The sequence below is a fragment of the Meleagris gallopavo genome, chromosome 3 (assembly GCF_905368555.1).
Source record: "Meleagris gallopavo chromosome 3, MGAL_WU_HG_1.1, whole genome shotgun sequence".
Taxonomy (NCBI): Eukaryota; Metazoa; Chordata; class Aves; order Galliformes; family Phasianidae; genus Meleagris; species Meleagris gallopavo.
Window position 1 is genome coordinate 55,322,580 of NC_139406.1, and position 69,669 is coordinate 55,392,248.

General features: G+C 38.3%; 1 protein-coding gene across 1 annotated transcript; it reads right to left on the reverse strand.

The window, feature by feature from the left end:
* Positions 1-14,508: 14,508 nt before the first annotated feature.
* ALKAL1 (ALK and LTK ligand 1) lies at positions 14,509-51,376 on the reverse strand. The gene is made up of 6 exons (XM_085219935.1): positions 51,012-51,376; positions 49,964-50,307; positions 26,534-26,587; positions 19,741-19,821; positions 17,917-17,993; positions 14,509-15,328 (listed from the first exon to the last, which is right to left on the reverse strand). Exons 2-5 carry the CDS (start codon positions 50,295-50,297, stop codon positions 17,929-17,931), a joined length of 534 nt encoding a protein of 177 aa, XP_085076061.1. The 5' UTR covers positions 50,298-50,307; positions 51,012-51,376; the 3' UTR covers positions 14,509-15,328; positions 17,917-17,928.
* Between the last annotated feature and the right edge of the window lie 18,293 nt (positions 51,377-69,669).

A 69,669-nucleotide genomic window follows, 5' to 3' on the forward strand; every position in this document is an offset into this window, starting at 1 on the left:
CATCCACCACCTCTCTGAGCAAACTGTTCCAGTACCTCACCACCCTGGTGAGAAGAGAACTCAGATATTACTAGAAAAACTAGTTTCAGAAGACTGTCATGATTTCAGAAAGGCCAGACATGACTGAGGAAATGAGTGTCCTTTTTCAAAACTGTAAAAAATGATTCCAAAAGTCGGAAAAACAAAGTGCTTGCCTTTTAGAAATAATACAGCCAACTGTTTAGTTGAGAAAACCAAGAACAAATTTCTCATTTTATTAAAAACAAACAAACAAACAACAACAAGCAAACAAATAAGCAAACCACTAGGTTAAAAAGTACATAAATGGAGACTAATAAGTACTGTGACATTAATCAATACTAAGTTTTGGACAATCAAGAGAATGATATTAATCTCTTCTGCTGGCAAAATTAGGGGAATAGAGAAAAATAAAAAAAGAACAGAATTATTTCTAACCTAGTTCATCTTTAAGGAAATATTAATCTGTTTGAGGTAGACTTACCCAGACCAGCTGGACTTGGAGATTCCAGACTAAATTGGCATTAAGATGCATCACATAACTTTCATAGGATACAGGAGACATCAAAGCATTTTTTGCCATAGTTCTTTGTGCTTCATTTATCTCCTGAGCCAGAGAAGCCATACGCTATCCTTCACTGCAGCGTTACTAATTGACTTAGCACACATTGATTCAGTTAGCACCAACTCCAATGTAGCAGCATGTTGTTTTTAGTAATCAGCCACATCTAGCGATTCCTTTTCTGAGCTATTCACTAGAAAGTATACATTGGAGGTATCTATTTGCAATCAACAGGAAAAGTATTTTCTGTCTCAGGCTACTTGCAGCTGAGTTCAGTGAATTCCATGGTCATGGTCCTTTACCCATTCCTGCTGTCATCTAGTCTCAGCCCTAACCTGAACACTTTGTCCTTTCCCCATCTCCCTTCAGACTGATAATGCACTCTTCAGATACATTCTTCCTTTCCTCATGTGTTTGAGAACTACTCATCCATTCACAGGAAGCACAAACAAACAAACAAACAAAAAAACAAACGAATACCAAAATTGATTGTGCCTTGCATATATACCCCCTGCATCAAATGGAAAACTAACATAATTTCTCCTTACAAACAAATTGATCAATTACTCTGTGTTTTACATCAGATATTCTTTCCTACTTCCTTCACTTAGGAAGAATACGTTCATAGCAACCCACAAATCATCTGTCCTCCTTTCTCCTTGTTTCTTTTCTTCCTCATGACACCAGTGATTTTTCATCTGTTAGGTTTGTTTTTTTGTTTTGTTTTGTTTTTGTTTTCTACCTAACACCAGGATTTATCTATCCAAGTTCATCAGATTTGGAAAATAATGTCTTTGCTACAGACATATTAACGCAAAAAACAAGTTTTTTCAGTTAGATTGCAGATTTTGGATTTATCTATGGTTACTCTTGTGAACATGAACTTTCATCATGTCTTTCTTCATGTTTTATATCAGCTGATCCTTGTCATGACTCAAATACACAAAGGATATATGGAGCAGATATCTGGCATGCAGGGATTTATATCTGGCCAGATGGGAAACAGGCCATAGAGAGAAAGTCACTTTCATCACAAGCCAAGACTGTGGGAACTGTTCTAGACATTAGCAGACCTTTATGTTGTAGACCTTCATGTTCAGCATGGAAGAGGATGCATAACATATTTCATGGCAGCCAAAGTAAATCGTTCTATTAGGACTTCCTTATTCCTATATTTTTGTATGAGACTGGTGATGGTAAAGTACTTAAATTTAGTGTTTAAAATACCACCTTGCGTTTCATTTGCAATTTTTTAATATTGCCAGTAACGATTTCTTGCAGTGAACAATTAGGCCAAAGACTGATTGTTATTTGTTTCTTTTTTAGGTATGCAATAAATAATAAAAAGCCTTCTAAAGTGCCAGATCTTCCTTATTTTGTAAATAATTATTGGATTGGCAGTTTTTAATCATAACCTGATTTCTATCCCCATGTGATTAAATATCATAGTACAGTAAGATTACCTGGATGTTCGGTAGTCTGAATTGCTCTGGAGAGACATGATCTTTGTCAACCCTTTCTCCTTAGCATGTGCACAGGCCTTGCAAAACTGCTTATGGTCAGCCACTAAACACACATCAAATACAGTGTTAGAATAATGTGGAAGGGAAAATGTGGAAGTGTCTTAAAAATTTTTAAACTAAAGAAAAATATCACCATGTTCTTTCAACTTTCAAAAAAGTTACATAAAACAATTGTTTCACGTATATGTAATCTCCCATCAGCCACTAAGCCAGGAAAACCAAAACTACATATATTAGTATACGTATATAGGTAATGAAACAGTAGCAGAGATATTTGGCTCATTCTTGCTGTTTCTGTAGCTAGAAAAGGTTGTTAGGAAAGATTACTAATTTTTAGGAAATTTAAATTTCAGTAGGGAGGAAAAGCGTCAATCAAAACAGTTTTATTCTTTAACCAGGTATAATGAAGATGCTTCAGGCGAAAGTGCTTTTGGAACTGAAATTAGAGTCATTAAGGTTGTGTGGTGCTGGTACAGCATCAATAAAATGGCATTTTCCTGCTGAAAAGAAAAATCAGTCTATCGTGTTTTCCAAGACTGTACTTAATTGTAGACTATAGCTGTTGCCAGTCTCCACTTGAAATCCTACTTAGAAAGAAACGGGAAGAAAAAGCATAGTCTTTAAGGACAAAAAGGATTATTAAATGATCCAACTTCTTATACATTTCAGGTTAACACATCTTAATTTGTTTAGCTACTTATTTAGCCTGATGATTAAACTAGTCTATCTCTTAAAAAAGCATCCATCCTTAATTCTTTCTTGATATTTCCAGAGACTTTATCATACCTCTTGATAGATTAACTTTTTGAACAGATTATTAGTGATTTAAGACCATTACAAATTTGAATCTGCATAAAAACAGCTTCCAGCTTTTGGTCTGTATTGTAACTCTGTAAAAAATTTATGAAGTCCCTTTGAGCTTTCCCTTGGGAAAGTAATTAAACATGGAAATCTATTCAATACTCTGTAGCCTTTAAAAATCAACTAGGCAGACTGAGCCCTTTAATTGTCTCATTCTAACATACACTATCCAACTTTCAGACATTTGTATTCCTTCCCTGTATTCTGTCTGTACATGCAACAAATGTACTTACCTTCTAGCTGTATACATAAGATATAGGTAATGTGCAGATATAAGGCCACACATAAAATATAGAGTGATGCTACATATTACAAACACAGCACCAGTTTTGCCTCTCAAATAAAAGCATTTTAACACATCTAATATGAAACCTAGACTCTTCTCAGAGTTTTGGGATATAATCCTTCATTCTATTTATATGGTCTCTGTTCTGTATTCCTAGATACATAGCTTTGCTTTTGTTAATATTAAAGCAATGCATTATAAATCAGTCTTGCTATGTGACAACCCATGTGATCACCACATTTATGTGATTATTTTACATGATTTTTACTAGCAATAACTTCATATTTCCAAATATAAATCAAAAGTATCTAATAGGCTTTAAAACATTAATTTCTTTTCAGGCCCTTTTCAACAACATCCCCGATAAGTAACAGATTGTCATTAACAGTTCATTCAAAATCAGCTTGTTAGCTATTTCTAATTTGTTTGAACGTGCCTTTGGATGCTACCCAAACAAAAAAAAAAAAACAGAAAATAAAGAACACAAAAAAGAGTTCATGGCAGTTTATTAAAATCAGAACACATACTGCTTTCTTCAAGAAAGGCTGATTAAATTCACCTTTGTCACATGCAACCTATGTGTATAAATGGGCTTAGAATTTGATGGGGGAAAAATAACAAGACCAATCAGTGTGAATTCTTCATGTTCTACCCCTAATATAGTCCATGACTGTTAAGATCTGTGAGGCAATGAAGTAAATAAGCCTGTTCTCGCATAATTTCTAGTCTTCCATTTGTTCAAACTAGCATCTATTACATAATCACCAAATCTCATGGTATGCAAGGCTGGCAGTGCCCTCTGGGTCCATCAGGCCCAAAGCCTGCTGCAGCAAGGACTCCAGAGCATGTGCCCAAGGCCATGTCCAGGCAGCTGCTTAAGGTCTCTGAGGCGTAGACCCCACACGCAGCTTCTGGGCAGCATTTGCCAGTGCTCTGTCAGGTACAAAACAAACAGTACTTCCCTCCTCGTTCACAAAACTGAGTTTGCAGTAGGAGATAGGTAAAGGAGAAGGTGAAAGTAAAGAACAAGTGTTTTTTTCATAAAGACTACAGCCACAGAAACACAGCGTAGGCCAATACCAGAATACATTTTCCAAGATATGTGGGAAAGTTAAAACATCATGAATAAAAGCTGTGACGTTATTGATTTGATTGTGCTTTGTCAACTCCCATCTCTTCTTCTCCCCATTCTCCAACTCTTTTTTTTTTTTTTTTTACCTTCTGACACATAATCACAGGAATGAATAAATTAATCTCAGTTTTATCAGTGAGAGAGATAAATCACAAAGTGAAGTCTCAATATCACATGTGAATTTATTGTTACCATTGCATTTTGTCCAGTTAAGAGGCTAAAGAAATTCAGTTTAGAAATGAAAGACGTGGAGATCCAGACTCTTCCACTGGAAATTTTATCTAGTTATCTTCCTTGAGATATTTTGCAAATATCATATTGCAAACTATTATTAGACCTTATTTTACTCTTAAAAATAACAATTCCACACAACAAGAATATTATAGTACATGTGCCTTCTTTGGCTCAAAGCTAGCAATCGTCATGATGAATTAGACATAAGTTATGAGATTTCCATGGAGGAAAGAATACTGGCCCAGTGAAAGAATGTTATAATCCAGCTGTAGCAATAATTCCAAGTAGCTTTCAGACACTGAAGTCTTAATAAACTTAAACACTTGTGTAAGCCAGATTTATTGAAGCAGTTTCACATATTGAGAAGGTTCAGGGTTTTCTTTTCCGGGCACAGCACCAGCTGGAAAGATGCCTTGGAATATGCATTCCCTCCACAAGATGTTCTACTGAAAACATCACATACCTTTTCTTCTCCACTTTGTCCTTGTACCACATGTATTGTCAACATTTAAAAAAACATAACATAGTTCACTATTTTATGGTATAAAAATTAAAACTGAAGCAAACCAACAAGATTTTTATTCACTGAATTGGAATACCAGTTACAGGGCTTACAGCTGAAATGGCAGGTTTCTGACAGCTCCTGCATGGGCATATCTTGAATATCTGTATATGTTTTTACAGTCTTGATTATTCCTTTATTTTTTTTTTTAATTAGGAAAGAGGTAAGTTTGCTCTAACTTGTGTCCACACACTTAATAGGTACATTTTTGGCATTCAGTCATGCCATCTTAGACTGTCCTGTTTTGTTTTTTAAGTTTAGTATGATTCCATTTTGATGCTTGTTTAATCATCTCTAGGAATTTCTGCCTTCTCCATGATCACTTGTTTTATCAAGAACATAAGTTCCTTTCTCTTCCATGAGGAGAAGTAGTTCTTCAGTTGGCATTAGCATTTATTTCTGTTCTGAGCCCCAGGGAGATTCTAGTCCAGCTCTAGTGTAATGAAGTACATGCCATGACTAAGATACACTGTTTTATCTTATGTTAATAAGTTTGCAAATTAAAAAAACTCTGAATGAACATAGAACTAAGGTGTATAGAATTATGTGGTCATTGTTTTAAAATACAAATGCTAAAATGGAATTCTAATGTCAACAGAAAAAATGTTCAGAGGATAAAGAACAGCTGTACAGTAGAATAAGAGACTTCTACAAAGAACAACAGCTAAAAAAGAAAAACGAGAGGTTTGGAAAAAGAGATCCCTCGTTTTTGTACAACTGACTTGCTGCCATTCAACAGTTTTCTAAGAAGATACAGTTCAACTCAATAAATCAAAACTTTCAAGGCTGCTAAATAAATAGGATTTCTGACCAAAACATTCCAGAGAAGATACATCCTTTGTATCCCCATTACACTGGGCAAAAAGGACAGTTTCTTTCATCACTTTACTGAAGAGAGATATAAATCCATGAACTTACAATATATTACATGTAATTGATACAGTTTTCTTTCTGATCAGATTATGATGTTCATGGCATATTTTCTTATAACTTCCTTCAAAGTATCCATTTTTAGATAATCACACAGACTATGGCTTCATCTAGCTATTTATTAATTTGGCTTAAGTTCCAACTTTTCATCACTAGAGTATGATGAAAGTATACTTGGATACTCTTGCTCACAGAAAATTCAAACATTTTGTATCTCACAGTCTAGTACATAGAAAGCAAGGTGACTGGTAATCATGGAGAATAACTTGATCCTCTTCACCCAAACTCTTTTTAATTGGGAAACATAACTTTGAGTAGCTCACAAGTCAGCTTAAACATGAAGCCCCTGTCACATAAATATGATACAATGCATTTTATAAATATTTGTCTGGAAGTTGGACAAATTGTCATTCCTAAGAAAGTTGCTAAATAACTCAAGTTCAAAGAAGTTTAGAAATCCAAAAACATTAAACAACATCTTCATATAGCACATTGACTTGTGTAATTCAGTAACATAAGAAGAGAGTAAAATATGCTTGAAGCTCTTTGTTGACTGCACTATAACTTCATTTTCTCAGTGAAAGATAAGAAGATTGTTAAAGAAGCAAGATAGAGATAAAAGTTCTAAGAGAGGGCTAACTTACAGAAAATTTTTGCATCTTCGGGGTCATGATGGCTAAGCACAACTGACCGAGTCACAAACAGCAGTCAGCCCAACCTTGTGAGGAGCAGTGAAAAGTTCACCCCCACATTCAGTTGCTTCAAAACTTTTACTTCTTCTGTATCACAAGCATTCAATAAAAGTTTAAATCCTGTAGTAAAACAAAACTAAGTATACTAAACTTTGCTGTTAGGAACTGTCACAGTAAAAGTTTTCACCAAACATAAGTATCAGCAAGCTTTTGGCATTTCAAGCCAGCTACTAAGAACTTGAATTTAGAATAATATAAGATATAACCCTATTTCAGTATGTTACAAGCTTCCTGTCTCTTCACCCTTCAATAAGGTATCAGTGGCTACACAAGGGTGCTGTAATACTCAAAAATCCAAATCCTCAGTGCACGGGTCACCTAGCACCTTACTCCTCTTCCAGTGCTCTATAGCAATTTCTGTACACATATTATGTATGCTAGCACCATGCAAATTTTCATAGCAACTACAATCTTCCCATAAAAATTTCCCAGGGAAGCTATTTTCTCTATCTCTAAAACAGCATTTACATTTGTAATGCAATAATGTGATGAAAAGCACAGCAATAATAAAGGGGTGTCAAAGCCCTACGCTGCAGGAAGGACAAGCTCAAATGCAGCAGCTGTGGACACAGAAAGAAAGGAAAAAAAGCTGCGTACCCTTCAAATGCCTCAGGTAGGCAGGGATCTCCAGCAAAATACTCTCACCTCCATGGCCAGCCCTTAAATGAGTTCTGGAAAGAGGTGGATCCTAGCTCTACATCTTCCAATCCCTCAGGTGCATAGCATGCACCTGAGCTCCCCTGGATTGGTCCTGCCTTCTCACCAGGTGCTCAATCACTGCTTCAAGCAGTGACTTAGTATTTTTGCTACAACATTAAACCCTGCTAGTTCCTCAAAGGTTCTAGAAGATTAGGGAGACAGCTTCCTTTTCAGTATATTTTTACTTTTTATCTGGTATTGTTTCGTTCCAAAGATCAGTAGTATTATCAAAAAGCACCAGTGAAACAATATACCCAAGAAATTAAAAATACAGTTGGAAATACCGAGGTCTAGATACCTATATTAGATGTAATGCCATAGCACTGAGGTAGCTGACACAAATGGAACACCATCAGCAGTTTATATACAGTATGGTGTATGACCTCTTTAGATCCTTATTGAGCTACCTGTATAATTGCCACAGCTTATCTTCATATTCCATTTTTAAGAGACTGTTATAGTCCTGTGCTTTTCACAGTCACTAGATCTCACAGAAAACAGTAACAGTATTCCGTGTATAAACTTTTGTATGTTGAGGCCTTCAGTGTTTGCTTGTGCATGAAGTAAAGTTGAATGTCAACTGTGGCAGAATGAGTGCTGTAGCTGCTGTTTTTGAAAACTTTCGTGGGCCCTGTACAAAAATTTTCTGATAGTGCAAGTAGGCCAATGAATCAAATACTAATGCAAAGATTACTAGAATTATGGACAAACGAACATCAAAGCTAAATTAATCACACTTACCTATGGCAAAATCAGTCCACATGGATGGTAAAATGGTATGATATAAACTGTTGAAAATAACAGATATTCCTGAGTCAAACAGGAAATTTTGTGATAGCAAATGGCAAAAACTAGTTTGTCAGAACATGAATATCATTTTCTTACAGTAAAGCTACAATGAAAGCTTAGCAAATTTTTATACACCTTTTTGCTTCTGGATTCATCTCTTCTATACCCTCATGAACCTTGACCTGGTGGATTTTTAATAATAATAGCTCGTATTTCATTTTTGGAACTGTCTATGAGCAGGTGATAGGACTTTCATATTCATGGGGACAAAGGAAGTAAGTGTCCAAGACTAAATGGTAAGCTCAACTTAAGAGGTTTAAGAGGGTTAACGAAGAGGAGAACAAATGAAACAGAATTACAGAATCACAGAATTGTAGGGGCTGGAAGGGACCTCTAGAGATCACCAAGTCCAATCCCCCTTCAAAGCAGACTCCCTAGACCAAATGGCACAGATAGGCATCCAGGCAGGTCTTGAAGAGAGGTCTTCTCCAGAGGAGGAGACTCCACATCCTCCCTGAGCAGCCTGTTCCAGTGTTCTGTCTCCCTTAGAAATCCTTATGCACATTTGTAGGAACTTCCTATGCTTCAGTTGTGGCCATTTCCCCTTGTCCTATTGCTACACACCACTGAAAAGAATCTGCCCTCATCCCTTTGCCTCCTGCACCTTAGATATTTATAGACATTGATAAGATTCCCTTTCGGTCTTCTTTTCTCAAGGCTGAACAGATCCAGGTTGCTCAGACTTTCTTTGTAGGAGAGCTGCTCCAGGCCCTTTGTAATCTTCACGGCCCTCCGCTGGAAACATTGGCCAACAGCAAATATTAGTTTAGGCAGTTCAATCCCATAATGCAATGCAGTAAGTCTATCATTCATTTTATTTTCACCTTTCCTTTATTTCCTCTCACATTAATCATCTTTCACAGCCCAGCTCCAGTGCAGACAGCATCTGGCCATGAAATGATGAGAATGGTTGGGCTGGTTGTGGCCAGCAGGCACAGGGAGGTGGTTGTCCCCCTCTACTCTGCTCTTGTAAGACGCCATTTGGAGTACTGTGTCGAGGTCTGAAGCCCGAGTAGAGGAAGGACAGTTGGAGAGGGTCCAGAGGAGGGCCACGAAGATTATCAGGGGACTGGAGCACCTCCCCTATGAAGACAGGCTGAGGGAGCTGGGCTTGTTCAGCCTGGAGAAAAGAAGACTGCGAGGTGATCTCATTGCAGCATTTCAGTACCTAAAGGGAGCCTACAAATCAGAGGAGAATCAACTCTTTGAAGGGGTTGATAACTGCAGGACAAGGGGAAATGGTTTTAAGTCAAGGGAGGGAAGATTTAGGTTGGATGTCAGGGGGAAATTCTTTACAGAAAGAGTGGTAAGGTGCTGGAACAGGCTGCCCAGAGAGGTTATGGATGCCCCATCCCTGAAGGTGTTCAAGGCCAGATTGGATGGAGCCTTGTCTAGGTCTACTATTAAATGTGGAGGTTGGTAGCCCTGCAGGGGGGTTGAAGATTCACGATCCTTGAAGTCCTTTCCAACCCTGGCCATTCTGTGATTCTATGATTCTGTGATTCTGTGATTCTGTGGATACTTGCTTCCCCAGCACAACAGCCACTCATCCTAGCCCTCTTCACCAATTAAATGATATGATCTGAGTGTATATTGATGTCATTTTACATTCCATTTTTTCCACCATCACTTCTACAAGTCTTCTCCTTTTGTCCAAACTTAATTTCTAAGCTTTTGCTCACTTTATTTTTTCCTTGTCTTCATTTTTAAGGTTTCAATTTTCTTCTAATGTCTCACTCCGTATTGAAAATTCAATTTCTCATTTCTACAAAGTTTTCTCGTAGCTTATTATTATTATTATTGCTTAAGCAATTGCTTATTGCCTGCTTTGTTCAGAAGATCAGTCCTCATTGTGGGAAAAGCTCCATAGAGAACTAGAGAACTCTGCTTGGCTGTCTTGATTACTGTTGTCAATAATCACATTGAATGGTGTCTTTAGACAGCCATTCTCCACAAGGTCATTATTTCCATGTACACTTTCCTAGATTAGTTTTACTCTATGCTTTTAACCTCTTTGAGATGTGGAAAAAGGGTCTGACCACTTGGGAAGAATATAGGAATGTAGTCAGGGCCTGCAGGGATGCGATGAGGAAGGCTAAAGCCCGTCTGGAATTGAATCTAGCTAAAGTGATAAAGGATAATAAAAAAGGCTTCTCCAAGTATGTTAACAGCAAAAGGAAAACTAGAGAGAATGTGGGCTCCTTACTAAGTGAGGGGGGGGTTCTCGTAATGGGGGATGCTGAGAAGACAGAGATACTGAATGCCTTCTTTACTTCCGTCTTCAGTGAAAAGGCTCTCCCGCAGGAATCCCACATCCTGGAGGTTAGTGAGAGGGTCTGGGGAATGGGAGACTTCCCTTTAGTCAGGAAAGAGGATGTGCGTGAGCGCCTAGGCAGTACTAAGGTCCACAAGTCCATGGGACCTGATGGGGTGCATCCACGTGTGCTGAGGGAGCTGGTGGAGGTCATTGCCGAACCGCTCTCCATCATTTTTGAGAGGTCTTGGATAACAGGGGAGGTCTCTGAAGACTGGAGGATAGCCAATGTCACTCCAGTCTTCAAAAAGGGCAAGAAGGAAGATCCGGGTAATTATAGGCCTGTCAGCCTCACCTCTGTCCCTGGAAAGGTGATGGAACAGCTTATGCTGGATACCATCTCCAGACAACTGGGAGAAAAGGAGGTTATCAGGAGTAGTCAGCATGGGTTCACCAAGGGGAGGTCGTGCTCGACCAACTTGGTGGCCTTCTCTGATGCTGTCACATGCTGGGTGGATGGGGGAAGAGCGGTAGATGTAATCTACCTTGATTTTAGAAAGGCATTTGATACTGTCTCCCACGACATCCTTATAACAAAGCTGAGGAAGTGTGGGATAGACGAGTGGACAGTGAGGTGGGTTGAGAACTGGCTGACTGGCAGAGCGCAGAGGGTCGTCGTTGGTGGTGCAGAGTCTGGCTGGAGACCTGTAACCAGTGGTGTCCCCCAGGGGTCTGTGCTGGGTCCAGTCTTGTTCAACATCTTCATCAATGACCTTGATGAGGGGATAGTGGCCACCCTCAGCAAGTTTGCTGATGATACGAAGTTGGGAGGATTGGCTGACACGCCTGAAGGCTGTGCTGCCATTCAACGAGACCTGGACAGGCTGGAGAGCTGGGCAGTAAGAAACCGGATGAGGTTCAACAAAAGCAAGTGTAGGGTCTTACAGCTAGGGAGGAAGAATTGCATGCACCAATACAGGCTGGGGGATGAGCTGCTGGAGAGGAGCTCTGCAGAGAGGGACCTGGGCGTCCTGGTGGACGACAGGTTGGCCATGAGCCAGCAGTGTGCCCTCGTGGCCAAAAAGGCCAATGGCATTCTGGGGTGCATTAAAAAGAGCATGTCCAGCAGGTCGAGGGAGGTGATCCTCCCCCTCTACTCTGCCCTGGTAAGGCCTCATCTGGAGTACTGGGTCCAGTTCTGGGCTCCCCAGTACAAAAAAGACAGGGATCTCTTGGAAAGAGTCCAGCAGAGGGCCACAAAGATGGTGAAGGGCCTGGAGCATCTCCCCTATGAAGAAAGGCTAAGTGAACTGGGTCTGTTTAGCCTTGAGAAAAGAAGACTGAGTGGGGACCTGATCCAGGTTTATAAATATCTGAGGTGTGGCGGCCATAGTGGTGAGGCCAGTCTCTTTTCAGTGGTACGTGGAGACAGGACGAGGGGAAACAGACATAAGCTGCAGCATAGAAAGCTTCGCACAAATGTGCATAAGAACTTCTTTACGGTGAGGGTGACGGAGCACTGGAACAGGCTGCCCAGGGAGGTTGTGGAGTCTCCTTCTCTGGAGATAGTCAAGTCTTGCCTGGACGCCTACCTGTGCGAGCTGGTGTAGGGAACCTGCTTTGGCAGGGGGGTTGGTCTCGATGATCTCTAGAGGTCCCTTCCAACCCCTACAATTCTGTGATTCTGTGAGATGAGAATGAGGTCTTAATTCTGCATTTGTGTAACACCCAAAACACAGCCTAGGCCTCTTTCCACAGTGTTGTGATTGAAAAATAACTTTGGTAATTAAAAGAGAAAACCGAACTTTATTTTATTGTCTCCATTCAGGTTAAATCACTGATGGCCTTTTGAGTTTCTCTGCACTATACCAGAGGATAGATATCTCCTACAGTTGTTTTTATTACTAATTCTGAGAAAGAGAATCAGTTAACCTGAGTGAAAGATCGGATTGAGACATTACTTCAGCAGCTGGAGCTGCCCCTACCCAATATTCTCTATGAGGATAGAAATTAGACAGAACCTCTTGAACATGAAAGGAAAACATGCTTACAGGAAAACCATCAGCAAATCCTATTTGCAAAGCCAAACTGTTCAGTTTAATGATATGGAAAAAACTGAAGGAATGTTGGAAGAGAAAACACATGGGTTGCTTAATTTGAAAAAATGCAAAGCTTACTTTAAAGCATCTCTGATATTCTAAGGCACATGGTTTTTCATCTTGCTTTCAAACAGCCACCTTCCAAAATTGGTCCCTACAACTTAGCACCATTAACAAACTTTAAAACAAAAAGTTAAATTAGTATAATTATTCTGTTACTCAACTTGGTAATAAAAAATAAAAATAAAACCCCCCAAAACAATCAAACAAACCAAACAACCCAAAAACCAAACCATAACCTACAAAACTTCTAGGAAAGTAAAAGAAGCTCTGCCTTCTGTAATTCTTTTCATATACTTTTTTTCCCTTTTAACAAAATTTTAATTTTGTGCACAAATCTATGCTTAGTATCTTTATAATATTTGTGAATCTTCCCAGAAGTAGGAGTTGAGTGATCAATAGGAAGAAGACTTTATTCTGACAAAGTAAGGTGAACTCTTGATTTAGCACATTAGATTAATGCCCAGAAACTGCATTAGACAAACCAGTTGAAGTTCTATAATTAGTCCTCATTTCCCAAAAATTTGTTATCAGAAGAGGCTTTTTTTGTTTTTGTTTTTTTTTTTTTGCTTCTCCTTTCATTATCTTCAGTAGACCTTTCCTGAGAAATGAAGAGGGATGAAGGAAGAGTTGAAAATGAACGAGTGGAGAAGAAAAAAAAAAAAAAAAAAAAAAAAAAAAGCAAGAATAAAGACAGCAGCTTTTCTTAGAGCCTCTGATCTCTATTCTGGTTACTTATCTCACCATTCAGAAACAAGGATTTTACCATTTTACCTACTTTTTGTATCTTCAGTATGAATACTCCCTACCACATGGATTAGAACAAGGCTTGAAAACTTTGCTTTTGTCAAAAGAATACAGTGGCAGTAAGTTTGAGAAATAACTGCTAAGAATAAATATAAGTGGCATTTGACAGCCTTCCAAAGACTACAGAAGGAGTAACTAATTCAAAAGCTATGAGTAAGGAGCAGCTTTCAAACAGTTGTTTCAATATATTGTTGCCCAGGCAGAACATGACCCTACCTGAAGAAAGTGTGAACTGAACTGTGCGTCACAACACAGTTTGGATACTGAAAGGCAGTGAACAATTTAGAAAGAACCACCAAATCCCCTCTGGATGTGAGAATAAGATAGTTGAATGTCTATATGCTTATTTGACAAGGAATCCCAGAGCAAAGTTTCCCTGCTATTCTGTGCACAGGGAAGTGTGGTCCATAGAAGTTAAAGGGCTCATGAAGCCTACACTGGAGGAAAAGATAGACTGACTCTTAGGGAGAATTTCTGAACAGTCAGTTAATCAACAGAATTGTGACCCGAGCACAGTGATCAGCATGCACTGTCAATTACTCTACACCTAACCATAAATTCCTCACTTCTCACAAAACTCTTTGTAAAGCAATCAAAAAAATCCTTGTAAAGCTTACAAAAACAAACAAACAAAAAACTGAGATAAATGAATATTAAATGCTATCATCACAATTTAAGTTTAAATAAGATTTAGCACCCATGCTTTGGATTCCTCACAAATAGGAAGGTTTGATGTGTTGCAAGATAAAAGCTTTCATTCTATTCTTCAGTTTCAGACGACTTGAAATTTTTTTCCTCCTATGGGGCTCTTTCATAATGCTCTCTTCATTCACACAAACGGTTTCTGTTGTCCACAGCAGGTGAATGACACATTTTTATTGGTGTCCCACTGAACAGAATTTACCTCTTTTTTTTGCTGCATTTATTTTTAACTCAACACAGTACTTTGCGGTTCTCAATGGAAAATTATTTCCACTATGCAAGGTTAGTTAAGCTTACACGTTAACTAAGTAATCTCTTAATAAATGTAGATAACTCCCATGGAAAATAGTTTATTTTTATGTTCTTTATTCCATCAAAACTGCATTGCAGTTTTCCAGTCTTTATATTTACATTATTTGCAACTCTTTCCATAAGTGCCAGTACAAATGTAACTGATGTTAATCCAGAATAGTCATACAATTGTTCCTGAAAGCAAGGTGCATTTCTGAGCATTTTTTTTCTGATGCGCAATAATATATATATTAACAAAGCTTCGTAATATAAAATATCTTCCATGGCAAGTAAAACTTCCCCACAGCTTATTCAGATTTCAGTTACATAGACTTCTGCATTTCAAGTTAGTGCAAATAATGAAAGTAAGAGCCTGAGCAAAATGATGTAGATACAATGGAACAAGAGAAACAGCAATTTTTTTCTAACTCCCTGCATATGATTATAGCATTTAATCAGTATATTATTAGTATTCTTTATATACAATGTATTTAAATAATTGGCTTGTCTGAACTATAGGCAACAAATTTACAAATTAAAATAAAATAATGTTTTACACAAATATGGAATGTCCAACAAATATATGAAAATAAAATGCATCTAGTAACAAAATGTCAAAAATCAAAAAGGTAAAAGATGTCTTCTCTGTCCTGGAAGATTTCAAGGCACTTTCTTGGCAAATCAGAATTCTCTCCTTAGTAGAAAGTCTGCAAGATAAAAGGACATGCCATTTTATAACTAGTTTCAAAACACAGAAGACGACTGCTTAGTATAATTCTGATTCTAAATCAGTTTTCAGCAGATTGAATGACCCTTCACTCCAGACTCCAGCGGGACTTGCCCTTCTGCAAACATTGATGAGTTTGGCCATGGTAAATCCTCAGTGTTGATGCAAAGAGGTTTAACACACAGCACTTCATGCTGCACATCTCACAAAAAAGCCATCTATGAATACAGTTACATGCATTTGTAGATACCGAGTTCTATCAAAGGCTTCACTGCCATTTGCAAGCACCCGAATTACAAAGAAACTCTCAAAGCTCTAACAGCAGTACACTCCGCCCAGCGGGGCAGGCCGAGACCCCTCCCTGGCCTTCTCCATGGTACTGAAGCACGGCCTGAGGCTGTGCTCCTTGGCTCCTGCTGCAGCATGCTACCACCTCGATGTCTTGGAAAATCATTTCTCACAGTGCTTTGTTTCTAACAGGAAAAGACCACGTCTCCTTTTTTTCCCCCTCAGGTACTTGCAAGGGAAGGAAGAAAATATCCGTGTTCTAGCACTGCAGTTCTGGTTCTGAGGAAATTATAGCCTACGTTAGTACACTAAGATGAAATGCTTAAAGGCATCTGACAGAACAGTTGCCCTTCTTTCTTGCAGTCAGCTGAGCACCTCAGGACTCTCAAGATTTTAAAGCAAAGGTAAAGTCCTTATGTAAAATATCAGCTAGATCCCAATCCACTGTAAACTAATATGAGGGTGGAGAGGAAAACAGATCCTCCAGCCAAAAGCTGGAATAGATGCAGTCGCCAAATCATGCTACAAATACAGTGTTATTAAGGGAATAATGTATGGAACTCCTGTGCTGCCCTGTTTAGTCAGAGAGAAGAGAGGAGTTTCTGCTGCCCTTCATCTTCCTGAGAAAAATGTATCAATTTCAAGCAGACATTGGATAACTCTCACAGAAACTAGCCACTCTATCTACCCAGTGGAGGAACAGCACAAGGGAGCACAAAGGAAGCTAGAAAACAGTCAGATCATAGCTTTGCTTTCTCCTGTAATGTTCTCTCTATTTTCAACAGAGTAGAGAAAAAGTCAGCCTAGAGACATTTTTAAGTGAACACAGTGTACGTGAGCTGCTAACTCAGCTTACCCTCCCTTTTCCACGTGTCATATCAGAGTATATTTTTGACAGCCAAATTAGAACAACTGGTTTTGCAACTCAGGAACAACTCATGATCATATTTTAATTCATATTTTAAAGCTGGAAATGGGATGTGATAATGGCTTATGTACTGTGAATATGGAAGCAAACTTTTGACTCACCAGATTGAAAGAAAAGGGAAAAAGAGTACTAGAACACAGAAATGTTTCTGAAAGGCCAAAGCCATGAACCCAAAGGAGTAAAGTGGTACAGATGAATGGAAAACCGATCAAATAAATGAAAGCTGATAAAATGAGAGATTTCCAGGGTGCTTCTGAATGCAGAGATTTGAATAAGAAACATAGTTTTGCAGGGATGTATAAAAAAAAGAAAACACTAATGGACAATCAGAAAGGATTCCTGGCAATTAAACAAAAGAAAGTCCTGACAAAGTAATAGCATCCATTAGCCAGCCTCAGGTTTGATGTCCTGATACATTCAAAACCATGTGCAAGACCCAGAAGGCAAGAGGCAAAGCAGACTGAAAATAGTTAAGAAAATAAATGATAAAATAAATTCTCAGCACCAAATTATTGCCATCTTCTTCTAAGCATTTTTGCACAGACACCAAACTGAATCCCACCTCCTCTTGGAAATCAAACTAACACTGACTCATATCCTACTCTTTATTTCTTATTCTTGATTAGTATGAATTGAAGTCTTGATTCAGGAAGAAGTGACACAGACTGCTCCACCAAACTCCAGGCAGTATTTGACAGAAGGAAGTTGTGAGAGGAAATTTGAAGAAATTTCTTCTTTGAAGAAATTTAAATACATAAATTTTCACTGATTTTATATATCTATTTCTTGGCCCATAATAATCAGTGCTGTTTTTCAAATTAGTATGAAATGTGCAAACATCTCATTGATATTCAACCGACTAGAGAATGCTAGACGAATACTTAGAAAAAAATTTGAGAATGAAAAGAGGTCCTGATGATGAATGAAGCAATAGGACATCTATTAAGATTGCAGACATGAGACCAAGACCTTCTTTTTTTCATGCGTTAACAACAGAGCCCTCTTATTTAAAGGATTGAATGCACTGATCAAGTCTTCATATATTTTTCACCTTCGCTAACTAGTCTTCTCTAAGTTTTGACAGCAAGATATGACCCAGAACGTAATTACAGTCTACAGTTCCATCAGGGACTGGTAGGACATTACAGTGGGGATTATATCAGAGACACCAGTGCTTCCATATATTTCCATGTCTATATGGCCAGTCTTAATAGCAATGCCAGAGTTCCATGTTGATACACTATTTATATCACGTTTCTGCATGCACATGCAATAGCAAGGTACCAGTGTGAAATAAATCATTAGACTATTAAAGAATTTTAAAAGAATAGCGAGGAAAAAATGATACTTACATAGCAAACATCCTAGGACTGTGTACACAAAGGGCTCATTGCTAATCTTGTTAGCAACCTTGCACACCTTTTATAATCTAAAAAAAAACAAAAAATATCAGCAGTAATAATGAATCTCAACTGCCAGATACTCTCAAACACTGTAAAATTAAATGTAGGACTTGTATTAGATTTTCAGGCTTTCAACACAATAAAACCATTCTCTGATGGAAATCCATTATGAGCGCAAGATGCAAAATTATACTTCATTATATCTTGGGCTCTAGAGGAAACATGAGTGATGGCAGCAGTTCACTTTCTACTTTTAAGATGCGTAAGACAAAGTTGAATGCCCAACTTTACCTGAAGGAAATTAAATCATTATTTGGGAGGTTATTCTAATAAGCAGACTACGAGGTATTCTGACACCAGACTCTCAAATTTTTTTTATTGTTCCACTTACTATTGACTTTGATAAGAATCCATATTTTTCATGTCTAAATAAACCTTCTAACAATAAGACTAGAGGGACTTGTTCTCCCACTCTGGTGTCCTTAATTCAAAGGACCACTTGTTTCAAGTGGCCCCTGACCTACTGCCATCTTTTCTGATAGAAATATCTAAACTATTTCATAATAAGGAAATGCAATATTCTTCTCTTGCTTTATAAGTTTCTTAACAGAAAACTTAACAGAAAATGTTCCAAACAGCAAGAGTGTCAACCTGGGATCAGTGCTTCAAGGAATGTGTGTAAAAAAATATAACCATATCAGCAGGAGAGGAAGTAAGCCATCCTTACACATTCTGTGGCAGGTAGTGTTTCCCAGAAAGAAATTATCAACTCCCTATAAAGGGACTCAAAAAGATCCTGGCTATGATCAACCTTGATAATTATTCTAAATCTTGGTGCCAGATAAGGTGGAGAGAGTTCTGAGCACTGAACTCTCCTTCTAAATCAACAGAACAATTCAAATTGAATAGAATTCATTGTCTGGTTTAGGTATGGTTGAAGAAAAGGAGAAATAAAATTTGATTTGGTTTTAATCATATTTTTCAATTCAATTTTTGTTTTGATAATGAAGTTTAAAAATCAGTTCTTCACACTGCCCTAACCGCAAACTCATTTTTAACTTTAGAGAAAAGATGTTTAATTAGAACAGAAATATCACGACTGTGTTTCTTAACAGAAAAAAAAATTCAGCACTCAGGACAGTCCAAACAATATCCTTATGTACAGTGGATATGTATATTCAAGATAGATTATATGCAAAATACATGACATTTTTGTTATGTAGCATATGACAGATATATGTCTGGCTTATCATTATGTCTACTTACAAAACTACATGCACAACTTCTTAGAAAACTGTCATCCCTAACTAGCACGTATGCAAAAATAAGATATAACTATGTTGTTGAAGATTAACAGAAGGTAGGAAATTGTTCAGATTTCATCTCATTGCACAAGTTAATAAGTAGAGCTAACAGAAGTGAAAAGCGTGAAAGAATATATCTTCATAACCCCCCTCTTCATTGGCATGCTTGATTTTTTTTCCCAAAATTTTCACTTAGTTTACATTAGTCTCATATAGAAGGATTTAGAAGGAACTCTGTTTTATGTAGCTGACTGCAAATGCATTGTATATGAATAGATAGATATATAGATAACATAGAAAAATATTTGTGCATTAGAAGACCTTGTACAAATACTTCAGCAGTATTCTACAGAAAAAACACCAACTTCTAGAAGGATCAGCACATCAAAAACTGAGCAGAAGTAGAAAGCAGGTTGCTTTAAAACAAGTATCACAGTTAGAATTCTAAATTACTTTAGTTACTACTTACAAGCTGGTGTTGAGCAGTCCCTTGTATTGTGATACAGTCGATGAAAATGCTTGCTGCACTCTGATGAAAACGTGACTGGCCCTGTTTGAGGGTAAGCAGGAGTTAACTACAAGCTTTCAGGGGCACTACTTTGCAATTTCAAACAATACTACCAAAACGCAGAATTAATTTCAGTGTGTTTTGATAAAGTTACTCTTAGAATTGCCATGCATTAAACAATTATGATGAAACAACTATAATAATATCTGCTACTGAAACAACAAAAAGTGATACTATTACTATGCTACTATAGAGGCTGAGTAGTTTGGTTGATAAAACAGGAGGAAGGGATGCCATCCAAAGGGACCTGAACAAATTCAAAAAGTAGGCCCCTGTGAACCTAATGAGGTTCAGCAAGGTGTTGCACTTAGTCAGGGAAATCCCAGATATGTATACAGACTGTGTGAACTCCTTGGAGCAGCCCTGCAAAGAAGGACTTAGGGGTGCTAGTAGATGAAAAACTCAACGTGAGCCAGTAGTGAGCATTTGCAGCCCAGAAGGCCAACAGTATCCTAGGCTGCATCAGTAGAGATGTGGTCAGCAGCACAAGGGAGGTGATTGTCCTCCTCTACGCTGCCCTTCTAAGGCCCCATCTGGTATACTGCATCCAGGTCTGAGGCCCCCAGCACAAGAAAGATGTGAAACCTTTCCAAAAACTTCAGATGAAGGCCATGAAGATGATCAGAGGGATGAAACATCTCTCTTGTTAAGAACAGTTGAAGGAGCTGGGCTTTTTCAACTTGAAGAAGGCTCCAGGAAGCCACGCTACAGCCATCCAATACTTAAAGGGAGCTTATAAATGTTGATCTTGTAATTGTTTATAAATATCTAAAACGCAGGAGTCAAGTCGATGGAGACGGACCTCTTTCAGGTGGCATGCGCAGCAATAGAAAAAGGGGCAATAAGCAGAAACTGGAACACAGGAAGTTCTATGCTAACGCAAAGAATTTCTTCACTGTCAGGGTGAGCACTGGAACAAGCTGCTTAGAGAGGCTGCGGATTCTCCCTTTCTGGATATATTCAAAGCCTCTCTGAACTCCCACCTGTCTGACCTGCTGTAGGAAACTTGCTTTAGCAGATGGCTTGAAAGTCTCTTTCAACCTCTACAATTCTATAAATTTGTGATTTTTATAAACAGGAGGGAAACGGACTTTTTACCTGGTCTCAGAGTGACAGGATGAGGGGGTGGGAGGAATAAGGGTTTTAAATTAAAATAGGGCAGATTTACATTAGATACTAGAGGGAAATTTTTCATCAAGAAAACAGTGAGGTGCTGGAAGCCTTATGTAGTGCCTAACATAGTTGTTAGCAATGCTGCCAATGGTAGGGGGTAAGAAACAGTTGATATTTGAGGTCCACTCTAACCCAAGCTATCCTATGATTCATGATCCAGATATGAGAAAAAACTCATAGTGATAGACCACATTAGCCTTGAAATTCCATTAATTTCAAGTTAATGATAACATTTTTTATGTGGTGAAAAATAGAATGGTACAACTACAGCAGTAATTAGTTAGTTCAGTAGTCCATATATGAAATTCTATGCCCTGCAAAAGTTAAGTAGCTTAACCTACTAAGGCTTCTAATTTGCACATCAATCATTTATAAAGCTCTGTATGAATACATGGCTGTTGAGGAAGAATTTTGGCTGAATACTACCTAGGAATGTAATTGAATGTTGAAATAGTACTAGCAGAAAATGGTACAGACCTGCAGAGGGCAGCATACGTTTTAACATATGGATGAGGCAAATCCCTATGTGCCTAGGGTATAGTATGCTGTCTGCTCTTCCAGACACTGCTCTTTTCTTTGAATATATCATGTCAACTACTCATATTAATATTTGATAGTAACATAAAGCTACTTGTCTTCAAACCATAGCTGACAGGTTATAAGTCACCAAAGGCCTTCCATAACTACTTATAGCCCCAGGAATGTAATAGTAATAGCATCCCAGATGAAAAGGAAAGCAAAAGTATAACATTGAAATCACATAATATAAATAAAGCACATAGCTGCTTTAAACCAGTTTTGGATACCTGAAAAAAGGTAGAGGTCACAATCCAATAAATAAACAAGGAACTTGCTTGATCCTTTCCAAGAATTAAAGTTCACCAAACACTCCAAAAGAGGCAAACTCCAAGTAGAGATGAGTCCCAATTGGCTGCCAGCAATTAAATGTAGTTAGGGAGAGGCAGATCCTGGGCCCACCCCCTCCAGTCACCCAAGCGAATTACTTCCACCTGTGTTCCCACATCCTTTCACCAGGTGCTCAATCATTGGTTCAGGTCATGACCTAACTGTTCCCATACGCATGCTTAGAATACTACCACTGCTAGTTAGGGACCGGTTTTCTGAGATTTAATCAGAAAAGACTGATATAAATCAAAACTAACTGAACAAGACTAAACTGATCACCATTCTCTTAATTCAACATACATAGGGAACCTGAATGAGACTTTATAGATTGTTTCAAGCCGTGTTATAAAAGAATCAATATGTAGAAAGCTGCTTTGACTGACCTTTTAGTCATAGGAAGCTACTAAGCATTTCTGGACAAAGATTATTTATTTTGCCATTTCAAAGATAGGTTAGCAGCCTGGTAAAAGAGCCAATCTTCTGGATAGTGGAGGCTTTACAGAAGACTCCTCTTTATGACAGTGAACTGATTTGAACACTAGATACATTTTACAGTAATATGTGGAATTCATGAGATTTCCAGATTGAAACCTAATGCAATGCACTCATTTGTGCTGAAGGAGCTGGCAGAGGTTTGGCAGATTGCTTTCTATTATCTTTGAAAGGTCTTGGAGAATAGGAGAGGTGCCTGAAGACTGGAGGACAGCCAATGTCATTCCAGTCTTCAAAAAGGCCAAGAAAGATGATCCAGGAAACTACAGGCCAGAGGCCTCACCTCCATCCCTGGAAAGGTGATGGAACAATTTGTTCTGGATGCATCTCCAATCAAGTGGAAGAAAAGAAGGTTAGCAGGAGTAGTTAACATGGATTTGCCAAGGAGAAATAATGCTTGATCAACCTGGTAGCCCTCTGCAGTGTCATCACTAGCTGGGCAGATAGCGGGAGAACAGTGGATGTTGTATATCTTGACTTCAGCAAGGTGTTTGATACTGTCTCCCACAGCATCCTCGTAATGAAGCTTAGAAAGTGTGGGATAGATGAGTGGATAGTGAGGTGTGTTGAGAACTTGCATACTGTCAGAACTGTCAGAACTCAATCACTAGTGATTAGTGGCATAGAGCCTAGTTGGAGGCCTGTAACTAGCAGTGTTCCCCAGGGGTTGGGGCTGAGTCCAATCTTGTTCATCATCTTCATCACTGACCTGAATGGAGATTGAGTCTACCCTCATCAAGTTTGCTGATGATACAAAGCTGGGAGGAGTGGCTGACCTACCTGAAGGCTGTGCAGTCATTCAATGGGACCTGGACAGACTGAGGAGTTGGGCTGAGAGAAACCTGATGATGTTTGACTTCTAAAGCAAGTTTAGAATCATGCATCAGGGGAGAAATTACCGCATGCACCAGTACAGGTTAAGGGATGACCTGAAGGAAGGATAGGAGGATAACAGGTTGGCCATGAGCCAGCAATGTGCCGTCATGACCAAGAAGGCCAGCAAGATCCTGGGATGCACTGAAAAGAGCATGGCCAACAGGTCAAGGGCGCTGATCCTTCCCCTCTCCACACTGCCCTGATGAGGCCACACCTGGAGTGCTGTGTCCAGTTCTGGGCTTCCCAGTTCAAAATACAGGGATCTCCAAGAAGGAGTCCAGTGGCAGGTGACGAAGATGATAAAGTGCCTCTCCCTGTGAGGAAAGGCTGAGAGATCTGGGTCTGTTCAGCCTAGAGAAGAGAAGACTGAGTGAGGATCTGTTCAATGTTTATAAATATCTAAAGCGCAGGAGGCAACTGGATGAGGCCAGACTCTTTTCAGAGATGTGTAGTATTACAACAACGAGCAGAGATCAAAAGCTGGAACATAGGAAGTTGCACACGAATAAGGTGCACACATAAACAAGGAAAACAACTTCTTTACAGTCAGAGTGATGGAGCACTGCAACAGGCTGCTCAGAGAAGTTGTGGAGTTTTCTTCTTTGGAGATACTCAAGACCCGTCTGGATGCCTACCTGCATGACCTATTGTAGGGAACCTGCTTTAGCAGGAGAGTTGGACTTAATGATCCCTAGACATCCCTTCCAACACCTGTAATTCTGTGTTTCTATATTCTGTGATTTTTCAGCCACAAGTAAGCTTTTGAATAAACTGATAAAGTAGTCTTTGCGACTTTGAACTGGAAGATTGTTGCTATGTTTTATCTGAGTGAGTAATTAGGCTGCAGAGAAAGTATGCAATTTGAAATTTTCCAAGATACATGAAGATAGCAACAGCTTTCGTCACTAAATAAATTTCATGTCCCTTCAGGTAATAAGTGGTTTTTCAGCTTTCTTCCTTACCACAAAATACAGACTGTTAATTTTATTTTTGCCTTATAGAGCAATCTGTGTCGACAGGCTTTTCAAGCCAAATTGATAGATAGCTTTATGACTCATAATATTATTTATGATCTTTCCTACAGTCAAGGATTGTTAAATACAGTTCTTCTTTGGCTTCAAAATGTCTACTATTCTTGGCAAACTAAAAGTGTAGAATAATTCTCTTAACCTTGAAACTGTAAAGACAATGGACTGTAAAGTTAATGTTGATTTCCTCTCTTCTTTTTCATAACTTCATTAGTTCAGAATGTCCTAAGTCTTGCATTTTTAAGGACTACCTTGAAATAGTTTACTTAACTAAAGTAGATAGAAAAAGGATAATGATTTGAACCGAATCAAGAAAAATAAATGTAGACTGTATAAGACAAAAGACAAAGCCGTGGAAAAGAAAAATCAGGCAGAATACCCCATCACTGAAGTTTCTAAAAGTATAATAAAAATAATAATAATAATAATAATAAAGATGTATCAATCCTGAGCCAACAAAGAAATAAACTTCCAAGAATTTTGGAATGAATCTGCTTTCCTTATTCATTCCAGCTATTCTTAGTCAAATAATTTCAGCAATTTTGATGACAACTACCCATGCAGAAAAAGACCATTAATTTAATAAATTGCTCCAGAAACAGGCCTCTAAGTGCTTTTTGCTCTTTTTCACTTCTGCAATTTAGTATTCTCAAAATACCTTTTGTAAAACTCATGGCTGTTTTTTTTTTCTGTTGTTTTTGAGCAAAGGAACTTGTTCTGTAGTCATCATTTAGCCTACTCAGATTCTTATGTTGAGATTGTTATGGTGGCTGAAAAGTTTCCAAAGTTAAAAATGAAAAGGAAACATTATTAATTCAAACAAAACTTTTTTGTCTGCCCTCCTCAGAATAGAATCTTCCAGTATTCCTGGACTACAAAGAATAGCAAAGTCAAATCTACATGTTCCTTTCATTTCTTTTTCATATGAATTGAAAATGACAAGGTTCATAATTATTCTTTTTTGCTGTAATAGTGAAGGAGCAATTGGGTGCAGCACCATTCCCGTGGATGCTATTAGTCTGCAGTGAGCAGCTGGCAGAAAGATTCTTACTGTTGTGCTTATCCTGAAGGTCTGAGGCCCCTCTTCCATGCGAAAGAAAAAACAAATTCTTCCCTTTTTTGCCATGGACTGTCCAAAATTTCCAATTCTCTTTTTCATGCACCTACTGCCATCTCTTTCTCCAGGATTTAGTTTCACTAATCCCAGTAACATTTAAAATCACTAGCAGATTTGCAGCGCTGTACACCCAGATATTCATTTTTCTGAATTTCAGAATATTTGGAACTAGAAAGTAAAGAATCAGCACAAGCACATTGCTGTTGGCAGGGTTTTTGTTTGTTTGTTTGTTTGTTTGTTTTTTGCATGTTTTGTTTACATTCAAAGAGTACCGTATTTTTTACAGTAGTTACAAAATAAAGTACAAAAGGTAAGTGTTACAAGTGTAGTTGTACAACTACATTTCAAATTTCACATACAAGTATTTGACTGTATTCATATTAAGCTTTTGTATCTAATATAGCTTATGTTCTTTCTGATTCATTTACACTGATATAACCTTTCTTTACTCTATTTGTCTGCTGTTTTAAAACAAGCATCCACGCATAAATATCATGATATAGAAGACAAAAAGTGTTTTGCTAGTATAGTAAAAAAATTATACAGCTACACAGATTTGATCTGAAAGATATATGCAGTCCCACTAGAAGCTTTAAAATTAGCACTCTTAAAAATTAATATGCTAGGAGTGAAAAATATTATAGAAAAACATATATTTAAAATTAAAAATGTACTACTGAGTTCTTTCGTTGAAATATTATTTGCCAGAGACAGCAGATAGGTGATGATGTGCTTTTAACATCATATCACAAAACGTTTGCATGTGGATATATAGGATATAGACATATACATTCAGTTACTGCAAATCAACTGCAAATCAACAAGTAGCAATAGGATCATAAAAATGAAACACTAGGCTCTAAATCATTAATGTTTTAGCTTACTGTGTTTTTAAAGTACTTTAATCTCAATTATCTTTAGAGAGATTGAAACCAAAACATGATTAGAGTTCTTTAAATTTTCTAGTGCTAAATGATGGAATTGTGATTTTACAGATGTTAAACTTGGTTCATTAAGCTCAAAAAATCTAATATGTGACTCTTCCTATGGCTACTTAGAATATTCATATATGGGTAAATTAAGAGCAAGCAACTTTCCTTACCTGTAAAATGTTTTATGAATTTGTCTTTTAGACTGGAATCTCTTGGAAAAATTTCTGAGGAAAGAAGAAAACAAATATATTTATGTAGTATGAATTAAAGTAAAAACACTAATATTATGATATGACAAGAAATCTTCTGTAAAGAGCAACAGTAATGATTTTTTGATCCCTTCCAATCACTGACATTTTGTGATTCTGTGATAACTTCTCAAATTAATCCAAGTGCTTTTGCACTCCTTTCTTTTTCTTACCTTTTTTTTTTTTTTTTTTTTTTTTGTCTGAACAGCATTATGAAATGTTTTATTTAATTCACAGCAGAATATTAAATAGCCATCCTACGACACGCTCTATCATATTTCTGGTCAACCATTTCTGTACATCATAGAACTTAGTTGATCTGTACATTCAGAAAGCCCATAAATAATACAAAATATGGTATCATGTAATGACAATTGTTTGAATATATGAACAAATTATGCAAAATACCTACATACAAACAGAATACCATACACTGGGTATTGGAATAATAAATACCTTTGGATAAAAGTTTCCTACAGATCAACTGTGACACATACAGTTATTTTTATAACTGTACTCAGACCTTTTATGCAGATATTTTTATCACCATTATTAATCAAAAAAAAGTACTCCCTCTCCTGTGAAAAATACTGTGTATTTTAAAATAGCCCCTTTTCATATATGGCACTTTTTCCAAAAAGTAAAATAGGAAGTACGTGTCTCAGAACAGCCAAATGAATCAAAAAGAACAGAAACATGACCTAACAAATAAGTTCACTCACTAGCATTTTTTTTGCAATGAGACGTTGCCTCTAACTTACAGCAGAAACTATTGTTGCAAATAAATATTCTTGAAATTAGTACATTTCTTCCAACTCTTGTACATATTCCACTGAAAAACTGTATGAAACACTGTTCAGTAGTTGTACTTATTACCACAGACAAACTACATGTCAACTACATGTCATATTAGATTCAAAAGAAATGCTTTACTTAGCACTAATGAATGAATTGATTATGTCTCAACCTTAGGACCTGAAGTTAAGCATATTTATAGTGAATATTTATAGTGAATTTCCTTGCCATTTATGTAAGTTCTCCTTCAAACTATAGGAAGATATTAATTATCTGCCAAAACAAATTCTTACCACTGCCTTTAAAGCAGTTTCCCAGAGATTACGAGTGTAGTTTTAGGCTGGGGTTTTAAGCTAAAATGCTAAAGTACCACTGCAACTCAGCAAGATGAGGGCACGTTATTTACTTAACATTCCTTGAAAATCTCAGTTTTAAATGACATAAATTTTTGTTTCCTTACTTCAAATGAAATATCAACCTTTCTAATTTTAAACATAGAATTTTACTGACATGAAACATCAGGAACCTCAAAATTGTACTCAGAATGAAGCATAAGAAAATACAATAGTGAAACCATCTGGATGAGTTTTTAACAGGATGCCTCTAGTAGACCAATAAAAAGGAACAGCCGAACCCTGGTGAAGGGCTAAAAGCAGGCCACTTCTGGCTCTGACAAACAGCATTTAAAAGCCAGGCTCTTTCAAAGTCTATAGAATTTGTTCTGAGAACAGTAACCACCTTTTGCCCTATAAAATCCTTTAGTAATAAAATCTATAGTACAACCAGGACAGAAGATGTCCTTCTATATCAAAGATGACAGAATGCCAAAACCCCACCCTTCAGTACTCAGGCAGCAAAACAGGATAAAAGATATGATGCTGTGAAAAGAATCTCAGCATTTCAGACATACACAGCAGCTGTAGCTGAGGGTGAAGGCTGCAGGGTCTGCTTCCTACAAGCAATTTCTTTTTGCTCGGGTTTTCTCCATCCCAGTCAGAAAACTAGGTCAGTCATGTGTGGTGCAGGGGCTGGACAACTCTGCCTGCCTGCTGCAGCTGCCAACCCTCCGGGCAATCATCCTTTCAACATGTGCCCACGCCTCAGCTTTCTTCAAGCGTTCATTTTCTTCTCATATGGTACAATACATTTGCTTGCTGAAATGCAATTGGTGAGACCCTAGCCCTCCACAAAGACAACCCAAGTTCATTTGTATAAAAAACACAGGCAGTACAGGTCAATGGAACACTTCTACTCGCTCTAATGGCATGGGCAGCTCTGCCTGAACTATCAATTGCCAGACACAAGCACAATAATTTTTCTTGTCTTTCAGCAGCATATGAGGACCTCAGCACTGCTTATGACCAGAAAAACTATTTCTTCCATATTTATTTTCTACTTTTTTTTCATCAAACGTGTAATAAAACAAGATAGATTAGCAATGTATCCCTGAAATCAAAACACAGTGAAGTGACACTGGGCAAAAATACAAAAGAAACAGGAAAATCAAAGAAACCCACATGAGCAGGAAATACTGAGTAGAGACAGTTTATTCAATCCATTCAATCCATGCCTCAAAATCATCCTACACAAGCTAAAATACAGCCACTATATGTACTATAGGAGAGAGCATTGGATTGTTGGTTTTTTTTTATCAGCTGGGGGATTCTTTAGACTCATTCTTGCGCCTAAACTTACAAAACTTGCACTGCTCTCCAGAGACAGTACATCTAAGGTAAAATGTGTTTGTGCTATTGACCATAGGCTCATCACTATAATCCCAAATTATAACCATAAATGATCTTAATTCAAGGATTTCATTTCTACTTACATTAGGACTTTCATGTATGTCTGCAGATGATTACTGATCTTGGGCATAATGCTGCTCATCCTACATTCCTTCCACAGAGAGCAGTGAACATGGACAACTATTAATTGTGCTAGTACATATCTGCTGCTAAAATATAAAGAATATAAAAATACATAATGAAAGTTTAGGGAAGTTACAAATGTAGGGGATTCTCCAGCTTCACACAGAGACTGGTTAACTTCATAATACAATTTCAGCCATAAACAATCCCTACTGTTAATTTTCTTCATCTGAGTTGTGATACAGAAAGACTTGGGGCTTCAGGTAGAAGTTGTGGATGTGGATGTGCCAGAGTTTTATCCCATGCTGAGATGAAAAGCCTGTTTGAGAGCAAACAAGCTCTGAGCTAAGCAGTAAGCAACAGCTGCTCCAGATCTCCACTGTACCCACAATTTTGTCATAAACTTTCCAAAGTTGATTTAAACTACTGTTGTAAAGCTAATGCACTTGTTGTTCAGCACCTGGTAACTGAGACGAATATCTAATTTTTCAATAATTTGGGCGTGCAGAGAGGTAGACTAAATAAATCAGAATTCTAGGCTAGGGCATGTGCTCAGCCTGCAGTAGAAACATAGCTGCATCTCCTTAGCTGAGAATTTCCACTTTTCTTAGTTCTGTGCATTACGATAGCAAAGCCGTGAAAACAGGTGCTGATTTTTGTCCTGTGTTTGCATTGTCTCCAGCACTATGTAGCCATAATCACGGCTGGAAAATTCATGTCCTGCTTTAGTATAAATAACAAGAAGACACATGCTCAAAGCACTGAATTAGTCCAAATCCACACAACACAGCTTGTTGACCGCTCCATATCCTCATTTCCTGAGGTGATACCACCTTGGCAGAAAAAAAATCGAGACATAAATAATGTCCCCAACAGGCAGCAGCCTTTGCTTATTTTAACTTATTCAGGGAAGTTGTTTAAATCAGCCGTCAAAAATTAGTTCTTCTCACGTTAGCAGTCTACCAGGGTGCCCTACAATGTCTCACTTCAGGCTGAACTCTAGGAAAACATAGAAAATGAGTAGTATCAGGTCTCGGCTGTTTTAGTTCATCTCTCTTCATTTGATCTTTAAGGACCCTTCAGCTCAAGCCTTTCTAGAATTCTATAATTCAATGGCTGTCCCTTAACTCATATATGTAAGAAAAAGAAAACTTCATCAAGAACCATGATCTTAACTTTTTGTAAGAAAACCCATGCATTTAAAATAAATAAATAAATAAATGCGCATTTTTTTCAACTTCTGAAAAAAAAAACAAAAAAATTAATGAACATTAAAGCATTTCTGGAAAACTTCTCCAAGGCAAGTGATCCAGGAAAATGCATGTGTTTCCAAGGGAATACGACATTAGTTAACACTATCCCTTCGTCTGCTACCTAAACTGTATTTGTCAGATTTAAATGCTAAAGATGCTAAAGTACTCTCCATAGCACACTTCAATTAGAGTATTTAAAGCCTGGCACTTTTAGCCAGGCTTAGTAATTTTCCATTTTTCAGAATATCCATTGTTAACTCAGACTATCCACTGTTATAGATAGCATGTCACATGTTGGAATAACAGGCCTTCCTGAAACTTACATTGTTCTGCACTTCAAGGAGTCACTTATTAATAGAGTCAGCTAGGCAGTTCAAAAACAAGCTCGTAGAAACTTGCTTGCAAATAAACACAATTCAAGATATGATCAACAGAAATGGTAATGTATCTTAATATATCATATGATGATCCTGATCTGTTTTACATTGATACTGGTAAATCCATTTTGAGTCAATATATGTTCTGTTCATTCTTCAGAAACAGGGAAGGATTCAGGAATTACCTCTCCTTCTTTCCTTCTTGCATACTTGCAGCAATGCCAAGATGCTTTTACTTCATGGAAAAATATAATGTATGATGATAAAAGTGATAGTGATCTTTCAAATGGAAATTCATAAAGGAACTGGTTAGGTGTCAGAAGAATTAATAGAGATGAAAATAGACAGAAACAAGAGGAAAATGTCCCAGTGAAGAGACATATTTAAAAGATGAATGAACGGAACATTGCAATGCCAAGATGAAAGTATTCGTCAGCATGATAGCAATATCTCTTAAAAATAAATGATACCTCTACAAAAGCAGTTCTTAAAAGCAAATACATAAGAAAGCAAAATTAAGATATTCTTTACTCCTTAATTTAACTCTGTAATGATTTCTGCAAATTGTAGGAAGGAATATACAGCTTCGATAAAATAATTAAAAAAAAAAAAAAAATTTAAAAGTCTTGCTCCAGATCAGCAAGTAATATAGAAAAGACTACAAACTTAAGGCATCCTGGTGAGGAAAAGAGAAAAGTAACATTCCATCTGCTAAGAGCATTTTGTGGTGCTGAGTAAACTGTAGTTATCCGACTACAGTCAGTGTCACATGTAGCAAAACATCCTGTGAATAAATGGGACACCTAGAGATTGTGATTCAAGTATTCCTCTAGACAGAGACACCACCCTGGGCTGCTGCCACAAACAGTCAATCCCATTTCCTCACTAAGGCACTTGCCATACCACAGTTTCATAGTGCGTTGGAGAACGGCTCCTAACTGATGTTAAGAAGAGTCCAATTAATTAATACATACTGCTTGCTTTAGTACCCTGACCAATTGAAAAGCCTCAGTTTCCTACTTTTATTCATTCTTAAGCTTTGGCTGTGATCAACCTGATTAAAACTTTTATTGTTAGGTCTAGGTAGGACAAAATTCTTTTCTACAAAATTGGAGATGTCCAGCAGCTTTGACTATAATGCAAACAGGGTTTACAATGCTGTTATTCCATTGCAATTGGAATGGTATCACTTTTTGTTCTGAAAAAAAAAAGCCATATTAATATAGATTTTAAAGTTTCTGTGGATTATCAGGTGGTGTCTGATACATTAGAGAAACAGAATACATATTTCATTGCTGAAAGCACGAGATGTTTGAACTTCCTGCCAAGGGACAATCGGGTCTGTCCAAAAGTAATCCACACACTTAGGACAAATGTGTGCTTGTGTTACAACTCATGAACTGATGTTTTAATGTGTTTTCTATTGTACTTTCCAATAGGGAGGAAAGAGTAAACACTGCTTTATGCAACAGAGAGCAAATCCTTTCATCACTAACAACCATGAACCTTTAAACATTTTCTAATTATTTGTATTAGAAATAACTGCCATATAAGAAAATATCTACTTAGACAAGGTAATTTAGTCATTCTTTAGTCTCTTCATCTGCGATTTCTATCATATGAACTATACTTTTGCTTTGGTTTTTTCAAGTTTGCATAATTGAAAGCTTTATAATAATTTCTAATTACCTCAGTAATTTGTTTGTTAACACACCCAAACATTCACACTGCTTTCCTCCAAGAGATTTGCAGTTTGCTCCTGTGGACAAGGGAAAATAATCTATTTCTGTACTCAATATTCCAGGACATCACCATGTTACTACTTCTGTTAAATAACACACACATTTCCCACTTACTGAATACTTTTATTTTGAGACTTTGATGTGTACATACTAAGTTCCATAGAGCATAGATGGAAAATGAGTCAATGATCCAGACAGATGCATTCCTTTCCCTATGTAATACCACTGTTTGAAATTCAAAACTTTACAGATGTTTCCAAGTGCTGTGTAATGAAGATTACAGTAAATTAGCAAAGATTTCTAGCATTTTATATCCTTGTCTGCTCCAGCAGGTGAAAAATGACCTGCTATCTTAGTATTTGCTGGGGAAAAAAAGACTGAGATAAACAGAACATTACTTGGTTTCACGTAGATGAGAGCGTCTGCTCAAGAGAAAATCCTGAATTAATCTACAACTGCATACCACTGCCATCTACTGAATGTAGAGTATGCTGAATGTACTCACACATACCTTTCTGCTCTGAAGGAAGCAGAGTTTACTAGGATTCCGAATAATTCATATCTCAAGGGAGTCTTTTCAATTCTCACAATACAAACTCTGGTCTAGAGCTTAAGGGTTGCAATTAAGAATTCATAATTAATGACTAGGTCAATTTATCTTCTAGTTCAAGAGTAGACATAAACAGTATTCTACTCTCTTTAGATTAATCTGCTGTCCGTGAAACCTTTGTTTAGTACTTTGACATTATTTGTAGGGAATATTTGGAATGCACTCTGTGATATTTAATTGTACCTCATTAGTTAAGTACTAAAATGCTAGTTCCGCTTTCAAGCTTATTTACATGTGCAAGTTTGAGTCTATGCTTCTAAACTTAAACTGGTGACTGAAAGTTTACTTTCCCTGATGTTCATTCCAGTAATATTTTTTTGATGTGAGCATGGCAAAATATACTCAATTTACATGCTGAGTAATTGGTATCTTTTCACATGCTCCCAATTTTAGTTATGAATAAAATATCTGGTGTTACAAATTTAAAATGAAGTCTTTATTCTGTAACATTCTTTAGGAACTTGAGTGATGAAGTGGGCTGTGACATCCATCAGTTTAAAAGTACAATGACTGTAAAGTGAAAATTGAACAGGACCTGCTTTCATTATGGCTGATCCAGTCTGCTATGTCAGTCACTGCTGGCAAGAGCACTACATTAAAAGAAATCAGTATATAAATGTGCTAAAGGTGGGCATAAAAAGAAAAAATGGCTTCTAAAGTCTCAGTCAGGCATTTATTCATTATTTCTACTTTTTTCCCCTCTCTTCCCTGTGTCAGTCCACCACACATAAAGCCAGACACTCATTCCAGAGACTCCACTCAGCAACATCACCTATTTCTTGCCCACTCTGGTAAGCATTATCTGTATCAGTAGTTCCCCTAAATCCAGAGGAATTAATATTCATGAGGAGTCTATAGGAGAGTAACTGCATCTATTTAGTCCTACCAAAATTACAGTATTATGAATACTAAGCATTCAAAAAACAAACAAACACAACACGAAGGATTCCACAAATGATTTCTTTACACAGATCGTATAAACAAATAAGAACAACTTCTTCAAAGCATAGTAAATTCAACTCTCAGTCACAGCTGCATAGTCTTCCTCACTCATCAACACCTCCTTAATGAAATTGCAAGGGAATAATGAAGCTGTTTTGGACCTACAGGTTTTTTTCAGCTTTGTTATCATTGAGAATGTCTGGCAGATACCAAGAAAACACATGCCTAACTTTAGACACTGGATTTAATTCTGTTGAATGTATTATGTTTAGCAATGCTCTTTATAGAAGAGTACAGAAGGTTCTGTACATTTTATAACATAATATCAATAGTATCACACACAAAAAAGAACGGCTAACGTGACTTAGGATTTCAAGGAAAAATGGATATTTATTTTTCTCTGATAAGCAAGAAAAGTCTTGCATTAGGTAGGAACATTCTAGTTCTTTAAAACGCTGATGAACAAGAGTCTAGGAGGTGTTGCCTGAAGTGGCAGATGGCTGTGTTTAATAAATCCAGTAGGATCCAGCCATATGATTCTAAGTGAGAAACTTGCATGAATTCAACAGATAACTACCTCATCTACGTCCTGCTTCACATTATCCCCATTAAGCAATGGCCTATGATGTTTAAGAGAGCAGAATATTTTCAAGAGTCCCCTCTGCTAAAACTCCTATAGAGCTTTTCATTATGAAATGCTAAGTATTACATGAAGACTGCGTAAGCTTGTAAACATATGATGATAATGGATATGGTGCTCAAGAACATTATTTAGTGAAACACTGTTAGAGTTAGGCTAGAATGGTTAGGTTGTGGTTGCACTTGATGATCTTTGGGATCTTTTCCAACCTGAGCATCTCTATGATTCTATGATTCTATGATTCTATGAGCCATGCAAAACACATTCATCTATGCCAAGAAGAAATACATTTTTTGCTATAGTGTTTTCTTGTTAACTCCTTCATTCTTTGTTTATTCCCAAATCATTAAATGGGATTAGTTCTCAAATTAATTCAGAACATAGCTCCTTACATGCTTCTACACAAAGCAAATTCACAAGTACTCTTCTCCTGTTTAATCTATTTTTTTAATCTATTTTGTTTAATCATATTTTTTATGAAAAGAATGTCCACTATCTAGCTCCTTTTTAGATCTTTCAAATTGTAAAATACTACTGTTTTCATGAACGATAACTAAATTTTGGTGCACATAAAAAATAGATATCTTTCAAATAGCCTGCATTTATCAAATTTTTCTTTCCAAAATACCAGAAGCATAATTCTACCAACCACTGCTGTCTCAAATGGCATACGTGCTCATTTGCATGAGAAAATGCACCTCATTCTTTGACTATGAGGGAAAATAAAAATTTTATGTTTTCTTCACTGCTGCCATTACCTCTCCATTCACCTGTGGTAGAAAGAAAACAAAAGCAAAGACTGTGCTCTTTTTTAGGAAATCAAGAACTTTAGACTCATAGCCCTCGTACATCCCTACTGGCTCTCACAGGCCACAGTGAAAGCAGTGCCCTGGTCAACACTCCTGTACTATTATAGCTAGTTTCAGGTACACTTGACAGTACAGATCTCTCAAGCACAATCTGTGGGACACCTGAGTTCTTTCATACAAGTAAAAGGAGTTGAAGGTGATACAAAGTCCTCTGAGACAAACTTTTCTGTCTGCCTTTTTTGTGCCTCAGGTAAAAATAGTCTGGCAAGAGAAACTTTCATAAAATCAAAATGGTAAGAGCAAACAAAACAAATACATGTACATTTTACTTAAGTTTGTTTCTTTTCATTTTATGATGATTCTACCTGGGAAGCATATGTAAGTTCTTTCTCTTGTAATCCAACTTTCTGACTTGAATTTGCAGGAATATCTTTGAGTCACCACAACTGCTCATGTTTTCTGAGTTTCTTTCACCCTGTGACACACATCATGGTAGCATACAAAAAATGAAAGCTCTTGTGATAGGAACACACATCCAGAAGTAAGGGAAACAGGAATGGAAACATCTGGTTTTCATATTGAATCATTTATAGCACCTACACAGGATACAAGGGACAGGAAATGGGCATCTACCTAGGATTCCTGTCTTCACCTATACCTACATCACTTCTTCAGAGACTGGGTGGGAAAGCTATTTTTTGGTAAGTTCCTCCAAAAATCTGAGCAGTAGAAAAGCTTTCAGCCATGGGAAGATGATAAAGACTTCATATTCAGGGGAAGAATCCAGATATCTTTTATCTGCACTATTACCTGCCCATGCTTTACTCATCCATTGCATTTTGCTTCATTGTACTCCCTTTGGTCTCCTTGCTTTGGCTGGTCTCCACCAAGCTGTGAGTGGGAGCAGGGAGTGACAGGAATAGTTAGCAGCAATCGTTGCTATGAAGACAACTATCGGCATGAACAGTAATTCCAGGGAGGCCTTCCTACCTCAGCAGAGCAATGACTATTTACAGCCTGAAAGAGGTTGCCAGCCTCCAGTTCAACACCCTCTTAAGGGCAACAGATTATCCCTAGAGTTGGCTCCTCTGAGCCTGGGCACTGAGCTGTGGGAAGGACATAACCTGAGGCTGAAGGAAACTAACTCACCCAAGCTGCAGAAGCAGCATTTAATCACATCTAAAGGGCTGGGATAGGCATACAGGGGATGGGGAGGAGAGTTTTACCTGCTGTAAACTGGATTTTCAATACTGATAGTACTTTGTTCCTCTTCTCTTTGATCCACCCCTGCTTTGATTTTCCTTTGCTTAACTTACCATTTGTGAAGAGAAAATAATTGCTCATTAAGTGTCCAGAAAATATACTCAGAAAGAGAAATCATGCTAGATATAAGATTGAACTAACAGTATTACTTTAATTATTATTACCGTCATGAGCTTGGACATTATGAACATTGCCTGGCCAGGAGACAGAGGTGGTTGCCAGCCCCCTCCCCATTGCCACCCTCTGTTGCCTTCTGAGGCGTGAACACAGAGATCAGCAGTAAAAGGTTTCCCTGAATCCAAATATCTCCACCAGCATTTTCCAAGTATGTCCAGAAATATGACACTAAGTAATGTCTTTTTACTCCATTTATTATGTCATCAGTTACTCACTGTACCAACATTCATTTATCTGTCCAGAATTTGCAGAAATATATGTCAGCCTGCAATTTGGCTTTAGATCTTTCAAGATACTTTTCTGTCTGTCACCTGTCTAACCAATATTTCCCTGTCAGTAGAGCTACAAGAATGCGCTTAACCAGGTAACAGCTACATGCTACTTTCTTCCAAAAACAGTTGCACATGTGAAGACTTCTCCCAAAATCTTTCACTTCTTCCTGAATGTAATTATCAGATGAGATTGTGATTAAATGTGATTATCAGATGAGTCCATTTAATTTAATTTTTATTATAGTTAAATGAGTCTTTCAACTTCTCATCTTTCTTCTGATTCCTTACTCTCTCCTGCAAAGCCTCCATAATTAAACACATTTTTTCTCTACTTCATAGAAAATTTTAAAATGCTGAAATGCTTTGAGTTCGAACACAGGTGTAATTCTGATAGTCAGAGCTTCAATCTGAGAATGCATTAAAATAGACATATGTCTCAGTGTATGTCTTTGAAATTGCCTTCTATCAGAAACTGATACCTGGATCTGAAATTCCACTTTCCATACTTAGAGGCTTAGAAGCCACTGTCTGCATGTCAAATTTTGAAATAAAAACCAAAAGCAGACAAGGAAATACATTCTACTTAAAGTCTTAGCTTTTGTTTATAGTAATAAAACACAAAGTAGTTGTGCACTAGCAGCTCTCTAGGATTTCTGGCTAATATAAAAATGATTCTAGAAAAGGTCATACTCTCAAGTAACAGTTTTGATGGCTGAAAAACTCTGGAAGGAGAGCATAGCCTGATTCTGTTCTCCTTGATTTCAACAGAAGCAAAAACAGGTCCTCAATCTGTGTGTAATTCACATGATCTACTTAGCTAAACAATTAAGTCACAGCTCTGACATCTGATATTTATTTTAAGTTCTTTGAGCCAGATTCTCCACTCTGAGCTAACCCTTTTTTCTATTCTGGTGGCACAAAGGCCGTAACAACTGTGGATTTTCCCAGCTGGAGATTCTCCCAGCATGAATAAGTCTTTACCTGTCTGGCAAAACCAGCTTTCATGTAATTTCCTACTCCTTTGCACTCTCTGAACCTTAGCCATCTTCTTATGTGAAAGAGTAAGAGGCTTGATTACAACCCTGGTTACCATATTCAAAATACTCTTAGCCTGTATACTCAGCTTTTCAAATTAAAGACAAATTTGTTAATTTTAAGTAATCCAGAATCTTTTGTATCTAACGTATCTCTTTTGAAAAATACCACAGAAGGAGCACAACTGAAGATCCATCCAAAGTGCATCATCAATAAGACGCCTCAGAAGATCAGCATCCCCTTCAGCCAAAATACTGTTGTGTTATTTCTGGGCAGAATCATATTCTAAAATGTGAGGTTCCTTGAATGCTTACAAGATACATTAAATAACCACCTACCACATTTGGCTGGTAGACATGCACTGGCATATAATGGCCCAGCAAAGTAGGCATACAGCTTCATACACTAAGATTTCTGGCCAAGAAAATGTGTCAACTCGGGAGCTAAACAACATCAAAGAGAGCAGTTTTCATAATGCTGTGATCCCTTTTAATTCATTGCTTTCTAATCAGCCACTTTCCAATAATTTATTAAGATTTCAACAATGAGGTTGAAGTGTCAGCATCTCATAAGACTTCAGACAAACAGAATGAAATCATAACAGGATATATTTACCAGGTTAAATATCTTGAACTCAACTATAATTATGTTTATTAGTAATTCTTCAGTAGCTGCGCAGAAAGCATGTTTGTATTAGTTAATCCTTGCCTATGGAGACCTTTATATTTATTTGGCAAAAGAACACTAAGGAGCATGGCTTTCCTTTTCTTTTCTTGTATGTAAATCCCCATTTCTACCAGAAAATGCTGTGGGATCAAGAAGTAAGCCAAATCTGATGTATATGGTTACTTTTCTGCTATTTCAATTAGTGATCACACTAGAAAACAAAACTAGTTTAACAAAAACATATAATTAAAGATTGATTCTGACAAGTTTTATATTTGAAAAATTTAGCAACTACAGTTTGTAGTGCAAGCCCATTGAACTGCAACACAGACACAGACAAGCACCATGTGCATAATTCAAAATTACAATTTTTCTTCTTTTCCTCCCCTGTCAGACGTGCAAACATGGAAAACACATACATAATTATTTTGAAAAGCAAAAGAAAAATCTCAAAACAATTACAGACCTGTTGATGAGTTTAGGCAAACTTTTCCTTTTCCCTAAGAGATCCAAAGAAGCAGGCTGTTATTCCTCAAGTAATTCAAATGGCAAATTGCGTGGTATTATGAAAATCTCATTATTTTTGTGAATACATATTTTGTTCTTTCCAAGAGGAAAGATGTATTATAATGCTAATTGTTCATTAAAATATAAAAAGATAATTCACCAAAAATAATGAGACATATAGATTGATTATTTGAAGCATTAATTTACTGAAGCTATATTTTTACTAGTCAGAGATCTTTTTTCTGTACCAAATAACAACTTCTATTCATTTATCAGCTACTTGAAATCACTTAACTATTAAGGCAGATATTACAGCTGAATCCAGAGACTCCAAATCATATCTGGAAAGTTACTGAAAAGCTCTTGACTGAAGGCAGTATCACTCTCAGAATGAGATACAGAGACTAGATTCTGATAAACGTGAAGAGGAAATTCACTTTCTGCAATTCTGCAAATCTTTAGGCAAGTATTCTCTTTCAGCTACCAAGGCTGCTAATAAATGTAGATTCTAGAATATTTACATAAATTAAACACTAGAACAGCTGCAGTACATCAAAAGGAATACATGAACTAGTTAAATCACTTGAATGAAAGCTGATGACATGTGCTCAACTGCATACAAGTCAAACTCAGAACACAGGCAAACTCTATTGGAGTGAAAGGAAATGCAATTGAGTTTACCAGAGCTTAATCGGGCCTTGGTCTTTCTGAAAGATGAATAGACTCCAAGTTGATTGATATGCAAATGATAATGTTTATTTCAATTTCCTATCCTAATTTTAGAAACATTTCTATTTCTGTCTGAATTAAAACAGGTTCAGAACTATCATAATAGATTAATAACTCACAGATTCTCACTTGTTCTGAATCACTATCTTAAAGGTGTTTCCAGTGAATATACATGCCCAGGCTAAGGTCACCTTACTCTTTATAATTATGCAAGGATAAATCTTAGAAATGACAACTGGCATCTAAATATTTTGAGGGTTAAATATAAATGCAACAAGAACAATGAGCTATTTAGACATTGATATTCAAGGTCTTCCCTTGGAGAAACATAAGCAGGTGTAAAATACAGGCAAACCATACATTGCAGTCGGCCAAAATTTGCTGGATAGAAAGAACTGGCCTTAAGCAAAATTACCACATCCTGGAACTGAGGAAATTTTATGTCTCTCTGGTTTTTAAAACTGTCACTGCATATCTTCTTTCCACTTGAAGCTGACACCAAGCCTAAGCTTCATATCACTAGTATGAACAGCTGCCTACAGTAGCCCACGTGAGGTGTTGTGGGTGAAAGCTCCAGTCACAGGACTGTTTCCAGCATGTAGGTAACAAAGCTGTGGCTATTGTGACTGTGCCAAGACAGAAGAGGCTAGTGCTGGATGGAAGCAAAATTAAAACACCATTCTTAAAATGTATGTTTCTGAGATTTTCCTAAGCATAGCATATAAGAATAAAATTTATTTCCTTGTATGGGTAGGATGTTATGATCACAGAATCACAGAATTGCAGGGTTTGGAATGGACTTCAAAAGATCATTGAGTTCAACTCCTCTGCTAAGGCAGGTACCCTACAACAGGTCACACAGGTAGGCATCCAGACAGGTCTTGAATATCTCCATGGAAGGAGACTGCACAACCTCTCTGGGCAGCCTGTTCCAGTGCTCTGTCACCTTTACTGTAGAGAAGTTCTTTTGCACATTAGTATGGAACTTCCCATGTTCACGTTTTAGGCCACTGCTCCTTGTCCTATCACTATGCACCACAAAGAAAGGCCTAGCCTCATCCATTTGCCTTCCATCTCCCGTTAGATATTTATCAACATTTATCAGATCCCCTTTCAGTGTTCTTTTCCCCAACCTGAACAGACCTAGGTTACTCAGTCTTTTTCATGTAAGTGTCCATGGATATGAACAGTCTTGCATGTGATTTAAAAAACAAAACAAAAATAAAAATAAAAATAAACACACACATATTGTCAATTATTGAAATTTTAACAGCAAATGAGAAGCATCTCATGTTAGACATGCTATGTCATTAAAAGACAATGAAGAAGTAGTTACTTTATCATAGTTACAGCAGTAACATCACAGCTATTTCCTTAGCTATTTTAATCCAACAGGATTTAACGTTTTTGTTAGTCTTGTGCTGCCACATGTACTGATGAGCACACATTTCTTAACACTTCATTTCAAAGGTTTTTTCTCCTGAAGCACATATATCTTGTTATCAGAAACAATAAGGTTATGGAAAAAAATGTATCTAACTGGTTTCCAGTAAGATTTTGCTTTTGCTCGTCACCTATATATTACACAGCCAGGTAGAAAGGAAAACATAATTTAAGCAAGGCCTTTACTAAATTTTTTGTCACATTGCCCCTAAAATTGTGTAGATCTGCAAGGAACATTATGATAATTGCTTTAGTAATGCAAAATTAAACATGTTTATTTTCAACCCACAGATTCCAAACTGTATCGGAAAAGCACATGTCCTAAAATACAATCTAACCAACTTAACTTGAATTGATCTAAGAGATCAACATAAGAGATCTTGAAAGATCTAAGAGACTTATAATAAATAATCCAAAAGTGTTTTCATATTTTTGCATGCAAAGTTGTGCTCTTCTTTTTATTACTTCACCACTTTAATTGTATTTTAAAAACAAAGCATTAATTTTATAAAGCAACCATAATTTGTAACACTAAACAGTATTTTCCGTTGGTGTTAAAGTTGGTATTAAACAAATACATTTTTAGGCACTCTTGAGTAAAGACAGCAGAGCAATTGAGGATTTTTTGCCCAGTAGACATAATAAAATATAGGATAATATAAAAATGGCCACTAATCAATGAAATGCTTGGATCCTTCATGTGTTAAATGTTGTTTATAGCCTAGAGATAAAGAATTGCACCCTCAAATGTAATCAATATTCAATCAATCCTCTGTCTAGAGCAACTGCTTTCCACTTGACCGACATTAAAAATGCTCCAAAATACAAATGAAATAGCCTGTAGGACTTACACTGAAATAGTAAGCTCTAATTCACAAGTAAAAAAATGAAGTATGCATCCTTAAATTGAACAGAAATGCCTAACCATCAGTTGAAGCTAACAGTGATTATCTGCTCTTTTGCCAGCAAAATGCTTTCCACTATTGCATCTTCTGATTTCTTCTCATTTTTGAGATTCATATTCTCCTCGACAGAGTTAAGATTCACTTGTAGTCTCATGGGCAGTGAGTGCATGCTAGCTACTGAATCTTCAACACTAAAAGAACAATTTTCCCAGAAAACTGGGTTTCTACCAATTAAAAAAAATCTTGTTCTGTTTAATACTGTTTATGTCTGCGTACATTCCAAACTGTTATAATCTTTTCTAACAGTCTGCTTTAATGTTCTCCCTCATATTCAAAACCAAATATAAGCGATGAATTGACAAAAAATGTTATTCTTCTGTACAGAATGCTTTTACCAAAAGCAAAGATATTTATTATGGACATTAAAGTGCACTAATTTATTGTGTTTAAAAAACAAATTTTACAAAAGGCTACCTGGGAAAAAACACATATATTTATTCATATTTAAGGTGTTACCTTTTAAACTATCGTGGTTTAATAATAGAAACCACTGAAAATTTTGATTCTCTAGACAGCTGGCGTAGCACAGGCAATGAGGAGACATTCTCTCTTGCCTCCCAAAGTACTTTCTGGTCACTAAGAGAGATCTTCAAAAATGATCTCAAAGCTGGCAGTGACACTACAGATTAGAAATGGAATCAGCCTCCCTTTTCTTTCTGCAACTTACAAGTGGCTATCCATCCTACATAGAAACTGTACACGTAAGCATACATGCCTATATATATGGATGTATATACATTTAATATGTTTGCACTTCTCAACTTTTTAATTTTTTCTCCATGTTTACACACGTATTTAAAAATTAAAATAATCTTCAGAATTGAGGGAGTGTATTTTCAAGGCAAAAAGATATCTACTAGACAATAAATGTCTCGCAAACCTGTACATTTCTGTACTACCATTGTTACACTTCAGAGCCTTCAGTAAATTAACACCTGAAATAACATACTAGGAAAGCACTGAGACCTGCTGTTCTTTTTAATTCTTTTTTATGATAATCAGAACTTCATGTCTACAAGAAAGAAAAAAAAGAAGAAATATTTCAAATCTTCAGTTTGTTCATAGGCACAGTGCCAAGGTAGACTAATTCAAAATGCATGCCATAGTTCCTGGATTACAGACAGTCATGCATTTGGATCTACTTTGAAGTGAAACCTCTGTTTTATTTGTTGTTCACTGCCCCACACATTGAAGGAGCCCTGGTGTACTTCAAATCTGGTGTACTTCAAATCTGGTGTAATTTCCTGAGAATCTGCCATTTTTCTGGGGCTAGAATTGAACATATTAGTAAAATATCTCTCATATTAGCAATTATGTCTCTTGTCATGATAAATACAAGGTATTTCTTTTCAAATACAAAATTGGACTAAAATGAAAAGCAGAAGAAATCCCCCTAATGAATAAAAAAGTTATTGTTGGTTTTTTTTGTGCATAACAGCTGAGCAAAAAAAAATCTTTTTAATATGCGAAGATCATCTCTTTTCCCTTGTTGTGGTATACTGCCACAGGCTGACCTGTCTACTGCAATTCCACAAGGTTTCTCCCCTCAGATGCCAGCATAGCATACGTCCATGCATTGAGACCCTTGGTTTGCATTATGCATAATAGAAATAAGAACAGAGGCCCCTAAAAATTAATATAAACATTTCATTTTAAGGACTGTTCTGATGGATCCCTTGTACTTTTAAATCCAAAGAGTATACTAATTACACTGCAGTAGCAAATAGCTTTGTTATTGCTCACTCATAAGTTATCAGGGTCGGTCCATGGGCTCAACATTCCCTACCATGGTAATGAAGATCTCTGGCTTATCCTAGATTTCAGATCTGTTCCATTCAGTGGCCTAGCTCCATTGGCTGGTAATTGCACTTGCCAAAATTGCTATTTAGCATCACTATTACAAGGCATCATGCACAGTACATCTAGGAACCCAAGCAGACAAGACAAGAAACGTAGCAGCAGAGAAACAAGTCATAAAGACATCATATCCGTGAAGGATCTGGACATAATGACAGATGCAGGCCCTTGAATGGAAGTATACGCTCTGCAGCATTTGGGCTGACTTCAACAAGAAACTACAAAAGCTGGAAGTAGACTAGATACACTAAGATCATTGACCTCTTACAGTTTAAAGAACTAACACAGAAGTAACACATTCCGGAAGGAACAGCTGTGGTAAGTAACAGCTGTCCTGAACAAAAGTCCAGGGTCATTCCATTTAAAATAGTGAAAATGATGAGAAAAGCACGTTACAAATTTGCACTTGTCAGAAATAAAACTTTGGGGTATGGGACTGTACTTTTATGACAGGAAACAGTATATCACGAGTCAAAAAGTGGTGCATATCAAATTGTTTAGGAGAATTTATCATGGAAAATTTGAGAATCATACAATAGCACATGTTGGAAAAGACCTTAAAGATCATCAAGTCCAGATGCAATCTAGCCATCCTACCCTAACTCTAACAACCCACCACTATGGCTGAGATTGAAATACTATCAGCATAATTAATGAAAAGTCATCCTTGACTCCTTCATGAAACACTGTGTAAAAAAAAAAAAAATCTACCCTGACTAATTGCACTTTTGTGGATAGAACTGATACCTTATTTTTGTACCATCCAAGGCAGTAATTAGCAGTGGGATAGTCCTACCAAACTCACTGGGATTGCTCAGATTTTAGAAATACAATATTGAGAAAAACTCACATCCCTTCTTTACCCTGTCTCAGTATCCACTTGCCTGGGCAACATATGTCATCTATGCTGCTCCCAGCACACATGTTAGTGGGCATCCATAGATGTTCTGCTGAGAGGAATTATACCCAGTAATCCATTCAGTTTGCTAATTCTATGAGAATATATTTTCCCCTAACTACTGGATCTCACATATGCAGTCATGATTTACTCACAATTCAGGCCCATCCCAGTAGCAGTAGAGAAAGGTGAACTCCATAACTACTTGGAATATTGGTTATATTAAGCCTCTGAAAGCAGAACATATCTGCCTTGTTCACTTCCAGGAAAGCATATCCACCAACCTTACAGTAAAGAAAATGATTACTATAAGGAGAAAAAAAAAATAAAATTAAATTTTGGTAGTTATAATTTTGGAAAATGTTATTCTTATTAACTCTCATGTTCCTTCTGAAGGGCCAGCTATTTCTTCTAACACGATAAACTTTTAAAAATACACATTAATAGGAATACTTGGAGAAGATAAAGACATCACAAAGAGTCCTGTGTTATTCCATGCCATACATTTTCATTTACTAGGGACAAGGTTTACATTCTTCTGTGGCATCCTTTTTTTAATCCAGACCTGCAACTACACTCACTGAAGTAGTTTAGTCTTAGGCACAGCAGGTCTTGCAGAATTGGAGACTTCCAACTGTAACTGTCTCTGCACTTTCATGAGATTTTTTTAAGTGAGAAAAAGTGGTTTTGATTCAACTGTAAACTAAAACATCAAACATATCTTTCAAATATAACTTGTTATGAAAAATGGTTAAATCAGCATCATGTCATGGCACAATGTGCAGTTTTCTTTCGCTGATGTGTAAGAAATTTTGGCATAAAACTGAATTCTTACGTTTAACCACGGAGTTTAAATAGTTTGAGGGCTAAATTTTCTTTCCAATATGTTATTCTAAATCTGAATTAGATGTGAGGAGGAGGCTAATTTGAACATACTGGTAAACTGAAAGCAGTATTTATCTTCATTCCTTCATGCTTAAAAAATAACTAATCAAAATGTTTTAAAATGTCTTGCTGGTCTGTCAGCGCAAAGACAAATTTCAGTACACTTCCCCTTGTAAGTCTAGATGCTCATTTCTTCATTGACATGGGAAATATGAATGGAAAAAATAGCTAAAGCAGATTTTTTTTTATTACTATTTCCCAAAACATATTTAAACCTAAATATATGGAAGCTATGTAGGTTCTGCGGAAAGTGTTTGGATGAAGGTAACAAAGATAATCACAGGAAAATGGTAAACTATTCTATTTCCCCCAACACGATATTCAAAAATAATTGATGTTGAATCCTCTCTTTGTGAAAAAATATACCTGGGGGAAAAAAAAGCACATCAGAAACTTAGGGATAGTTATGAAAAGAATTGGCCATGGAGAGCTTTCATAACTAGGCTTGAAAACTTTATGAGGCACTTAATAAAATTAAAAAATAATAATAATAATTTTTAAAAAAGTAAAAGTAAAAGAAGCAGAAAATAAGAAAAAACATCTCAAGAATAGAGACTTCACACAAATCAGTATGTTGTGACAGAAAATCCAATCCCACTAGCTATAAGAACTAAGAGGAACAACTTGTATATTCAGTGAAACCCTACTAGAAATCCTAGCAGGTTGAAGATTGCTTTTGGATTAGTTGGAATACATTATTTCTTCTGAATGTAGAAGTTAAGACAGCTGAAGTGATGGGAAAACTGGTGTCTTTATTGCAAGTGTGGGTGCCTTTCATGGCCCTATAAGATACATGATGCAAATCTTCATATGGATGAGAAGTGCACAACAGAAGACACATCTCTGATGCCTAAGAAAAGGGGAAAAAAACTTGGAGAATCATTTCCAGGCAGGAGCCCACAACAGCTCACTGCAGGTTTGAGTGTCCATCCTATTTCAGTGCTGCTATTTCAGTCAAACGTATTTCGATGGCTGCCCATTCTGCCTAGTTCCAGGACCTCCCAACAAACCCCTTGTGAAGCAGTGTGGCTATTATTTCCATGACATAGCTCAATGCCAGAGCCACAAGACAATTTCCTGATCAAGCATCACAGACCAACCAGTCTTGCTTTACATCTTTTCTTACATATCTATAACTGAGAGATACCTGTAGGATGTCTGACAGCGTCTCACCTTTCTGTTTCTAGACTCACTGAAGAAACCCCATGATGTTGCGCTTTTTCATTATGGCCTGAGCCATCACAGCAAGGAGGATGATGTCCTCAATACTTCATCCCCCATCCTATGCTCCAGCCATTTGCATCAAGCTCCACCTGCAATTCACTGGTAGCACACCAGGCCAGCTCTCCTCACTACACGAACAGCTAAGTCCCAGGAATGAAAATACAAGAAGACAGGTGTGTGAAGATGCAGATCAATGAGTTGAATTAGATTATGGTGGGGTTAGGCTAAAGTTGGAGCGAGCCCTCAGAGAAGAACAGGAAGGAAAGCACATTAAACCCTCCTGGCATCCAGCATCCTCAGAAAACAGGAAAACACACAAAAATGGGAGTACTTTTCATTCTATATGCTTGACTGAGCTTGATGCTTTGCATTTCAAATGCAAGAACTAGTTGAGCTGCTCAGTTCTCTTCTATATCAGACAGTGGGGTTTCATCTTCTGCAACAAGTGGAGCTAATCCAAACATATAAATGATCCTAAATGCCTGGCTCAGCATGCAGCTGAATGTAACACCTCTCCTGAGTGGTGGGAAGATGAGCAGTTCTGAGAAGATGACCCTCAGGTCACACCAGCCAGAGCAGAAATCCGCTGCTCCTATGCTGGTGACAGGAGTTACAATGGCTGAAGACTTGTAAGTATAGCCTTTTTGCTGTTTTCTGCTCCCAAAAGCAACACATACCATCACAACAGGTGCTAATATCTATCCTGGCCATTTGACATTCAAAAAAGAAGGAAGAAATATCAAAACATGATCATTTTTAACACTCTAGATTTGTCCTTTCTGGGCTGCGGAAAGCTAGCTTGGTGGCTGGCCACAGAACCGCACCTGCACCAGGGATAAGTGGAGAACTCCTCTTTTTAAGGATGTTCTGCAATTCCACCCCTGTAGCACACAGTGTATTTATTAAAACCAATGATTAATAGGAAGCAAACTTCATTATGTGTATATTATACATGATGAATTCAAGAAAATTCCTCTTCAAAGCTGCATAAATATCTTATGGCTTGTTACAACTATACAGTTAGGAATAAACATCTCAGATGGGGATACCATTGTCCATAATAGGTTTTTTTTTTTTTCCCCTTAGCCACCTGGTATTAGCAACCACTGCTCTCAAGTTTATACTTCTTTCATTCTCTTGAAAGGAAAACATATGCAAGGCATCTCAATTGTGCCTCGAAAAAAGCCTGCTTGCATTTTTTTCCTTGAAAAGTGTACACTGAAGTTTTGCCTGCAGCACATACAGAATTAAGCCTCAGTAAGTAATCACCCATGACAAGTCACATTGAAAATCTGCAACATCTTTTCAGTTAGCATACAGATCTGTGGACAACTGGTTTGGGCTGCCTCTGAAAAAGGAAGGAAATCAGGAATCTTGTGGGGACACTCCAGTATCTTACTACTGGACCACTTGGTACCTTTTTCAGACTGCAATGACTGTACTGTGTGAGTGTCCGCCCTAATATTCAGAAATTCACCTACTGATGTTTGAACTTCTCACACACCATCAGTGTTTTCTGAAATGAGATGCTTAATTTCCATTAAAATGGACCACTGGTCAGAGAAGAGCAATCTAGCAGTTTCAGCCACAAGGGTGCTCTCCAGAGAGGCAGATCGCTAAGAAGCTTTCCCACATCCCTATTTCCCTCCGGTAGGGTCTCTAGCAGGCATCGAGAAAAATATGAGTGCACTACAGCCACGAGACAGCCGTTGTTTCCTTTCTTCTGAGATGCACCATCCTAATTCACACTAATCTCTCCAGGAGCTCAGAAATGTTTTGGGTGGCTTTGCATGAAAAGCTGCTATGGCAGATGGGACCTGTTGGCCAAGCACTGTCTGTGACCAGCACCGGGCAGCTGCGTTTGAACTGTCCCCACTTGTCACGGCCGGGAGGACAGGTCTCTGCCCTACAGAGCATCCTCGGGAGGACAGAACCAGCTCCTGTGCACAGTCTGCATCCACCCGAGAAGGATAGAGAAAGGCATCACGCCCGAGAAAGTTTGTAGGAGTAAGCTGGGATATTTGCCTCTCGGTTCAATCATTTTCCCTCTGTTAAAAACAGGGGTTCACTTCTAACTTTGGAACGGGGTTTCCTGGGAACTGACACCTCTGCAGCGCGGGGAAGTTGGGAGGCACTCAGAGGAGACCGGGAGTCAGCGACAGCTGAAGGCGGTGAAGCCCGAGTGACGCCTCCGTCCCTCGGCCCGGGGATCCCCAAGGTGCAGCTCCCGTGAGGTCAGGCGATCGCACGCTTCCCCACTCCCCCCGCGGTGCCGGTCCAGCACCGGTCCAGCAGGAGCGCGGCGGCGGCGGGACTGACCGCGACGGGTTCTTACCTCCAGCACGGGCGGCGGTGAACAGCCGGGGCGGCGGCGGGGCGGCGGCGGCGGCCGGGGGCGTCCGGGGGGCGGCGGCGGCGATGGGGCGGGGGTCGGGCGGCGGAGCGCCGCCGCTGTAGCGCCGAGAGATCAGCCGGTCCCGCCGCGGCGGGCGGGGCGGCAGCGGGCGGCCGTCGTCGTCCAGGGCTTGCAGGAGGAGGTCGAGGAGCTTTCCCCGCTCGGTTCCCGCGGCGGGCACGTCCCTGCCCTCGGCGCCGGGCGGCGGCGGGGCCGAGGCCAGCAGCAGGAGCACGATGGCGGGCAGCGCCTGGCGCTTCTTCGCCCCTCGCATCTCTGCGGCGCTGGGAGGAGGCAGAGAGCGAAGGCGGTCAGCTCCGGGCCCGGCCCGCACCCCGCCCGCCCGCCCCCCATGCCGCGCCCGCCCGACCCCCGCACGCCAGGGCAGGGGCGGCCCCGCGGGGAGCCGGCAGCGGCGGGGAGCGCAGCTCCGACGTGCGGCCACAGGACGGCCCCGCCGCGTTATAGAGGCGGATTAGGGGAAGGTTATTAGCCCCGCCGCACATAGCGCAGTGCGAGCGATTTGCTCGGCTCTCTTTGCCCCCCGGAGGTCCCGCGCCGGAGGCTGCCGCCGGCCCCGCAGCGGCGGGAGCGCACGGGAGGGCGACTGGACGGAGGCGAGTTCCAAGGGAGTTACATCGGAAAGTGCTGCAAATCGGAGTGTAAAGGCCAAAAGCAGTTACAAGAGGCTGAGGCTTCGGAAGCGGCGCGTAATGCCCCTAAGTAAGCTATTCTAATTATAGCAAACAGTTAGGATTAAGGCGTAGGGAGAAAAAATCAGTTATTTATCAACCGCCTCACAGTTGGCCTCCCCGGCAAATCCCCTCTGGCGAAAGAGTTAACCGGAGCCCGAAGCAGCCGGCTCTCCCCGACGGCCCCGGGCTCTCCCTCGCTCCCTTCGCCGCCGGGGCGCAGGCAGCGTCGGAGAAGAGCAGGGCCCCGGAACAAGGGAGGACCGTCGGGCTGCTCCTTAGAGGCAGCAGCTTACCTTCAAGCGCAGAAAAACCTCGCCGAGCGTCTGCTGGCTGCGAGGAGCCGTCCGTTGCCGTCGGCCGAGAGCCGATGTCCCCGCGGAGGCTCCACCGGGAGCGGAGCGGGGCGCTCGGTGCTGCGCCCGCAGAGGGGCGATGCGCCCGCCAGGGCCATGCGCTTCACTTATATAGTGCGCACCGGCGTGCTCATCCGAGTACTATCGACTTTAGGTGGGTGGCAGCCGGTGGAGACATCTCTGATAATCACTCTTGGGCTCGGAGAAGGTCTCCTCTGACAAACTTCCTCCTCCCCGTTTGTCCCCCGGTGGATGGCAACTGCACGCCGAGTCTGAAGTGGCTCTGATCTGTTTGTGAAATTAGATTTCCCCGAAGACCGGGAAACGCTTACTAATAAAGCTGCCGGCTCAAGAGATTAAAATGTACTTTAACTTAGGGGGATTCCCTTGGGAGTAGAGCAGGACTGCTTTTTTTTACCTTCTTCATACCAAACAAAGAAGCCTCGAGCGAAAACTGTATGAATTTGGGTCTGCTTTGCCGGGAAGCAGTGCTCTGTCTTTGGTGGGTGAATTGTAAAAGTCTGTTTCTCCCAAACAACTTCTTTAATTTTGAACAACGAGACTTAATGAAAAGCTAGCAACAGAATACGCTGACCTGATGAGACCATTAATCACACACAGTGAAAAACTTGCCATAAAAACCATAGAAATGTGAGAAAACAATTAGCTGAGGAAACCTGTTCTGTCAGAGAGCAGTGCATGCAGGTGGTCTAGGAGCAGATTGAAAAGCAACACAGTGTCAAGACTATACACATTATAACAGAATTTGTAAGTATAGCACTTTGTCAGAAAGTACCACTGAGATATTTTGTTAATAAGAGAGGAGAAAAGTAAAAAGCATTGGAAGTATCCTTGAAAATGACATTTCGGATTTGGACGACCCCTCTCTACAAACTTTGTCTCTTGCTTAAAACTCTGTTGTTCCTGCCCTCCTGCCCTTCTCTGGTGTTCTCAGGCAGGGCATATGTGGGGCTGCATGTCTCAGGGGCTGTATAAGTGCTGGTGATGGGAAGAAGAGGAGAAAGCTTCTTCTCCACCTCCTCCTGCATTTGTGCTATCCTCACCTTTGGTTAGGCAATACGATATAGACTGGAGCTCAAACTAAACTTTTATAAGGTTACAAAGGGTTTTACCTTTTTTTTTTTTAGAGGCCAGCGTACTGCACTGAATGAGATTGTCTGGCTTGTGGATTCCCAGGGTAACAGAAGAAAAGTGGTAATCTCTCACTGAATGATTTACTACCTCTTTACTGGGGGCATACAAGGAGTTTTCTCTGGTCAAAGTGTCAGGTTGAGTGAAGAGCAAAAAAGAGAACTGTTACAGACTGAGAAATAAAGCAGTATGTTTATTTACCAGCTCCAAAACAAATCCAAAAGCTTCTCTACATTTCTTTTTGTTGTTGTTTGTTTGTTTTTATTTCATTTTCAGAGGCATATATTGCCACAGTAATATGGGACTGAATTGATTTGAGCTTCCCTGTGCAGCTTCATAATTGGTCATGCATTAGGTCCACATCTTCTAACCTTGGAAGCAAGTCACATGGAATCATAGGATCATTAAGGTTGGAAAAGACCTCCAAGATCATCAAGTCCAACCATCTACCTACCACCAATACTGCCTGGTAACCATGTCCCTCAGTGTCACATCTACACATTTCTTGAACACCTCCACTTCCCTGGGCAGCCTGTGCCAGTGCTGAACGACTCTACTGAAGAATCATTTCTTCCTAACATCCAACTGAACCTCCTCTGGCACAACATTGAGACCACTGAGTCTTTATTGGTTGAATGTTCAAGGCAAATAGCACACAATACTCAAAGGAACTAAAAGAAATGTTGCAGAAAGCAACAAAATAGCCTGTCATCTTTCCCACACATCCACCAAATGATCCCCATATTCTGCAAGCTGCAGTAGGTGGCTTTGCACTTGTAATGAGTGACCTCTTGAAACTTCTCATTTGGGAAAGTTTATGAGTTCCTGGACAAATATTATCAAATATCACCTACATTCAGTGAGGTTTATATATATATACACACAACACTATTATTGCAATTTTTTAAAATTATATTATGAAGATTTTGGGTTCAAAATCCACATCAGAGCTCAACTAGGCTCTTCACCATTGTGAGCCAACCAGTTTTAGCTTCCTCCTTTATCTGGACTGTCACTTGCTTCCCTCCTTTGGAAGAGCATATAATTCTTTCTTTGGATTGAATCTGTGCCCATCCAGAGAGCAAAAACTTTTTTTTTTTCATTACTGTTTTAAACCAAATTGAAAAAGTGGGCACTTCATTTATTACCAGTTCTTTTTTCTCTCTCTCTCTTTTTTTAATGTTACCCTTTGTGTGCTTCCAAACTAGATAAGAGATCAAGTAAAACAAAAGGGTGGGTGTCCTTGAAGGGGTGCCTGAGTGCAGATCTATCAGGCCCTAATGTTACTGCAGTCAATCCAATTCACTGCTGTAGGAGTTGGATCAGAGTTCAAAATGAAAAGAACCAATTAGAGCCAGATCACATCGAAATCACAAGTTTTAAGTAGCTTTTTCAAATTCTTTTTATGCCCAATAGCCTTAAAGACTTACTAAAAGCAACAACAAAGCCCCCCAAGCCCCATCTCTTTTCAAATCGTTTAGATACCTGAATTCTTCAGAGAGTATTTGAAGGAATGGCAGCCAGAGAACAACTTGAGGAAGATGTCTCCTTTACTAAGCTGAGGCAATTCTGTAAGATTGAAAACCCATTTTCAGGTCACAATCACACTGGCCCTTTTTGTTTGTAGCCCCACCATGCCTCCTCCTCATTACATGGTGAAAGAGCCCCAGCGTGAAGTTTACATCAAAGAGAGCTTCTTAAGGCTGCACTCAGCGTCTGGTTTGGGAACTGAAAACATGTTCAGAATGAACTTAAATAAGTCTGGTTATTTGCTTCTTTTAGCCAGTGGATTTAAACAAGTGAATCACATTTTTTTTTTTTTTCTTCTGACGTGTTCTTATTTTCTGATGGTGCTTAGCCACAAGACTATCTTTGATTGAAGTTAAAAGCAGACTAGTTAAATCAAAGAATCATAGGGCTGACAGGGGTTTGGAGAGATGATCTAATGCTTTCCATTGCCCAAGGTAGAACCAGCTGAACCTATGTCACCAGAGCTCAGTAAAAAACCTGACCTTTATTTTTCCCATCAATCTTAATACTTCAACTCAAATCCATTAAAAGTTCAGTTGGTAAATATTGGTTTAGTAGTGATTTTTTTAAATCTCAGGATTTATACTGAAATATAAAAAATTATCTAAATATATTCCCAAAGCACACACTCACATCAAAGGCAGACTAAAGAAAGATTTAAAATCTAGGTGTCTTACTGTTTCTAAATAAATCTGTCAGCCAAAGATTTCCGTGGCCGCTAAAGTAAATCAAGAAGAAAAGCAGAGAGAAAACCTGGTTCTGTTGAAGTCCATGGGAATTTTTCTGTTGTCTTTATTAAGCTGGGATTTAATGCAGGGTTGTTACTAAAGGTGAGATGAAGAAGTGAAAAATGACTCCAAAAATATGAATGTATTAGCCAAGGCAGTAATTTATAGGTGTCCACTGTAATTTCTGATAAATAACAGAGCATTCTGTTTGGTTTTTTAGATCATACAATTTCCTTAATATCAGGTGTTAAACAGCTGCATATACATGTCTGTTAAGGCTGATGTAAACATACTTGGCCCTGTCTCAGTGTAGAGGACTTGATCAGGTGATCTCTTGTGTATCTTTTGCCATCCTTTATTTCTATGAGTCTACAGTGGAAGTTAAGCTGTAATTTTAAAAATTTATTCCATAAAATCGTATCATAGTCTTTCCAAATAAAATATAGCAGGTCAATTTTACTATTATAAGCATATCTAAATATCTTTGACTACAGAGTAATAATGATCACTATAGGCTTTTCCTTTAATGAAGTTTATCTTGAGGCTGTTTTCATCTGGAGGGGTTTTGCCCATACAACCGTAAAGTCATAAGATGTCATTTTTGGAGGACCTTTGGCTCCACTGTGCTCTGACTTGGCAACAATGGAAGACTGTGGAGGGGAGAGCAAAGCGCAGAGCAAGCTCCATCTCTTGTGCCCACCACACAAACTCAGCTGAATGGAAACCCATGCCTATTACATGCTACATGCATGTGTGTCACTTGGTGAGTTAAAAAATGATTGCCACTAATAATATTTCAACCTACCTACAAGTGTGTGTGCCCATGAAGATGCATGATTTTTGTTGTTAAGCAAACATGCAAGTATTCTTATTTAATTTTTAAACTTGCTCTTGTGTTATTTCATAAGATCATAGAATCATAGAATCATAGAATGGCCTGGTTTAAAAGGAACACAACGATCATCTAGTTTCAAACCCCCGGCTATGTGCAGGGACACCAACCACTAGACCAAGCTGCCCAGAGCCATATCCAGCTTGGCCTTGAGTGCCTCCAGGAACACGGCATCTACAACCTCCTTGGGCAGCCCGTTCCAGTAAAGTGAAATTAAAGATAATTTAATAATATAACACATTCACTGCAGAAGGAATACCCAGAGTTCTTGTGTGATGCTGACAAATTTAGCAGTTTACAACACCTCACAAAGCTCAGAAAAGAAATATAAAATAATTTGCCCTAAGTTTTTTGTTGGTGGATTTGAGACCACTCATTTGAATTAGTGGAACATCCATCTTAAGGGTGAAAATCGACATATCTATGCAATGTTTCGAGCCATACTAGTGTTCAAAATTAAATTTAAACTATGGCAAGCTCGAGTTACGGCAAATAATTTCATACATTTTGATATGTGGTCTAAGCACAATCCTGTGAACAGCAACAAATATCCACCCTTGCCTTCCATTTTGATAAAGGATTTGAGAATGTTTCAAGGCTTTCAAAAAGAAATCATCATTTATTTTTGTATACTTGCATGTCCATTTTCAGCTGACATAAATACATTTTCTATAAATTTTCAAATGGAACGTATAGAGTTGCAAACTCAAGTCAAAGAAAAAATTGGTCATGTCTCTTCACTAAATCTTTATAAGACCATTCTTACTAAATATCCCTCATTTTGCACTGTACTCATGACATTGCTGAGGCAGTATGTACATTTGTGAACAACTGTTTTCATGATAAACACAGGAGGAATAAAACTTCATCAGAAGTATCTGATGAGCACCTTGAGAGTTCATCAAGAATTGTAAGTATTTCCATTGAACAAGATATTGACACATTCATTTCACAAACTCAGGGTCAAATATCCCACTAGCACCATGTTTTTGTTGCTCTCCTTTTTTTATCTTTTAATTAAAAACACAGAAAAAATAGGTTTTGTTACTTATATACTTACAACTATATTATATGTTTTATATGCAGCCCAAGAAAATTCTTTACTCAGTGTAGCCCAAGCAAACCGGAAGGTTGGAAATCCATGGACTAGATGTTACTTCACAAAAAAATCTAATCCAAACAGTTTATCCTACAGACCAAATACAGAATCATTTTCAGAGCTTAGTAGCAAGGGCAATAACAAGCAGGAAACCTTACAATCAAGACTTGGATTTCTGGCTTAGAAAAGTATCTAATTTTTTTCTCTCAGTAAGAAGCTTCAATCAGAGAAACTTGGATTTAAGGATTTTTGGAGACAATAATTCAGTGGCAGCCTTCTCTACAGATGGAAGGAAAGTCACTGCATGCCTGCTGCATCAGGGTGGCTTAAGAGGCTAGAGCTTACCAACATACTTTGCCAAGGCAATCATTTTTAAGAAGAAGAACATTTTGATAGGAATATCCTTTCAGGAATAACACACATTGGTGAATGAAGAATCTTGAAAAGCTTTTTTTAAAAAAATTGATCTGCAGGGTCTGCCCCAAAGGAGAAACTCAGAGAGCTCAAGTTCAAGCCACCTACACCTAGAGCTGAGATTCAGACATTAGATATCATTCCCTACAGCAAAAATATTTCCTGATCCTATATTTTATCAAGAATGTGTTTCCACAATGGTCCTTTGTTGATTGCCTCTGATTCATTTTCTAGTTTCCTAATACACCAGCAAATATATCTCTGGAAAGGGAAGAACTAGATGAATCTCTCTGATTTGATGACAGTAGAAACAAGCCTTGAAATTTTCCTAAGAGAAGCCCTAAATTAAGTTGGGTGTGGCATATCGTGTGCAGAGATGATCAGGTGTTTAGGACTCAGGACTCCCTTTGAATGTGGCACAGAATTGCCAGACCAATGCACAGAGATGTATATGAGATTTCTAAGAAGCCTTTGATTTTGTGCTGTGTGGTAATTTAATCAGGAATTTTGAAAACATGCTGAATTCTCTAGGTTAACAACTGATTCACTGAGGTGTTTCAAAACAAAAAATCAAATATTGTATCCCCATTTATTTAAATAACACGCACGTGATTGTTCAGTTAGGAAGATATTTTCAGCAGAAATTAATTTGTGGACTGGCAAGTAATAAGGAAGACTGGTCTCCATTGCAAACCAGTTTGAATTACTGAGATGAGGAAGGCATAATTAAACATGATGCAACCAAAGGCAGAGAGTAAAGCTATCTGAGGTTACACTCCAACCTCAAAATAAACAGTTGCTCTGAAATTAGAGTCATAATTGGCCAAAGCACTGCTGCTAATGTCCAGAGAGGGGAATCTCAACTGAAGCAACTCCTCTCTGATGAGATTGCTACTCAAGTCTTTTTCTTGAGTCACTAATTCACACCTTGAGAATAATGGAAAACTGGGGACAATATAGGAATGTGCTCTTAAATTTTGGGAAAAAATATGTTAAAATGCTTAAGCTTATCAGAGAGAACTTTGAGCCAGACTATCCAGAAAAGAAAAAAGAAATGATATTAGGGAACTTTAATTTAGGAAAATGAATTTGGAAAAGACCGCCATGGTCTTTCAGTCAATAAAATCTGAAGTTACCAGAAAGAATGCTATAGATACCTGCTTTAGTACATGTATAGAACTTGTACTCTGCATGCCCATACTGACACTTTTGTGACACGTTGGGTCACAAAAGGTTTTTAAAACACTCCTAAGCAAACATAAAATCTATGGAAGAGACCACAAGACAAATTATGATGTCTGAAATGGTTGAAGGAAAATCAAGGGAAAAAAAATCAAGAAGAATGCCCTGCATGAGTAGAGAAGTCTTTGAACAAACTGACCTAAGAAACCGGGTCATTCCCTTGCTTATGAGTGTCAGAATGCTTCTGCCTACCAGTCTTGAAGAAAAAATTTCATGATGACTCCTGCCGTGGTGACTAATTCATATCTCACTGAGAGCATGATTGAGGTACACAAGCTGAGCAACTGAGAATGTAATGACTTACTTGATGACAACCACAGTCTCTTCCTCCTCTCCAATTCCTGAGGCAAACAGGGCATCTAAGGGATGCCTAGGAATGGTCCCAGTTTTCATCATGTGACTACTGAGAATATGAGGTTAAATCAATAGAAATGGTATAGATGAGCAGTGATCCTATGGATTCCAAATTCACTTTGATATATCCACAGATTATTTTGAACAGACTAGTCCTAGGAGCAGCTGCTTATGGAAGCAGTCAGACTAATTAATTTCTTTTTTTTTAAAACAAAACAAAACACAACACAACTTTCCTACTAATTCTCCAAAACTAAAATAACAAGTGTAGAGAAATTGTTGACAGTAGATTTTTCCTGGTTTTTAAGATGGCCATCCTTTGATGAGAATGAATTTTTAGAAGTCCTGTAGCCAACGACTGAGAAAATCACTTTATAACAAATCATATTAATGTCTTTGGGTCTAAAAACAAACAAACAAACAAACAAACAAACAAAAAACTGTTTGAATTATAGCCATCAGATTTGAAATCCGTTTAAAGATCTAGTTGTATTTTTAACTTAACTGAGGCTTTTGATGATCATGAGCGGTACAGGTACATTACATTATGTGAAGCTCATTTCATTTTGCTTTTCCTTCTCTTGTATTGCAAGATTGAATTGTTGAGGAACCCAACTCCAATATTGTACCAAAAAGAAATAGATTTTCCTAAGAGTAGTAGCAGATCTTTCCATCAGAAGAGGGGTGGCCAGCAGGGACAGGACAGTGATTGTCCCTCTCTATTTTGTCCTGGTGAGACCCCATCTGGAGTATTGTGTCCAGGTCTGGAGCTCCCAGTACAGGAAAGACAGGGAGCTGTTGGAGAGGGTCTAGAGGAGAGCCACAAAGATGATCAGAGGGCTGGAGCTCTCCACTCCACTACGAAGACAGGCTGAGGGAGCTGGACTTGTTCAGCCTGGAGAAAAGAAGGCTGCAGGGTGACCTCATTGCAGCATTTCAATATCTAAAGGGAGCCTACAAAGAGGAGGGGAATCAACTCTTTGAAAGGATTGATAACTGCAGGACAAGGGGAAATGTTTTTATGTTGAGGGAGGGAAGATTTAAGTTGGATGTCAGGGGGAAGTTCTTTACAGAGAGAATGGTGAGGTGCTGGAACAGGCTGCCCAGAGAGGTTATGGTTGCCTGTCCCTGGAGGTGTTCAAAGCCAGATTGGATGGGGCCCTGGGCAGCCTGGTCTGGTATTACATGTGGAGGTTGGTGGCCCTTTTTGTGGTGGGGGAATTGGAGCTTTATAATCCTTGAGGTCCCTTCTAACCCCGGCCATTCTGTAATTCTAAGTGTTTTCAGTCATACTTCTTTCTTTCCTCTTTTTTTATTCTCTCTCTGCCATAGTTGCCTTACTTCTTCCTTCAGTTGCCTCAGTTTCTCTTTCGTATATGTTATTTGATCCCGCCGTTCTCTTCTGACATCCTTCCCCTACATTATTCTTTTCATTAAAAATGACACATGACACTACAGCTGAAATATCGAAGATGTCACTCACTAAGTTTTTTTTACACATCCCTTGTATTTTTAACAAACAGCAAGCCATATACAGAGTTCTTTCTTACCAAAGGAAAGAAAAAAACATCCTAAACACACATAAAATTCCTGCTTAGCATTTTTGACTTGGTACGTCAACTATGACAATTTAATAACTGAGTTAAGTAATATTTCTTATATTTTTTTAAGTTTTCATCTTCATAGTGGTAATTTTTTATTGCTGGTGGTAATATATTTTTTCTTTTTTCCTTTTTTCTTTGTGGTTTTATTTTTTTTTTCTTCAAATTGACTTGAACGTTTTTAAGGGAATAAAGATTGACTGACAGAAAATCAAGCTGCCTTAGTTACATGGTGTGCTGTCATTGGAGATTTATTTTCAATTCAGTTGAAAGCAATATTAAAGCTGGAAGCTTTGCTGCGGTTGTAAATTCCTTACTCTGAATTACTGCATCTTTTGCCACATATCCTTTTAGTGTGACCCTATGAGAACTAAGCAATGCCTGCCTTACAACTTCTACTGCATCCCTCTTTGTGCACTCAAGAGGCTGTTCAGTTCAGGTAATTCAAGGTAACCAAATTTACATCAACATCAGCAATTTACAACTGAAAAAGAAACTCTGCTGGCAGAGATGTAAAAAAAGAAAGAAAACAAAAACAAACCAGGAGGCTGTGTTACAGGTTGTTAAGGGAACCCCCAAAGGTGCACATGCGGAAGCAGCGTGCCTGCAGCACACGGCCCCTTCGTTGCCTGGGGAAGAAGATGGCCTTACTCTGGCAGACAGTGAAATGGTGACTGGCCAAGGAATCTGATTCCCAGACGATGAATGGAAAAGTCCAGCGGAGGGCCACAAAGATGGTGAAGGGCCTGGAGCATCTCCCCTATGAAGAAAGGCTAAGTAAACTGGGTCTGTTTAGCCTTGAGAAAAGAAGACTGAGAGGGGACCTGATCCAGGTTTATAAATATCTGAGGTGTGGCGGCCATAGCGGTGAGGCCAGTCTCTTTTCAGTGGTACGTGGAGACAGGACGAGGGGAAACGGACATAAGCTGCAGCATAGGAAGTTTCGCACGAATGTGCGTAAGAACTTCTTCACGGTGAGGGTGACGGAGCACTGGAACAGGCTGCCCAGGGAGGTTGTGGAGTCTCCTTCTCTGGAGATATTCAAGTCTCGCCTGGACGCCTACCTGTGCGACCTGGTGTAGGGAACCTGCTTTGGCAGGGGGGTTGGTCTCGATGATCTCTAGAGGTCCCTTCCAACCCCTACAATTCTGTGATTCTGTGATTCTGTGATTCTGTGAATCAAAGGCAAAATGACAAGGGGCCTTGCCTTTTCTAATGGGAACATCTCAGGGTACCGATGAATGGGTGTTCATTGTTTTTGGTTGATGGCTACTTTTCTTCTGCTCAATGCCATGTGGAGCTTATTTGGCTCTACCAAAGCCAAATGGTCATTTCAGTTATGTGCTTCATCTGAACAGAGAGAACAGCCTATGAAGTTCACTTGCAGTGATTTACCCACAGCTCAGTTTGCCTCTCAACATCACTTTTCACAACTGAAAAGTAATATGAACATTTGTTATAGTTCATTATAATCTTTTTCTTTGTCCTGTTTTCCCAGGGCAGTGAATTCTCACCCAATTATGTTATTTGTCTAGCTTCAAGCACCATTTGAGCTAAGATAATTTGGAATGGCTGCCAGAAAGATTGATGGAACACTCTTCACACCTCTGGCCACCAGATTTCTGCCCTTGAGCTTCCACCTTTGTAATACTGGCACAAGATGGCCTCAAGTTGTGCCAGGGTAAGTTTAGATTGGATATCAGGAAAAACTTCTTTAAAGAAAGTGTTGTTAAGCACTGGAGTAGGTTTTTTCAGGGAGGTGGTTGAGTCACCATCCCTGGATGTGTTTAAAATCTGTTTGGATGTGGTGCTCAGGAACATGATTTAGCAGAGGGTTGTTAGAGTTAGGGTAATATGGTTAGGTTGAGGTTGGACTTATTGAACTTTAAGGTCTTTTCCAACCTGAGCAATTCTATGACTTTATGATTCTAAGAGCTCAGGTGGTTGCTTACTGAACTGGGTCAGGGTACTGGTTCAAGCTAAAATTTATTCCTAATGGATGGTTTTCCCATGCATCCTACATAGCTCCTTCTATAGATGTGTATAGGCAGAGAGTATAAAGATGTCAGTGAGTAGGTTGCAGGACTGCACCTTCCAGAAGGATGTGGACTTATGATGTTCACAGATACATAGCTGCAGGTGACTGTGATGCTCTTTGGCAACCCTAATAACATTTGTGCCCACTGGACATCAGTATAAGATGACTCTGTCTTACCAGACATAGCAACCATATTCTCATTGACTTGGAACGTAGTGCCTTGTAGGTATAAAAGTTTACAACCTTTTAATCAAATCCAGAGGAAGCCCATCTCTACTGGCTGCTCTTGTCTCTGAACAACTGGCTTTTTGAGGAGATCCGTGGGCAGTGGTGGAAATTTGCCACCCTCACACAAGTGCCCACTAAGCTGAAACAGAGACACGGAGACACTCCCATATCTTGTCCAAGGTTATTTGACCCTCCATCTTAATGTTGACATTTTAGGAGGGGCACTCACCAGGTTTTCCTCCAGTCAAGCTGTTTGTTAGCAGTCTTTCCTTGAAGAAAGCATGCTAAGATCTGCTAAGGGCTTTCCTCCTACATGGCTGCATGTGAGAGCCATAGAAGAATGTCAGCCTTTATGACAGCAGTCTGCAAGGATTCAAATTCAGCTCCACTCTCATCGCAATGCACACATCATCCACCTCTGAAGCTGTGTTTGGTATGAGCCCTCAAATATTATGAGACCTCATGACATTCCTTGCTCTCCAAATTTCTTATCCAAATGAACATGTTGGAGAGTTAATGGAGCAAAAAACCTTTACAAGAATTGCTTTGGTCTTCTGTCACCTGTCCAAGGAGGTCGACAGTGAACTGACTCAGCAGGAAGCAGGCTCAGTACTGCATTCATTACTGCTCCATCTCTACTGTCTCATCTCCTGTTTTCCTTCCTCCACCACTCTCATTTCGTTATCATTGCAGGAATTTTAACATGTTGCTGAGCAAACTGCAAAAGCCTTCCGCAGCAGCTGTGGAACTCACCTGCTAGACAGCACCAAGAAAAGCTAGACAACCATATTTCTTAAGCCTCCTCTTCCCTTCCCTTGTAAATAAAAGAATATAAAATAGATTCCAGCTGTCAGGCATGATGCTGTAGAGGGTCTATAAAATGCTGTGGAAAATCTGTTACTAAAGCTAGCAGATCTAAGATAAGCAGATCTTCTTGGCCCAAAGACCCTTAGCTGTTTTAGGAGGAAGACTAAAAGTAGGGATAGCCTCTCAGAATGCTTGCCTGCAACATATGGACCTTTACTAAATCTGATTTGAGCAGGTTTAACTTATTTGGATGTAATCCCTACTAAATATTTGGTGAGTAATTCAGATTAAAAGTCCCTGCAACCCCCTTTTTCTTCTGTGTCACACAGTGTCACATCTTTGCAGGGCAGAAGAATAAATACTGCAGACAATGCTGGAAAATAAAGAATACAAATGTCTTTGACAAATGGCTTCAGTCATGCAGTCAAAGCACTCACACTCCGCTGTTCTAAGCAGCTACCTATCTAAAATGTACTTTGCAGCTACTTCAATCCCTAGTTCATTTTCCCCTACAAGATTACTTAAACAACAAAATGATGGAGAACTACACATTGAAGACTTCATTTTCCCATTAGGTGCCATTGCCTTCTTTAGTCCTACTCACTTCACCCTTGTCTCTATAATCTCTTTTTATACTGACACGTTCATTGGCGGAGACCTTGTCTTTTGCTCTCTATGAAAAGCTTTTTTCCTACTATTCTTAACAATAATAACACTAAATGAGTCAAGGAGAGAATTTAAGTAGGAAAGATAATGAGCCGTGTGGAGGAGGAAGAAAAATTTTTGAAAGGATTGTTCAGTACAGAAGAAGTGATACAGGGAGAAGGAAAGATGCAAGTCAAGGAAGGGTTAAGAGAGGAGGAAAAGAAATTCTGAGTCAACGCAGAGTAGGAGGAGGTGATTAAGAAGGAATCAAAAATTTCAATGTTAAAAGAAGGAAGATTTTTGTTATAGTGAAACCAAAGTGAGGGGAAAATATAACAAGAGAGACAAAATCTTGAATTAGTTGAAGGAAGGAAATTCTACTCCAAATCTTTTCTAAAATATGAAGAAATTGAAGCAAATGCAGAAGTCATCACAATAGGCTAGGTAGAGAAGAAAAAGTGATTTGGGGTAAGAAGGAATTTAGAAGTTTGCTATATGGAGAAGAAAATGCTGAGAGATATATGTATTTGTCTAAATATTAGGCTCAGCTTGTTTTCTTAGAAAATGAGGAAGTATTTCTACAGGAAGAGTTAAACAATAGACAAAGAAAGGGGAAAAAATAAATTGTATGAATTGGAGAAGCATTTATGAGGTAAATATTGATTTAAAAAAAGTAAAAAGTTATGGAAAATGCCTATTCTCAAATATCACCATTTCAAATATCACCAAATACGTACCTGCAACACATACAAAATATCAGATGCATTTCATACACTTTTCTAAGACATTAATTCTCTTAAATAGATGCTGTTTGGCATGTTAGTTTGATTTCATGGTATTTGCTATCCAAAAGCATCCCCAAACAAAACATTTTCTCTGTCATAGGGTGTTAGATTCTCATTTGGCATGCTACTGAAGTAGATGAAAAATTGTGAACTTGGTTTTGCTGTTGCATAACTGCAGATTGTGTTCTTTAGCTACTGTCTACTCATGGAACAATCCTGAGCCTTTATAAAGTGATTCTGAACTTTTCTAAAGCATGACACATTCATAGCTTTCAAATGTCTAAAAGCTTCAGGAAGAATTTTCCCCATCTCAAAATGTCCCCCATTCACTTAGATTGTTCCTATCCTTTTGAAATGCTCTGCTTCCTATTTTTGTAATACCCATGTGTCCTTTTTATGTCATCAGCTTTCCAGTGCCACCATGACTTTTCATCTCTCTTGAGCCCTATGTGAATACTGTTCCAATGTATCTCTATATCATCTGAACAGGCTGAGAGAGCTGGAGCTGATCAGCCTGGAGAAGAGAAGGCTCTGTGGAGACATGGGGACAGCCTTTCAGTATCTAAAGGGAAGCTGTAAAAAGGAGGGGGACAGATTCTTTAGCAGGGTCTGTTGTGATAGGACAGGGAGAAATTGTTTCAAATTGAAAGAGGGGGGATTTAGATTGCACATAATAAGGAAGTTTTTTACGATAAGGGTGGTGAGGCGCTGGAACAGGGTGCCCAGAGGTGATAGAAGACCCTGGAGTGGAGACACTCAGGGTCAAGCTGGATGGAGGTCAGCAACCTGATGTAACTGTAGATGTCCATGTTCCTTGCAAAAGAGTTAGACTAGATAACCTTTAAGGACCCCTTCCAACTCCAAAAATTCTGTGATCTTTAAAGGAAGCAAGCATTACTGCAGTGGTTGCTGAAGGACACACCTGAGAGCAACTCTTGGTTCTTTTAACACACCACAGGAACATTGATGCGCATTAGTTTTTGTTTTTTTTTGAAGGAAAACTGCTCCATCAGAGAAAACTGATTAAAAAGGACATATGTATCCTGCAGGAATCCATAATAAAGTTCAGCAGAAATAACCCAGCTTTGCAGGCAGCCTGCCTTGATGAGGCACTAGCCAGTTGGCTGGCAGTAAGATGGGCAGGTTGCCGGCTCCCTGGGACCCTCAATTTCCCTATCAGAGCAGCTGGGTCCTTAGGCAGCTAACAAGCCAGCTTGGCAGCTGGGCAACGGAACATCCAGGAAAGCAATCAGAGAGGTAGGGAGCTAAAGAGTTTGGCAGCTGGCAAACCAAGAGGGACATTAAAGTAATCTCATTCCCATGGAAAGAGTCAGGTTTCTGGCTTTTCATCCTGATACGGGAAGCTATATACATATATTTATAATATACGTATAGTAGTATATTAATGTATATATATACTTATTTTAAATGCTATTTCTTGTTGCGAAATGAAATCCTTCTTCCAGCTGGCTGTGATGAATTGCTGCTGTCCTCTGCCATGAAGATTACAAGTAGGCCAATATAGGCCAAATTTAGGGGAATTAATTTCAGGGAGCCTAGCTGATGAAAGGAAGTGCCATGACATTATCGCTGGACATTATTACAAATAAATGTGAAATGGAATTGAACAGAGAGAGTGTAGCTTTTTTAGTCCTGTATGAAGCAATCATCACAAAATACTTTTCAAAGCTCTATTAAGCGTAACAAAAATAAGAAAGAGAGAGAAAATAAGCTTAAGTAATATCGTTATGCTTATAAATGTTTATACTTATAAAGCAGTATATAATTACACTTACAACATAATACTTTACACTTACAAATACTCAATATATTTATAACATGCATACATTTATACTTATATTTGCATTTGAAATAGAACTTCTGCAACAGTAATATTTTTTCTTACCTTTTTTCTGCCTTTATTCTTTATAACAAAAAATATCCTCAGTTTAGCACTCTTCATGAAAAAAAAAAAAAAAAAGAAAGAAAGAAAAAAAAAGATAAAACCCAAGCTGAGCGGATCTTGAGCACTTTCTGAGAATTTTCTATTCCTAGTTCTTGAAGTCAAAGATCAAGTTAAGGGGAGGATTAAAGAAAATAACTGCAAAGGTAGGAAATGCTGTTGTCTCTAGTGTGGACTCTGGCATCACAACTTCAGAGTGGTGAGCAAGATGTCTTGGCAGCTACTTTTAAAGTGTCCATGTGAATCTGCTAAGGACATTGTTTTCATCTAGTCAAAAGCTGAAATAGTGAGTTGAGTGATGCAGTATTGACTGGCTGTCTCACCACTCCCAGGTCACAAGGAGTGACTTTCCTGGCTCTCCAACATTTTCTGATTGCACCAACATGATGTCTCCAAGGGACTTCTTAGCCAGTTCCCTCTGCCTGTGTCCAAACAACAACTCATCTGTGCATGGAAAATCCTAAATCAATAGTTAAACATACCTGACTGCTTTGAACTTTTGAGAATATTTACCTGTCAAATGTCAGATGCAGTGAGAAGGCTCATGAAGGTACAGTTGATGTCAGTATTGTTTCATCTGATTGTTTTTTATTGATCAAGGTAATTAACAAACTTGAAAATCACATTATTTGAACAGTATCTAATATAAACTTGTAGAGGAAAACATTTTGTTTTCTTCTAAAATAATTTTCCAAATTGTATTTGCTATATAATGCCAAATGAAAGAGACTTTCTCCCAGAAAATAAATACTTAAACAAAAATTAGCAATAAAGTATTTTTCTTATTTTGATAATGAAAAGTTCCTTATCTTCAAAAGATCTATGTTGCAAGTAGACTTGCAACATAAATATAGCTGTCAATGTCTGTGTGCTTTGATCTTAATACCAGTAGGCCCCTGGTACCTCCCACCCTTGATTTTATGAACAGTATTTTAAGCAACAATCTTTCTCCTACAAAAGGGTTACAACTCTATTAAAATATTCTCTTACAAAACTCAAACATTCATAAAACTCGTCAAACAGCTTTACTTGCCTTGTACTTCCAGAGCACACTACTGAAGCCCTCGGTCTATGCTGAGCAGTTAGTGCTGTTTGGATATGCTAAACGTTCATTGCAAGACAATGCCAAAATCTCATTACTAAGCTGTGTGTATGACATCACTCCCCACACTTGTTTTGCACAAACACAGTGTGAAAAGTGCACTCAAGTCCTGCTCAGCCTATAGCTCTAATGACTGAGCAACCCTGGTGCGTCCTTGGGGACAGTCCCTTCCCTGAGGCTGCTACACTACCAATGGCTGGGATAAGAGTTCAGTGCACTTCCACACAGATGGAATTATGCTCTGGTCTTCTTGGTAAAGGCAGGGCAAAGCAGCTCATTTCATTCTACCAGAATTCAAATTACCACGTCATCTTTTTTTTTTCATCGCCAGAGAGCATCACTTGCTACTAAATATTAAACAACATATATTAAAAAAAAAAAAGTCAAATATGTCCTAAGTACATGGAAATAACAGTTTATTTTTAGAAGAAATTTTCCTACATAAAAAAGAATAAAACAAATATTCCTCAGTGCTTTTTCATAAGATATTTCAATCTATAGCTTCTCATTAACATTGGGAACATTTTTTTTTTCATTCATTTAATTGTTTTCAACTGTAATGAACAAGTATCATTTATCATTATTCATCTTACCTTTTGGCTCAATTTTTGTTCACCGCTCCAGGGACCTGGGAAATATTCATTTTAATGAAAAAAAACAAAAAACAAAAAAACCAAATTTTAAGATACCTATATGAGTCAATATTCTGCTTTTATATAGATCAGTTTTCATCTTATTTGGTGAATCAATACACATCTTACACGAACATTTATAGAAAAAAGATGTCAGTTGAAACATTTCAAATCTCAATCTATAATTGGCAACACATGAATGAAATTTGTGGCTTCTGAAAGAATAAATCCTTAGCTAATATGTCAAAGGATCTAACATCTCAATGTATCTAGAAAGGTCTGTAAAACATTTATTTAAAAATACAAGAATAATTTATTTCTTCTAAATTTATGTTATGTTGAATTCTCTAATTTAAAGTCCAAATAATATAATGGAAGTATAAAGGGTAAGAGACTTTACTTTTGGGTCAGCTGTAACTCATCTGCAATTATGGCATTACTCATGGAATACTAGAACTTCTAATACAGTTAGTGGCATTGAGCCACTGAAGTCTTGCTTAAAATTAGTTTTGACTGATTTATTCATAGGTGTGGAGATCTTATGAACAGTCTAAATAAGATGTTGAACAAAATTACTTAGCTCATTATTCCATTGTTAGTTCTGTGTGTACTTACTGCCCTCATTAAGTACTATTCAGATATAGAGATAAATGTTTTAAATATTAATAAGAGGTTAATCACTTATTTTACTTTGATTAATTTCATAGGTATTGGTCAGAACAATTCTCCTTTACATATTTGAAGTGTAGAGAACTCATGCAACAATTATTTCCCTGTGTTTCTTTTTTCTACCAAGGATAATGTGATAATGATAAATCAAACTGTGGCAATCAGTACCATTCATCTAGAAAATCTCATGGTACTTCTTAGGAGATTCTCCCAACAGCATGAAATATGGCAACCACATTATCTCAAACTTGGGAATCCTAGGATCCCCTTAACACCAACTAGGTGTTTTCTTCTGAAAACGTGAGTACAGTCTCATATTAATCATGGAGAGTTGTACTATAGCAGACAAAACCAGCCAAGTAATACAAAGAAAAGCTAGCATAAATGGAACACATTTCATTTGCTGAAAGTCTCATTTTAAAACATCATCATGAATTGTGGTAGGCTGAGAAAATATATGATCATGTTTAACTACATAGTATGTCTGGTTTCAGGTAAATTACGTGATTTCTAGTGCATTATCTTAGTGGGACAATAATGTTAGTTTATTTGTTACCAATAGATGGCAGTGATCGCTCAGTTTCCTGCAGGAGTAAAAAATGTGGATCAGAAGTCAGGTGTTGGGAAGTGGGTCAGTGTTCAAGTAGATCCATCTGCAAATGTTGGAGTACTGTTCTTATTATTCTGCTTATTACACACATATGTTCAGGTAATCCT

Bases quoted from the DNA above. Each gene is read 5' to 3' on its own strand.
- ALKAL1 (XM_085219935.1), bottom strand. From the start codon at position 50,297: ATGCGAGGGGCGAAGAAGCGCCAGGCGCTGCCCGCCATCGTGCTCCTG. The intron at 26,588-49,963 runs GTAAGAACCCGT...TTCTTTCCTCAG, and splicing joins CACCGCCGCCCGTGCTGGAG to AAATTTTTCCAAGAGATTCC. The intron at 17,994-19,740 runs GTAAGTAGTAAC...GTTTTTTTTTAG, and splicing joins GGACTGCTCAACACCAGCTT to ATTATAAAAGGTGTGCAAGG.